The sequence below is a fragment of the Ruditapes philippinarum genome, unplaced genomic scaffold (genome assembly GCF_026571515.1).
Source record: "Ruditapes philippinarum isolate M1 unplaced genomic scaffold, ASM2657151v2 ctg1768_1_1_1_1, whole genome shotgun sequence".
Taxonomy (NCBI): domain Eukaryota; kingdom Metazoa; phylum Mollusca; class Bivalvia; order Venerida; family Veneridae; genus Ruditapes; species Ruditapes philippinarum.
In genome coordinates this window covers 68,729-140,817 of record NW_026852282.1, presented here as the reverse complement: position 1 = coordinate 140,817, position 72,089 = coordinate 68,729, and the positions used below count along the sequence as shown (strand labels likewise).

Genomic DNA, 72,089 nt, shown 5'->3' with positions numbered 1-72,089 from the left:
CCATTTAGTGCTTCAAAATTAACTCATTAGGCCGCTATTCCAATGGTATGTGACCCGCTTCCGTGATCCGTGTCTGGTGCGTGTCTGTGAGTTGTATTACATATGTACGTTATTTTCTATGTACTATTAATTATAGTATAGCAAACAGAGGATAATTAATAGTAGGATATGAATTAATTTCATTCAAATACCAAAACCAGTTGTAACATCAAAGAATTAGATAAAAAGGAAAAGGAAAAACATTGAATTGTTAGGGTTTTGAATGACATCTCTTTAGCAACCGAAGACCAGATGTTGTTGTTTTAATCTGTCATTGGTGAATCATAAACTTATTGGTTCTCCAACACTATTTTGGTGAGCTTTTTAGTATTTTCTTTCGAAATCGATAAAGTATCTAATTTCGTTCGAGGCATTTTGTCGTGAAGCGACCTGTCCGCGTGAAAAATAGCTCTTCCTGCGAAGGGTATGACTAGTGACATGTCCGGGGTCCGTACTCGACAGCGAAACCTGTATTTTTTGGTCTAACGAGCGGATGGAACCTCATTAAGCATAGGCTATAGATAGATAGCGTCATTGATTTGATCTGCATTTTGAACATGAAGTGTAATGTTTTTATCAATGGTTTTAAAGCAATTCAACAAAAAAAAAGTATATTGATGTCCAAATAAATAAATTAACACAAGATTTTTTTATATATATCACCAATGTCAAATAGCTTCTATATTTTTGACTTGCACGAACATGTTGTTAGTGAATTTCCTCATACCAGCCAAAATTTAGGTAACAGTCTTCTATTATATTAATAAATACTGTATCGACATGTAACGCGTGTATAACAAACAAAAAATTCCTGAATTTGGTCTTTTTGAAATTCATCCCATTTTTTCATTCCAGAGTGTGTTCTACTTTCAATATTGAAAGAAACCATTTTTTGTGTCGCCTTGAAAAGGTGACATATAGGGGTTACTTTTGTCGGCGGCGTCTGTGTCGTTGTCGTTGTCGGCGTCCGCTAAAGCTTGTCCGGAGCATAACTCAGTCACTATAAGTCTGGTATGCATGCTTCTTTCAATAACCCGAAGTGCAGTGCACAAGGACCGGTACTCTGCAGTTCTTATTTTTTGAGTTATTGCCCTTTGTTAATTTTCATACTTTAATTTTGTCCGGGCCATTTCTCTTCAACTAAAAAAGCTATGGACTTGAAACTTCATAGGATGATAGATCTCATTATTAAGAAGTGCAGTGCACAAGAACCAGTACTCTGCACTTCCTAATTTTTGAGTTATTGCCCTTTGTTAATTTTCATACTTTATTTTTGTCCGGGCAAGTTCTCCTAATGTATAAAAGCCATGGACTTGAAACTTCATAGGATGATAGGTCTCATTAAGAAGAAGTGCAGTGCACAAGAACTGGTACTCTGCATTTCTATTTTTTTGAGTTATTGCCCTTTGTTTATTTTCATACTTTAATTTTGTCCGGGCCATTTCTCCTTAAGTATAAAAGCTATGGACTTGAAACTTCATAGGATGATAGATCTCATTATTAAGAAGAGAAAAGTCTTGTAAGTCTTGTTTGTATTCAATGGAATTACTTTCCTTACCAGGTAGGCATCAGTGAAAGCATTTTTTATATTATTAAATATCTTTCCCCTCTTTTTAATTATGGACAGTGCATAAGATAAGTATAATTATTAAAAAATGGTTTACAAAACATTCGGAAAAAATCTACAATAGTACTTAATCTGAATATAACATGACCTGTGCGTAGGAATAATTTGGTAAGGTATCTGTAATGAGCGCATTTTTTTGCGTTGAGCTTCTCAATTGCTGCATTGCAGCAACATTTGTACTTGTATTATGATGGTTTGCAATATAAAACAAAAGCGGGATATAGATCTATGCTATCCTCGGTTTTACAACCTATAGGTTAACTTCCCATTGGACAACATTCTTACATTATCAGACTTTTAAAAGGAGTGTTCAATTTGGGACAACCTGTAATTAAACTTTTGCCTGAATGGGATAAACCAAACGTTTAAAAACTTTTAAAAAATATCTTTTTGACCGGTTAATGAAAACATCACTAAATTATGTTACTTATAAGACTGTTTTCTTACCGCAATTACGACGTTTCTAAGGGTTAGCGACTTACAGGCATTAAATCTTGGAGAAGGAATAGTTTCAGTCCATTCTGATTGAATTACTTTTGTTCGTCAAGGGTTGTCTTATAAAGACAGACCAAATCATTGTTATACTACAATATCCTTTCCTAAACTCAAGGAAAATAAATTGTTGGATCCTATACGAGCTTTGGCTATTTATCTAAAGAACACAGAACCTTTTAGACGTAAAGGTAAAAATGATGAAACAAATCTTTTTCTTACTGTTAATGAACCGCAATAAAAAGCTTCAGCTCAAAGAAGTAGTTGCGGACAGTTGTTTTTCTTTATAATATTGTGGGAATATTTAGGATTTCTCACAAGAAGTGGGAATATATATTGAATGGTACATACATGTATAAGTACAGAATCATGAAATGATGTAAGAACATCAATTTATTAATTTCTAAAGAACTTAAGTGGAAAATAATTAATGATACATTAGAGGAATAGAAGTTGAAAATACCAGCCTCTTCCATCAGGTGAGTATAAATCATAAATGCAATTATTTATGAATGGATTTATACTCACCTGATGGAGTTTCCTCCCACCACCCCTTTTGGTAATTTCAAAGTAAACTATTTGTGTTAACGTTTTACTCTTGAATAATATATCTTGAGCATAAACCCATTATAAAATTGTAATTTGATTACACATTTTACAATTTTCTTGTAGTTAATTCATTGAATCAAAGATAAACATATTTATGAATCGGATACGAAACCGATTGAGCTTTTGTTATGTATGTACCAATTTCTTTGTTTGTTTACTAGGTCCAATCCAAACTGAAAGTAGAAGTTGTAGTGACGTAGGATCACGTGACTGTCAAACAGCACTATACTACGGATGTTTTTTGTTTTTGTTTTTTGTTTTTTTTGTATTTATACGGTCCCTGAATGAAATGATTACTAGTATTTGAGTATGTTATGATATCATTACTTTTGTACTTATTTCTTCGTAAAGTAGATTGGTAAGAAAACAGCAGATGAAATCTATAAGTCAAATTCATATTTTATGAGAATCGGATGGTTATTCTAATCAACTACTACGTAAATACTACGTGCATAAAAACAACCTTTATGTACGTTACATTTATTTGCTTACTTCTAGTATTATAAATCATTGAAACACAATATCAATATATCAATTCATTTATTTACATAAACAGAACATAATTATTTGACATATAAAATAAACAGCACATAATAACTATCTGACATGACAAATATCGGTAATTGTTTGCTAAAATGTATAGCACAATCCGTTACTAGATATAGAATTTTTAAGAAAGATAAAGGTGGCATAATTATCAACATCTTAATTAACAAGAAATACAAGCACATTTTACTAGTATTTAACACTGCGACACTCATTTACTGCTGCTATAGTATTTAAAGTCAGGCTTTCCTGAATCATGTCTGTACTAGGTCACCTCTGTTCTTCATCTGTATGTGTGCGCTAACGATCCATTTAGTGTGGATGGGTTTTCAAATCGCAAGGAGTGCGTGTACTTTCATCACCACTATTTAATGTATCGAGTACCACTCGTGAAAACGCGCCATAAGAACATCCTTGTAATCATAATTTACTGCAACATCTAGTGACTGAAGACGGTCGGTGCAACAGGCTGACACAAAAAGCCGGTTAATACCATTGTCCTTTAATTTCTTCAAAACACCTGGACTCTGATGGGCCCGATACACATCAAAGATTGCTACAGCTTGCTGACAAAATTTCACAAGATGTATTCCTTCCCTAACTCATATGGTGCAATGATTGTCTAAACGTAACGCAACATGGACTTTTCATTACTCCAGTGACTTTCAGTGAACCTAACGTAACATCCCACAAATCAGGAAAGTCACACTAAGGCAAGCATCTCTCTGTCTTGCAAGCGTAGATCAACGGTGGTGGAAGAAGTGTACCGTCCTTAGCTAAAGCTATCACTAACGTGATTTGGCGTTAATAGTCTAAGCCAGTTATGGGAACTTGTTACAAACGTGCATCTATAGTCCAGTCACCGCCGGGTACCATATGAACACACAATAAACCAGAAGAACAAAAGACAAGTTTAAGTTTGCATTTTAAAAGAGTTCCGATACACAGTACATTCACAGCGTTGCACGTGGCTGTTAAGTGAACGTGTTTTTGTATATCGATATGTAGATAGTTTTAATTATTTTATACATCATAAGGAAGTTGAACATAATTACTTATAATGAAATTATTTAGTTGAAAGCCCATTTCAAAAACGGTTTCTCAGTAACAAGAATTTTTAGTCGAATCCAATCATTTCCACTTCATTCTTAAATGCGTGGTACACATTCACAAGAATGACATTTCATCAGAAAAAAATACTTATAAACTTAAAATGTGCCTGTTAATTTAAGTGCGATACTAACCTGATTTGTTAAGTTCAATATACTGGTCTCTCATGCTACGTATAGTTGTTTCGCTGACATTACGGCCGAGCTCAGATGTAAATTTGCGTGAAGCTTTCGCAACACCACTGTCAATTGCGAACTGGTCAATCTTTGCTCGAGTTTCATCATCATAATGGCTATATTGACCACGTTTTCTTTTCCTTGATTTTGTAGGTGTTTCTACTGCGTCGTTGGCAACCTATAAAGCAAAAGATAAAACAAATTTATTGAAAGATCAACAATATTATACACACATAAATTCAAATTTCAAAAATGTGCACGTTCGAAGATTACATCGTCTGTGTAGCTGAAAGATACTTGTACTAGTATGCTGAAAAATGTAATCACGTGAACAGTTACTGCTTCTCATGGATTTTGTGAATGTGCAGGATCAGGTAACCCTGGGAGAGATGGAGAACTGGTTTGAACTTTGCCCGTTTTCAACCACTGAGTCAAAGACATAATTAATTTAGTATAACTTGTATACATGTGAACAGTCATAAAACGAATTAGAAATGAACATTGATAGCCTGTCAAATATATCTATAGTCAAATCAAGTCAAAAAACATTTTATTCTCTCATTCCATGTATAAACATGACGTAATGGAGTAATAAACATGAATAAAGTATAATGAGGCTCAAATAGCATACTAGCGAAAAAATATAGAATTGTGCTTCCAGTTTTTAAGTACGTGGAGAGCCAAAACTGCTGTGTATATATATTACTAAAACATATTAAATAATAAAGAAGGCAGTTTACATTCAAAGATAGTGTTTCATTGTTCTCGTAACACGCACACACACGCACACGCACTCACACACACTTCGACTATTGAGCAGTAATCGTCAATTTAATACTACACATTGGTGAAATAGAAAGCATATATATATAGGGATATATAATATACGCTATACGGAAATTAAGTAAGTGTTCAAGAAAAGGGCGAACATTAAATACAAGAGCAAAAATGAAAATTCTAACGACAAAATGTTCTTTAAAAAACTTTTAAACTTATGAAGAAAAGGATAAATATTTCCGAAAATGTTTTAAAGCCATATCTTTTGAAAAAAACAGATTGTTTGTTCAAATTTGCCGATAAAAATAAAAATCGTGAAACATTTTTAACTTTTTATAGGATACGATTAAATAACATTTTCCTCTGTAAAATCAATTTTTTATTTTCCCATTGAATAATGCATAAATTTATAAAAGCTTATAAAACTGGGACCTATCATCAAATATAACCAGTTAATTTTTACCTTGACACCGAAACCTGAAATTCCTAATTTCATTGCAAATGTATAAATTTAGTACTAAAATCTAATAATGTGATGCAGCTAGGATTAGTTTTCATAAATTTTTTGATAAATTAAACAAAACATTATCTTATAATTAGATTTTTGAATGGTGATGTACTATGCCAGATAGTCGGTAGATAACCAAATCATAACCATTTCTGTGCTGCACAGTCTACTGGATGAAAACCATCCTGAAAGAGGTGACTACATAAAAATGTTTTCCTGGTCTTCCCACGTTTCCTGAATTTCATGCAATCACATACAAACTTTGGCGATACAAAAATCAATTCTTGGTTAATAGTCCTAATATGGTTATTTACTGTATTAATTTGATTGTTGATAAAGGAATCCTCGAAACATCCCCAGTACGGATCACCTTTACTTCTGTTCCAAATAGAAGGAAACACTGGGGGTGTTTCGAGGAACCCTATTTCAAAACTTGTTTATGTTAATAAGCTTCCTTAAACTTTGCTCAAGGTAATTTAAAATCGCGTCGCCAGATTCAAAGGCAGGTCAGACATAACGCTGTGGCCGCTGTAAATAAGTAACATCACATGTTGAATGCCAAAAAAGGACAACTGAATTATTACCAAGTAAGGGACAGCCATAAGAAATTTTCTCTTCTAAAAATGAAACCCCCTCTGACGTTTTCCTCCAGATCCCCCCCCCCCCCCCGTGACCAAAATACAACATATGAAGTATCAGCATATTAATTAGATTTTTTAAGTAATTTCCCTTACTATCTGACAAAATAATTATTTCATCATATGTTGGTTGAAGTTTGTCATCATTTTTTATTTTTTGTAAAAAAGATTCAATATGTCTTATTTGAGATGTGTTTTTAGATATATCATTCATTATAGCGGAATTCTTGAATATGTCCTACCAAAAGTTGAAATGAAAGAATAGAAAAACAATGTATCAAAAGAGAGAGAGACCGTAGTATAAATCAGGATAGTAAAAAAGTCTTTAACAGAACACCTACGTGTGTACGAAAACTTATGGAGGAAATTAAGAAATATAAACAAAATAATTTATACAATGTAAAGTATATAAAACAGCGTATTTTCTAATACGCATGTGTTTTCCACTAAGCATTTACCAATTTATAATAAATTCGTGCTTGATTGAAGGTCTGTAATTCAATAAATCATTATGCAGTTAATTTATAACACACACATAACAACAAACCACGGAAGAATTGTGTATAGGTTACTACTTTATATAGTAAATGCTTACTTATGACCACTAACCAAAATAAGGTTTAACATTATTTTTAGAAAACTGTTGATTTTATAAACCGATAAGATTGAGTTTATTTACAAAAGTAAACGTGGTATGATTTACAAAACAACAATTCTTTTGGACAAAAATTAATTCAAAACACTAAAACTGATTGACAATAAAAATATACAAGAATGTAGAGGTATATTAGGGCACGAACTGTGACTTTAATATCGGCAAACATTGTTTCACCGACCTACAGGTCATAGGTAATAATATTTCATACTCAATGATATATTGATACACTGATGTTTAAAGCACATATTTATTGACATTAAATATATTTTTGTACACATTTTTGTATTATATAGAGGATATTTAATGAGTATATTTTCAATACTAAATTCATAGTTGTGGCGAGCATAATAAATATCTTTTCAATGAGATCAATTAATTTAAAATTGAATGTACACAAATATAACCGAAAATAATTTTCTTTTTGTTACATATCCAAAATAGGAACGACTTGAAAATAGCCCGCTTGTAGTGTAACGCTGCCAACATGCTATGCTTGTATATATTATTAGTTACAGGTTCTATGACCGTATATAAACGGCTGTTTGCAATATAACCCGAGTCTAGAGGCTCGGGTCATTTTTACATATAGCCGTCTATATAGGGTCATATAACCTGTCAACAATATTTATAACCAATAATATAAACGTCACGATTCTTCAATGAAAATTGACGTTACAAACGTGCAGTATTATTAAACGCAAATGACATCACGTGAAATTCTTATTACAATAGTGTAATATATTGTTTATATTTAATTGCTTAATTACATTCCTGTGCCGTGGTATATGTGATAAACCAATTTATAATATTATATAACTATTCGAGCGAGAAACTGGACAATGCAGACAATATTTTTTACAGAACAATATAGTTAAGTAGTGTGTATTAATAAATCATTGAATATAGAATCTGATTACCTAAACATTGGTTTACCAATAAATTTATGTATACATGTATGTCTTTAAACGAATAAAAAAATTTTACTAAACGATTGCGTTTGGAATATATTACTGACTTAAAAATCCTTAATACCAGTGTCAAAAAGAAGTGCGGTACGGACAGTCCGCACGCGCAACAACTTACTGACAAATATTTAGGCTATAAACAAAAGGGAGAAAGGAAGTTTACATTGTCTTCATTGTAAAATTCCCATTGATCTGGTGTGCTTTTTCCTACACAGCTTCCATACACTCAGTCATCAAACGAATCGCATTGTATGGTCGTCATATTTTCCAAAACATATAGGACATGTATTTAAATTATACTCAGTAGTTAGTTTTAATTTTCTTTTAATTTCTTTAAGTAGCCACTCGTGCCGGTCTTTTTTGTTTTTGTACTTTGCCTTTTTTAAGTTCATCTGACTTGGATATTGAATCATGGGTGGTGTTATTGATTGGTTTTGGAGAGTTTGGTCATCATTTGTGGGTTCATTTGTAATATCAAAAACGGAAGGAGTTAAAATAGTGTCGCAATTTTGTATTGCAGTGACTAGATGATCATTCATGTATTTTTTAGTATGGTTGCTTAATGTAGGAATTTCATAACCTGCGCATAATAATTGTAATTGTTTCTTGGTATAAAACTTATTATTGAAACACTCGGGGTCCGATAACACGGCAGCTTTAAGTTTTAAATGGGAAACAACTTTTCCTGCAGACTTATCATTTATGATGTCATCTATAGACAAAAGCGTTATTTTTTTACTTTCTTTTTTCTCCATTACCTTTTTTCGGTGGGCTTTTGATTTTTCGATTTTTTGGCTTCTTAAGAAATCTTTTCGAAAATGAGAAGCAGATACATAGATAAATTTTGATATAACTTCATGAAATAATTCCAAAACCAATTTATCATTAGTGAAGTGGAAAAGTTTAAACCACTGTTGTAATATGTTGCTATCTGCTAATATTTCGCTTTTTACCATTTCTATCGTATTTTTCCCATGTTTGTATAAATTTTGATAAGTTTCAAGTAATCTTAGTTTATGGTTTAACTCTGAAAAGAATACAAATACTGAGTCAGTTATATTTGTTAACCCTTGTCTTATGTTTTGTTTTTTGGCTGTAGTTTCTAGACTTTGAGGAAATGATGAGCCATTTAATAAATCATAATATGAAGTAATAATTTGATTTAAAAGATCTACTTTTTCGCTACCAGTTTGAAGTTGTTTCCTCCAAGAAAGGTCTTGAAGTATTCATCACTTTGTAAGTTTCGTTGAAAATTTTGTTTAAGTGCAAAATGAATTCTAAAACCCAACATGAAAAGTCATTTTTTCATTTTTAATCTTATCTTTCAGCGGAGTGTTTGAATAATTTTGTTTTATTTCATCAAGAATTTTATCAACACAGATATTATCAGGTATAGAAGATGCTGATTGCATTATACCTGCTGTATTATAATTGCCTGCTGAAGTATTACATAATTCATTATTGTAATTATTATTTTCGGTTTCAATTTCAGATATGAGTTGAAGGAAATGATCATCATACTCAAAATTTACATCATCATCATCATCATTGATGTTATCATGATCATCATCATATTAATGATCATCATTTTCATTATTGCAATTATCCCAATCGATTGGAATGAATAGTTCAGATCATGTTTCTGAAGTAATATACTCGCTTTTACATCAGGTATTGGAAGCTAAAAAAGGTGGGAGTTTGACTGATAAAAACTATATACATGAGGCGGGTGCTTTTTCATTAAATGAGAACTAAACATTTTTACCTGCAAATTGTTGGCTGTAACTGCACGACCAAGAGCAACACCAAGTTGACCAGGTAGATTGGCATCTTCACAGTCAACAACAACTGAATCAAGTGACATACCCTGTGACTTATGCATAGTTATTTCAAAAGCAAGAACTGTTGGAAAAAAAAGCGTAAAATGAAACAAACAAACAAACAAACAAATATTCAGGGGCGGAGAAGGGCGGGGTCTACTCCAAGTGTCTGTGCAACAACATTGGGTTTTTTGTAAGTATCTTTCTGTTGTCAGCCGTCCTCTTCCAGCTATAGCCCATTTCGCGTAGTGTTCTCCTGAGAAGTTCCCGACTGCTAGGATACTGTATTTCTTTTCTCAGTACATCGTGTAGCTTCTGCATCGTTGGGTACTGGCGACGAACATCGTAATATTCTTGCACCTTGTTTCTTATCACTGATAAGTCAGAATTGTCCATTGGTTTATACCGGCCGCGGAATGAAGGGCGTTTTGATTACATCAGCACCCCTCATCTCTAGATTCCTTTCTTATCTAAATACAGTTCTCCTGCTGATGCCACATAATTCTGCCATCCTGTTGATGAAAGCGTTTCCTTTTCTTTTATCGGGATATTTTCGTAAATACTCGGACGTACGTACAATCGCAAGATTTTCTCTAGCACACCTATGTTTCAACGGTTTTCTTTGTGACATTGTGCAGTCGTCTATGCTTTAGCGCATACACGCTCTATATGCATATATTTTAATACTACACAGATCATAAACACACAAAAAAACGTTTTGCACGAATTTTTGAAATTGAAAAAAGTGTCTTAACCAGGAATTCGAACCTACGAGTTTACAATTATAAGAGAAAGAGCTGTAGCGATTGCGCTATGACGGTTCCTTACTGTGTACTTATATGTATATATATTTAAATCGATTTTCAAGTTGATCGTAACATATAACATATAAAGCGCTATGACGGTTCCTTACTGTGTACTTATATGTATATATATTTAAATCGATTTTCAAGTAGATCGTAACATATAACATATAAAGCGCTATGACGGTTCCTTACTGTGTACTTATATGTATATATATTTAAATCGATTTTTAAGTAGATCGTAACATATAAGAATTTACCGACTATAGAGTCAAATGCAAGAGTGCCAGGTCAATTTTGTTGGACAATACATGAATCAATCAATAAATGTAATGTTGTTTATGAGAGCATCTGACGGAAAATTATTAAATTTGTTTTCATGTTATAATTTTATGAGTGAATTAATACTCACCTGATAAAACATTAAATTAGGATTTATCACCGCATATTACGTTCAATCCGCCTAATAAAAAGCAAGCGTTAAACTACACTGATCACATGATCATTAGACGCTCTGTTGAAGTACAACAGGACCCCAGTTTATTCTATGAGTGAAAAACGTGAACATAGTATAACTTATAAAAATCCACTCATTAAATTACAACTTGAAAAGAAATTTTATAATTTCGTGATTTAAACTCAATTCATAGAACATAACATTAGGATAGATTTCTAAGCAGTTCTCACCTCCGAAGTGGTGATGTATTTCTGCCTTCTTCTTGAAGATCATAAAACAATCTCTGAACAAAAGACTTCTCTCTTTTCTTCTTCATTTTTTATTTAAAAAACATTCTTCTTCTTGAACAAACTTTCATAAAACTTCTTTTTATCCCATATAGACATGCATATATAAACCGTACAATCTTCTCAAAAATCAATTCCACACAAATTCCGTCGGGAATAAACTTTGATTTAAAAATATCTTAGAAAAATTTCAATTTTCTTTGAATGAACTATACAGCGACGTTGAACTATACAGTGAGAACACTCGGAGTAACTGTTTCAAATAAAATTGAACGAAGGTGTTTTCTCTTAACCAATCTGCAGCGTCGAGAATTTATTTCATTGATGCATCTTTAAAAAGTGCCCACGAGGGACCTAAAGCTCTTGTAGAATGTGCCATTACATGTTTATCTTTATAAGCCTCTTGAATAGTTTTAACAATAAATGAAGCCAAATTTGTGAAGAAGCTTTAGAATGAGGTACATTTATTGTCAGAAATACACTTGTTCCATCTTTACTTTTAGAACGTCTGAAGGATTCCGTTCTTTTGAGATAGATAGCAAGTGCTCTTTTAGGATCAAGTAAGTTATTGGTCTTGAAAGCTGGTACAAAAATTTTTGCTGATGAATGACCAGGTCTATCCTGTTTAGCTAAACCTTGTCTGATAAAAGTTACCCCATCTGCCTTTACAGAAATTGCTCCTTCTCCTAATTTTAATGCTTGAAGGTCGCTGGCTCTCCTGAATGTCGTTGATAGCTATAAGAAAAACAACTTTATATGTGAAACATTTAATTGGTGTTTTTCTTAAAGGTTCAAAAGGATATTTTTGTAGCGCACTAAGAACTTTAGGCAAATCCCATTCAGGCAACAACTTTGTTAGGAGGTCTTAAATTGAATACTCCTTTTAATAATCTGATAACATATGGATGTTGACCAATTGGAGTGTTATCTATTGGAGGTAAAACTGTAGATAACATAGAGCGGTAACTTGCTATTGTACGATACTGTAAACCTTTATTGTACAGATCTGATAGAAACTCAATTATTTAAGGATGCTGTGAAGGAGTCAATATTCTTTTCACGACACCATATCATAAATTGTCTAAATTAAGTGGAGTAATATTTCTGGGTACCAGTTCTCCAGCTGGCTGTAAGAAGTTGCCTAACTGATTTTGAAAAACTTTTTTCTCTAAACTGTCTGTCGATAGCAACCATGCAGTCAGTTTCAGAACACCTGATTTGGATGACATATCTGAGACTTTGGTTGTTCTATAACTCTGGAAACCATGGGCGTCGTGGCCAGAATGGAGTTACGAAACAGTTTCATTGCAAACTGATTCTATTATGATAAAGAACTCTGGGAATGAGACAAATTTGGGGGAAAAGTATAAGCATGAATGTTCTGCAATAAAACTGAGAGAGCATCGATTGCATATGCTTCTTGGTGTGGAATCCAGGCACAGAATATCTTACTTTTACGATTGAGGGCTGATGCAAAAAGGTCTATGCTCGGAACACGCCAAATTTGAAATATTGTTTGAACAACTGAATGGTATAGACTCCATTCTGTTGGTTGAATTTTAATTCGACTTAGACTGTCGGGTATTACTTTGTCTGTTTCCATGGTAGAAAAGATTTGCCCTTGAAAATATTGACTGGGACTAACCACCACTTTAGATGACCTTTCAAATGATTTGTAACTGGTATTTTGAAATTTAGATCACGAAACTGGGTCGCCCATAATGATGAAGATGTAATTGCCCTGGACGCATAAATTACCTGGCATTCGGAACAAGTTCTATTTATTTTGCCAGCAAACCCAGAATTTGCAACAGAATTTGGCTGTGACCAACTGTTCTTTCTGAATTGCCAGAATCAACTGCACAATTTTGTGATGTCTTTCTGGTGTCGAAGTTACTGTTCCATTTTCTACATTGAAACAGGCCCCTAAGTAAGTAATTTTCTGAGTTGGACACAGTTGAGATTTTTTGACATTTATTATAAAATATGATAAACAAGATCGACAAGGAACGGCGGCGTTCAATGAACGCAGCTGCATGAAAAGATCCAGTAATCTCGATAGATTTTGAGCAAGCTGTATTTTAACTGCATTAAGCCCCAGCCAATCTTCCAAATAAACTGCTAGACGAAACCCCCACTGTTCTCTTACATAAGCTGCTATTACTGTAATCAGCTTGGTGAAAGTTCGAGGTTTAGACTTGGGGCCAAATGGTAGTGCTCGAAATCGATATGCCTTGCCCTGAACCGAAATACTCAGGTATTTCCTGTGAGGGTAATAGATAGGGATATGCATGTATGCATCGCTCAAATCTATCGAAATTGCATAATCTAATCTCCCTTCTGAACCAAATTTAGAACATATTTTAAAGACTACATTTTGAAATGTTTATGTTTCAGATACCTGTTTAAGTGCTAAAATATTAACTGGCCTTAGATCTCCAGTTTTCTTTGGAACAAGAAAAAGCGGACTGTAAAAACCTTGTTTGACCTGGTCTGGAGGTATTTCTTCTACAGCATGTATTCCTATAAATGTATCTACCTCCTGCAGTATAATATCTAATTGATTTGGGGGACTCTTGTTTCAATACCCCATTGAACTTTGGAATTTCTACTAATTCTAACATGTAACCTTCCTTTATTATATCTAGGACCCATTTGTCTTCTGTTATTATTATCTAACCATTTTGGATAAAACTGTTTGAGCCTACCCTCAACAGGTATCTGTGGATGACTACTTACATAAGATGTTTTAGGCTGTGATTTCACCACCTTAGGTATGGTAAAATTACTACATTTGTACTATTGGACCTCTGTGGCTGTCTGTAGCTCGAAAATTGACCCCTGGCAGGACGACTTTCAAAAGTCTGATTAGGCAACCGTGGTTCATTCCACTGATTTGAAGAGGTAGAATCTGGAAACTTCCTCTTGCGACCTACCTCTGGTAAAAGATCTGACAATTGAGAATGCGTCTCTTTCCTATTTTTTTACTTCCTTTTCCATATCATCCCCAAACACTCCTGTATGGGATAAAGAAAGTGTCCATAAATAATCCTTAATATCTTTAAGATCATGTCAGCCTGTGTCAGCAAATGCTGCTTTTCTTCTTACTAAATGGTGAAAAGCACCACAACGAGAAATTTGATCCAATAACTTTGTAGACATCGCAAAGATCTATCTCTAACACACTAAAAGATTTTGTCTACAGTTAGAGAATTCTCCTGTGTAAACGTCAATAAATTTCCCAACGCCTGCTGTATGTATAAATTAATAATAATGACCATACGTGCTGCACATTGAACTTGAAATGCTATCTTCTCAAGAGCTTATACAGAGATTGAGACTTCGAGGCTGCTTTACTACCATATTTCTTCATCAACAGTGATTCTACTATGGTATCAAGACTTGGAACTTGCAACAACTCTTTTGCAGTCACTTACAGGGAATGTTGACTTATAAATGTCTTTATAAGCTGAAATTCTAGAAGAGACCGGGCGTCCTCGTCTGAGTTGATGCCTAATTCAGAACGATTCTTTTGTCCTGGTTGCAAAGAGAGAACATCATCCTCAGGAATATTGTAATCCCTGTTCAATGAGTAAGTAAGAGGAAACAAGGGTCTACTACCACCTGGAGCAGTGTTATCCCTCAATGGCACAGGTCTACTAGAAGTGAAATTTTCCTGAGTGTCAGAAGTACTCGGTCTCTGAAAGACAGTTTCCGAATTATTCTTGGTCATAAAACCCATGAGCTGATCAAATTTAGCATGTAAAGAAGAAACTTCACTTTTAAAAGCGGTAACATCTTTACGCAAAGAATCAAAATCTTTCTTACTCGCACGTGGAGTGCGTTTCTTCACCGAGGATGACAAACCGGAAGTTCTAGAAACTGAACTTTCCGATAAATTTTTCTTCCACCAAATCAGAAGAAATAGTTTCACTATCCATAATAGAATGAACAAAAATAAACTTACAATAAAAGTCCAAAATAAAAGTCCTATTTTCACACGGAAAACAAGTTTCATCACATGATGTGAACGTTTTGAACGCCGAGAATAAACTGGGGTCCTGTTGTACTTCAACAGAGCGTCTAATGATCATGTGATGATCGGTGTTGTTAGACGCTTGGTTTTTATTAGGCGGATTGAACGTAATATGCGGAGATAAACCTTAATGTAATGTACTATCAGGTGAGTATAAATCACGAAATGAAATTATTAATTGTGATATCATTGACAAAATAACACATACAGTTTCATACTTTTTGGGTCGCTTGCGCATGCGCATAGCGAGCCAAAGTTATAAGCTACATCTCAAGCTTATGGCGAACCGAATTTCGGCTGAAATATACATGCACGTACCAAAATAGTTCCGTATGGTCGGTAACAAGTTAGAAAATCTGTACCTTCATTCATTACAGGAGGGTTATCATACATTTTGAAATGTATCATGATATCGAAAATTACAGTAAATTTGGGCTGTGTACAGAAAAAAATATCAATGCGCGATTGAATCACGTGACAGGTCACTGAGGTCAGCCATGGTTTTTCTATGTAAACATTTCGTCATCCTGATCCAGGATATTTTGAAGAAATTGTTAGTTCTTTAGTAATTTTGAGAGTTACCTCGATTAATAAGAAAGACTTTCTGAAACTGAGCCACCCGTGTGATTAATTTTTGAAGATTTGTCGGTAACAAGGTAACGATTCGCCACAGTGACGATTCGTCCGAATTTAGTGACGATTCGCCCCACCTAAAATTAACATTTTTATAATTCATTTTCGATGAAATAAAAAAGACTTTATGAGACTGAGCCACCCGTGTGAAAACAGTGATAAATGTTTGAAGATTTGTTTATAAAATTTGTCGGTAACAGGGTAACGATTCGCCACAGTGACGATTCGTCCCAATTTATTGACGATTCGCCCCACCTAAAATTAACATTTTTAAAATTCATTTGGACTGAAAGATATTTATGGTTTGCGTATTTTTGACATTTGTTTGGTATATCCTTTATATTTAATAGATAACAGATAAAGGTTTAACAGAACTAACTGTATAATAATAGATTATTAAATTAATAATTAATCTGTATTCTCATTTGTATATATATTTAATATTTAATATAACTTCCAGAGTTATAATAAATAAACTAGATAATAGATTGATGTTATAGATACGTATAATATTATTGTTTTTATATACTCATAGATATTCGTTTCTACAAGCAGATTGTCATACATTTTATTTTCTATTGTTGTATTAATCTGATAAAATAAAGGAAATTTAGACAATGCAAACAGGAAAAGTGAAAGGTGTATATAATCTGGATAAGGGGTGCAGGGGAGTACTATGAAGTTGTAGGGGCAGGACATCTGTGTTGAAGTGGTTATGGTTGTTGATTCTAAACCACTGGCCCCTGCTGTTGTTTCAAAAAACAAATTCAGTTTGAATGGTTTGACCCATTTTACAAACTTTTATTTTTCATACTGTCACCCGTCCAAAATTATCTCAGCGTCTCTTTGACAAATTAAATAAGTTAGACTAATAATTCTATGAATGCTATTGACCATGGTATTTGTCGCATGACATTATATAATGGCAGATTGGTGAACCAAACATTATTGTTTATGTTTACAATGCATATCATAGAGGAAAAATAGAACCCCTTAAGAACACCCAAAATGACACAATTGAAAATATTGCAGGCTCGGTTTGTTTGAGGCTAAACAGTACTGGAAAATGCAAGTTACTGTCCTCGCCCCCAGCACATACTGGCTTAAAGGCCTATTATGCCCCAGAAATGATTTTAATTTATTTCTCAAAAGCCTGTTATTTTTGGTGGCCTGTTATAACTTCCAAAAAGTTACTCAATGGGCAATAATCGGAACCAAGTTGCTTTTTAGCAATCAGTATAGTTTAAGTGATTTAGTATTTTGTATGGAAGTCAAAAAACTACTTTGTTTACAAACAGTAAGGCAAGTTACATGTTGTAAGTCTGTCCTAGAGGAGGTGTCTGATTATTCTTTAAGGCTTAGGTTCTCACACTGACACTAACTGAGTTCAAATATTTTGCCAAATTCAGTTTTTATAGTCTAATTATTGAAACAATCTAAACCAAATTTTTGAAAAAAGCAGAAAAAATACACAGAATCTTGATGAACAGTATCCTTTTTGTTCAGTTCCCCCATTCTTTTTTTCATTAAGGGAACACACATTGTATTCTTTGGGAATCATATGCCACTTTTCATGGAATGGCACTAACATGTCACATCGGAGGTTCCATGATCACTGCCATAAAAAAATACACCTGCTAATGTTTTTAATTTCAAAATTTTACCATTACATGTTTAAATGTTGAATACTGCTTAACCTGGTGCTATTGGGTGTGAACAGTAGCATGCACTTTCCAGTACTTATAATCCATGAACTGGCTCAATCAAACTGATTCTGCACAGCATTTTCAATATTGCTATTTTGGACTTTCTTTTTAGAATTTCTGTTTCTCTTTATGTACATAATTACCTAGTATTAAGCTTTAAATGAGCAAATAAAGAGACCATTAAGGACAAACACATATGCAAACAACTGGATTTTATTCATTTTGCTCAAGCATTGTCACTCAGTCATATTTGCCTGTATTTAAAGAAAGATTCTACAATTAGATTTTTTTTATTTTCCCACAAACAAGTGCATGTTTCCCCATTCTGCTCTATGCTAGTGCATACAAAAACGGACAATAGTACTTAGATTGTGTATCATATAACACTTTATTTACATGATGATTAGGGGATTTTCTAATAATAATAGAAAATATTCTCTAATAAATTGTTAATATAAGAAAAATATATAATTCAATTGATAACATGGGATTTGACTGATTAATTTCACAAATAATCATTGTATATTATAAACATGAATGATACTGTCTTAAGGTCAACATTTTACTTGCTTCTGATTTGTTCCAATAGTTTCACGCATTGACCTGTTTTGAGTTGGTACCGGTATATATACATGTACATGATGTAGCTGATTTGACTATTAAGCCAAATGATTTAGATAACTATAAGTTGGGAATGCTTTATTGTTGATATGAAAATCATATAAATGTTAAATAAGAAATGCATTTATTTCAGGTGTGTGATATAAAAAACTGTTGTGTGAGATTTTTAATGTGACATGGTCAAGACATACTATGATAGTATTGTTCAGTGTAAGTTCTCTTTAAATGTTTGTTTATAAGAAAAACCCACATTTATTTTATTGAGCTTATGGAAAATTTTGAAACACATATTTGACTTAGTAGTCAAATTTAAGAACAACACTACTGTCATGGAAGTATTTCCTGTACAAAAGCAGTATACCAGCTTTTTTTGCAATAAATGCTGTTGTTTTTTCCTTGTATCCAGAATGATATGCACATACTATTAAGAAATATATTCAGAAATACATTGAAAACTGTATATTTGTGCTATTCTTATTCTATTCTTCCCGATACATATATGAATCAAAAGCTCGGCAACACTGTTCATTTTTGTGACATTTTACACTATTCAAGTAATCATTCTGGGAAAACAGAGTGAGTGCATGATCTGAAATTTTTGCATATAGGTTTTTTTTGTCAAGATCTACATCAAATAGAATATTTATCATATCATCAATCTTGAAAAATTATTTCCAATCTGGTCATGTCAAAAGCCTCTCAGTGGAGTCCCTTTAAGTAATTCATATATGACATTGACCTTTAGATGACTGACCATCAAGGTCAAATACTGAATTTAACTTATTTTCATATTGTTAATATTTATTTGTTTTGTGTTCGCATATATTTTTATAAGAAGAATTCCTTGAAAAATATTTACCTCATTTTGACTGGAAAAGTACATATATTACAACAACCTTAGAATTCAGTCACGAGAGGCCATTAATGCTAAAGGTAGTAATAAGAGTATGAGTCTGAAGTTTACAATATTTATGATTTCTCTTTGGTTACAGAGAGAAACAGTTTTCCTTTTTGTATTTTATTATATTGAAAAATGTATAATTTGCTGTCAAGTTGTGTGTAACTAAATGTGTAACTAGTACATTTTACATTATTTTCTGTTCTTAGTAATTAATCTATAGAATAAGAGTATAGGTAAAAGAATCTCTGGTAAAAAATATTGAAAATCTTAAAAGCACATATAATGTGTCAGAGATAAATAATTTTGTAATTCTTTAGAAAGGTCAAACATGTGTTCAATAATGTTTTAATGATGTATTTAGAGCATTTTAAATGTTTAACAACTGAAAAGAGTAACACTGAACAAACAGTCATGTGTTGTAAAGGTAGCAAAATGTGAGCAAAGTATTATTTTGACTTCCATACAAAATACTGAATTAATATTACATGTATTATTATACCAATTGCCAGATAATTTATCTACATGTACATGGTCAATGAGTACATGTAACTATTTGAGAACTGCAACAAGATATGTAAAAGGAAAGTATGAAAAATAAAAATGTTATCTTTTCTAAGGCTTAATGGACCTTTAAAAAGTTATTATTTAATATATATTTAACACAGATATCATATGTGCAGGAAAAAATGTGGATAAATGATATAACTTGCCTGTTTAATACTGATTACTTGTGCATGATCTTTAATATAAGACATTAAATTTTGTTTTGCTTTTTTTTTCAGATGACTTCTATCATGTTACTGTTTTATAACAGTGAAGGTACAGTAGGTTCAGACAAGTTATATATACAGGACAAGACAGCTCAGACCGGCAGTTTGTTATAACAGCAAAAAGTGATGGAGTTTCAGCCATGAAGTCTTCATGATGATGATGATGATGAGAGGTGATCCTATTTATAGATTTTTTGCAATTATCTGTAAGGAAGAGGTTTCTGCTGCAGAGAAGAAAAAAATCATACAGGTTTGTCATTATTTCAATAATAAATTTAGGTCTGTTGTTGATTGCATGTACAGTAAAGGTCTTTCCTTATAATAAGGTTCTAAGGTATGCCATCTTATGGTAATTACTGATCCATCAGAAATTAATTAGAGTCATCAAACTTTTTAAACATGTTTACTGTAATCACTTGTTGCATGGTGCATATGCCTGAAGCCCAGGATTTTGTGACAAATATCATCATGTTTTACTATTAGATTATGTGGAAAAATGATTAATAAATGAATTACAGTTTTAGGGTTTTTCCAAATTTTCAACTTGCACCGATGTTGTTGTACATCAGGATTTTACTTATCATAGTGATATGATCCATTCAAAAGTTAAATTTTCAATTATTTTTCTGAAAAACAATAACAGATTATGCCCTGCTTCTAGTTTCTTGTATTTGAACAAATTATGCTGTTTAATTGTTTTACTAAACCTTGCTCCCACTTTGCAGTAAGAAGTTGCCCACTCTGTTCAAATGAAGCTGTCTGAAGTACCCAGTAGAACAATGTATTATTTCTGGAACAACTTAATTAAAGTGAAGCTTACTATGTGAAGGAGTTATTTCTGTATTCAAAAGGAAACTTCAGCATACAGAATACCAATTGAGGTATAGTAGTCCACTTTAAATTTTTACTTTTATCCATCTAAAGAAAGCATGAGATACAAAAATAAGCGATAATAATTATTTTCCTGACACCAGAATACACTATGGTTCTGCATGCAGTTAGAAGTGATGTTCTATTCTTGTACAGCAGCATTAATCGAAACCAATATTTGTCCTATCATTTAATTGAAAGTAATTGACAATATTCTTGTTTGTTTTTCAGCAGCATTTGTAAAGTTAATTAAAAAGTCTGAATATCACACCATCCATTGCTTTTGATTTTTCTTGCGACTAGTAACTAGCATTTTACATAGTGGTTGTAAGCTTACTATGATAATTCATGCAAAGATATGATAAAAAAAATTATAGAAGAAATATGTCTTCGATTTTACTGGTAAATTGTAAAGTATGGATCACATTGTCTTTATGGTGTTGAATATATTCAGTGCCAGATAAACAATTACTTGCAACATGACAAATATATTTTATTTTCAGATATTTGTAGCTTCAGTTATGGGAGAACACAAGATTAATTGAACTGGATTCCCTCAGATGTTGACATAGCTAAATTCCGCAGTTTCAACTATAAATGGACATTAAATTAATATACATTGGTTTTATTTTATACATGTATTTTTGTAAATATTTTTGTTTTCCATTATTTCCCAATATTGTTAATTTTGGATAATAGAATGCCACAGAAAACTTGTCGGTCTTGGAGTATGGCTGTTTAACAAAAACACTCCAGATTGTTCGTCAGAACAATGAAATTACAGTTTTGCTTGTTAATGAACTAATTTACATAAATATATAATTTTTGTAAGCATGAAGAAATTTGGAACATATCATTGCATGCAAGATCCAAATATATTTCATAGAGTGAACAGCAGATTTAATATTTTCATGAATGGTATTGAAAAACATATACAATGTATAACTTTGCCACAATATTGGTAAATGGAGGCTGCTATTTTACTGTGACTGAAAGTAGTTCAGATATTGACGCCTTATTATGTCCGAGATCTATAGCCCATCATACAAGCCAAAGAGAGCAGATTTTTTGTCTGTGTAGAATCATTTAATTTTAATTTTCAATGTTCATATTTGAAAGTGATTGTCATATTTCCTGAATTTCCTTCATGATTTGCAAATATTAATTATCTACTCTTTATTTATCACATTTTTCTGAGAAATAAATGTTTGTCCCACAAAATTTCTGTTTGTTTATAGGCTTTTCATCCTCATTCAAAGTCTGGCTTCTTTTGAAATTATACTTTATTGTGAAATAATCTAAAAGTAATGTCATTTTTTACTGAAAAGCATGTTATAAGTTATGGTGTTCAATTGATTTATGCAGGACAACTTATGAAGGAAATGAAGTGTGTTGATAATTGCCATGTTAGTATCAAAAGAGTTAAGACAGATTTTGTGCCATTTTGGCCACAATAAATTTTTTTGATGCAGTTATGCCCCTTGTTAGCTCGACTTTTTCTTTTTAAAAAATAGAGGTATTGTTACAGTCATGTTGGCATTGCCGAGGTCATCCACAAACTTGTACTTTAATCATTACTTTTTAGCTCACCTGAGCACAACATGCTTTTTAGCTCACCTGAGCACAACGTGCTCATGGTGAACTATTGTGATCCCCCACCATCAGTTGTCGTGGGTCGTCAAAAATATCTTTAAACAAATCTCCTTAGAAACCAAAGACTGCACAGTAACCAAACTTTGCAGGAATGACCCTACAGTTAGTGCCCTTTGAAACTTTTGTCCAGTGCATACCTTGAAAACTAGTAGTTAGAATTCAATACAACTTAATACAATGGTCAAGCGAAATGAGAGAAAGTGCAGTGTACAATAACCGTTACTCCATCTGCAGTATTTATAGAGTCATTGCCCTTTGATCCTTTTCCTTGTCTTTCTGGACTTATTACACCAGTATTTATAGAGTTATTGCCCTTTGATCCTTTTCCATGTCTTTCTGGACTTATTACAGAGTAATTCAATAAAACTTCATCAATGGTCAACCACATTGAAAGGAAATGCAACATACAAGAACCAAAACTTACTTTAATTGCCCACAAACATAACTCTATTTCAATTCTTTTACAAGGTATTCTGTTACATCCTAATGTCCAAAGCAGTCTTGTGTGGGTATTAATCACATTTAGTGATAGTTCTAGTTTAAACTGATCATACTTGACTTATTGTTTGGTGAGAATTTCTGAAACTCTCTGGATGAAATTGTGACATTGATAAGTCATGTATTCACAATCACTGAAAGTTTATCCCTGATGGAACACTTATTACTAGTATGCATATAAAAAGAAAGATTTTTCAACCATTTTCTTTTCGAGTTGTTTGAACACTATCCAGTCTATATGCACATGGGTTAATGATAACTTGAATATCAGATTGATAATAACTCTAATCCCCTAGAATGAGCATGTTTTTCATATGTCTTATAAGCAGATGAAACCATCAATGCTTAGTCATTGTTTATAGAGGTTTTGGTTACCTACTTCCAGCTTCTGCTTCAGTCAGTAGTGTACTCTTAAAATTTATCCAACTTTCAAAGTATTATTTTGAGGATATAAAGCAATTTGGTTTTTCGATCTCAACTGAACCACTTGAGAAAAAATACTGGTTTTAAGTACTTTTGATAAACCGTGTTGTAATTGTTGGATGTCAATGATAAATCTCCCTGAATTTAATAATATGGCAAAATATTGCACTTTCCTTTGTACTCAGTCATTTCCACTTAAATATTACATGAACTTTTTCAAAAAAGTTGCAAAAGTACAGGAAATCTGGCCTTTCAAGTGATCACCAGCAATATAATGTCATATAAATTTGTCAGCGCAAGCGACCCTCCAGTGCTTTCAGTGCTTTGATTAAAAAAAATACACTAGATAAATTAATTGTTTGAATCTTATTTGAAATGGAAGCGTACGTTTTGACTTGTTTCATGTCATCATTTTATTCTGTCTAATTCCACATGAACTAACATTAAACGTTATTCACTAGAACTGTGTTAGTGTGCCGTAAAACCATTCAACCTGGCTATATATTCTGTTATAAGTAAAGTATTTCATTACATCATGACAGGCAAAAATCAACAATAGGTAATAAAGCAAAACACCTTGCTTATGTTATTTTGGATGCCAAACTAATATAAATGGATACGGATTTTATTTGTTTTGATTTATTGTTTTTCAAAACATATTATTCACAAGTCCAATTGATAAAGGTATGGCAAAAATGAATTATATGTTAATTTGTATGCCATGATTAATAAAGTGCTATACAAATTGTTTACATTATGTTATGATGCTTTCCCTTTCCTCACTGAATAATTCATTGTGATATCATCGACAAAATAACACAATATTCTACTTTTTCTAAACAAATTAACCAGATAAATTAAATTAAATATTAGAAATTAATTTGAAATTGAAGTGTACATTTTTATTGTTTCACGGCATAGACTCAAACTGTGTTATACCTCATGGACATACACTAAGCTTCATTTTGAAAACGTTATTGACTAGAACTGTTGTTGGTGTGCCGTAAAACCAACCAAACAAACATAATCGACTATGAGGCCTGAATATATGTCATTCAGTTGATTTATAGTTGATGTTGGCTTTCAGTTATGCCATGGTTGGACGCATAATAATGATTCCTTGATATCTAAATGTTAAAAACTGCTTAAACCGGTGTATAGGGCGTTGACAGTAACTTGCAATTTCCAACAAGCTCAATCAAACCGAGCCTGCACCATTTTCAATTTTGTCGTTTTGTGTGTTCCTTAGAGATTCTTTATTTCTCTTAATCTAAAAAAAAGTCTCGCACATCCATCTCATTACCGAATATGTGCGTTCCTTAGAGATTCTTTATTTCTCTTAATTTTTTAAAAAAAGTCTCGCACATCGATCTCATTACCGATCGATTTTTTGCTAATACTAATATCATTGACATAATATAGAGACAATAGAGGACCTAATATACTTCCCTGAGGAACACCACATGTAATATTCATAGCCTAAGACATAGTATTATTTACATTTACAATTTGACTACGACCAGTTCAATAAGATTGAAACCATTCTAACTGGCTTTCCCATTCCTCACTGAACCAAACAACAAACAATCTAATATTACAATGAATCAATCAATAAATGTAATGATGAGCATCTGCCGGACAATCATTCATTGTGATATCATTGACATCATTGACAAAAAGAACACATATATTTTAACTTATTCCACATGAACATACATTAAGCTTCATTTTGAAAACGTTATTCACTAGAACTGTGTAAGTGTGCCGTAAAACCATTCCAACTGGTTAAATATTTTATTATAAGTGAAGTATTTCATTACATCATGACAGGCCAAAAACAACTACGTTTGACGGAAAGTAAGTTATTTTATAGTTTTTCAAAACATATCATTCACAAGTCTAATTGATAAAGGTATGGCAAAAATGAATTATATGTGTATATGTGCCGTTTAACCCAAACGAACAAACAAACAACAATCAATCATATATTACAATGAATCAATCAATGAATGTAATGTTGTTGTTTGTGACAGCATCTGCCGGAAAATCATTCATTGTGATATCATTGACAAAATAACACATACATTTCATATTTTTAAAAGAATATACCAGATAAATTAATTGTTGGAATCTAATTTGAAATGGAAGCGTATGTTTTCGCTTGTTTCGTGTCATCATTTTATTCTGTCTAATTCCACATGAACATACATTAACCCATTACTTAATGAGCATTTTGTGAAAAATGGCTGTTTTCATTGAAAAGTCTCCCGTTACAAGTCAGATTGCTATAAAACTATAACAACTGCTTCAATACTAATCACACTTGGCACAAATGTTGAATGGACCATTGCCTTTGTAAAAACATGCTCAGGCTTTAATTTCCTGTTACCATAGCAACGAGGGAACATCTCAAAATTGCCAAAAATCACAATTTTGCGTTGATTTTTTCCATCAAAATTGATTTCAAAGTGCTACAAATTCTCAATGGATTGAAATAGAGTCAAATGCGTTTTAGCGTTGTTTACACGTTACCTTATGATCGATCTGGGGTCATGTTAAGCCTCTCACAAGTCAAAAAAAATTGCGATGAGGAGGACTGCCCACCCCCCTCCCAAACAAAACACATCCCCCCTCCCAAACAAAACATATCCCCCTTCTAACAACCCCCTGATGTATATTTTTGTTAAACACACCCCGGAAATTTAAATTTGTTGTGATTGAAAGCATTGTCATGAGATGACGACTTAATTGAGCTAAGAAATAGTAATTTGAAAAGTATCGATACCAATTTAGTAATCATAAACCAGTACATTTATGAGTTTAGTGTAATGTTAACCAAATTATTAAATCATCAGCAAATGTGTTGTTTTTTACCAACTAGAACTCCGCGAGTCGGATGTGTCGCCTTGTGAACAATATTGTTTAGAAGAAATGGCCAGGACAAAATGATATTTGAAAATCAACAAAGGGCAATAGCTCAAAAAAAAAGAAATGCAGAGCAGCAGTTTCTGTGCATTGCACTTCTTATCAATAAGATCTATAATCCTACTAAGTTTCAAGTCTAAAGCTTTTATAATTTATGAGAAATGGCCTGGACAAAAATAAAGTTTGAAAATTAACAAGGGCAATAACTCAAAAAATAAGAAATGCAGAGTACCAGTTCTTGGACACTGCACTTCTTCTTAATGAGATATATCATCCTATGAAGTTTCATGTCCATAGCTTTTATACTTAAGGAGAAACGGCCTGGACAAAAATAAAGTATGAAAATAAACTAAGGGCAATAACTCAAAAAATAAGAAATGCAGAGTACCAGTTCTTGTGCACTGCACTTCTTCTTAATGAGATCTATCATCCTATGAAGTTTCAAGTCCATAGCTTTTATACTTTAGGAGAAATGGCCTGGACAAAAATAAAGTATGAAAATTAACAAAGGGCAATAACTCAAAAAATAAGAAATGCAGAGTACCAGTTCTTGTGCACTGCACTTCTTCTTAATGAGATCTATCATCCTATGAAGTTTCAAGTCCATAGCTTTTATACTTTAGGAGAAATGGCCCGGACAAAAATAAAGTATGAAAATTAACAAAGGGCAATAACTCAAAAAATAAGAAATGCAGAGTACCAGTTCTTGTGCACTGCACTTCTTCTTAATGAGATCTATCATCCTATGAAGTTTCAAGTCCATAGATTTGATACTTTAGGAGAAATGGCCCGGACAAAAATAAAGTATGAAAATTAACAAAGGGCAATAACTCAAAAAATAAGAATAAGTACCGGTTCTTGTGCACTGCACTTCGGGTCATTGTAAGAAGCATGCATACCAAGTTTGAAGTCAATCCGACTTATAATGACTGACTTATGCTCCGGACAAGCTTAAGGGGACGCCGACGCCGACACCGACAACGACGCCGACACCGCCGACAAAAGTAACACCTATATGTCGCCTTTTTCAAGGCGACACAAAAATGCAAGTGTTTATAAGTATGGTGTTGGAGTGTTACAAAACGTTTACTGGTAGATATTTTTTTATTTAAAATGTTGGCGATTACGTAACCTAAAATGACATTATGTAGCCAGATTTTTAATAACGTGTGTAACCGCCACGTATACGGATGATAGCCTTAACCCTTCTCCTCATACTTACAGTAAGGCGTCTAATGCGATTTTAAGGTAAATTTTGTCATTCTTGGTGCAGAGCTTGTGTTAAGTGTTGCAGTTTGGCTACAGGTGGTGCCCAAATAGAATTTAAAATTTCAGTTGTGGTTCATGTCAAAATTGAGGCAAAATGTCGGATGTGCTTTACCTATTTCCAGGTGTGTATATACTGTCAAAAAAATGGCAAGTTTTACATATTTGCCCACCAGGACAACCATGTGGTAAGATTGCTTGTAATAACCTGCTGTGACAATCTTAAATATAGAATATTAAGAATACTAAATAAGTTGTAACACATCACTACTTCTGTACAAATAAGCACAGCTTCTAATTAGTTTATATGGTTTTATCATTTATGCAAAAGAAGTATTAATTCTAAGTTGCTATTAAGTGAACTGGAAATTATTTTTTTAAGACGTAAGGTTCTGTCACTTGGACATATTAATTGAAAAAGTATAACATTTTAGCTCTATCTCCTTGTTTTAACCCATTATTCTTTTAGGAAACTACCCGCCTATATGACTGAAATACTGTTGGAAAAAGGCGTAAAATAAAACAAACAAACAAACAAATTATTCTTTTACAAGTTTCGTTTAACAATGTATTATTATAGTTTCTGCCATTTTTAGTCCCCTACCGGTTTAACCGGAGGGGACTTTAGGTTTACCCTCCGTCCGTCTGTCTGTCTGTCCGCACTCACAGGAGAGTAATTATGTGGCTAGAGGGACAATAGGTAACTGTTCTTTCTCTTTGATGTCATTCATTCCGTAATGCTTTTATGTGGCTATTTTCTTTTGTGTGGCTAAAAAGAACAATAGAGAGAACAATAGAGTAGCCACATAATTACTGTCCTTTGAGAACGTCCGTCTGTCTGTCCGTCTATCAGTCCGTCCGGCCACAAAACTGGATCCCGCAATAACGCAAAAAGTATTAAAAATATTTTTATGAAACTTGATATATGGATAGATGGCAGTATGGAAATTATGCACGTCTTTTTCTTTTCTTCCTATGTTGAAAATTCTGGTTGCTATGGCACAACAAATAGTCTGAAAAAATGGCAAATTTAACACATAAACTGGATCCAGTGATAACTCAAAAAGTACTGAAAATATTTTTATGAAACTTAAAACATGGGTAGATGGCAGTCTGGAGATTATGCACATCTTTTACTTTTCTTCCTATGTTGAAATTTCTGGTTGCTATGGCAACAAATAGCCTGAATTTCAAGATTTCTGATGTAAATTTTTCAGCTTTTTCACTATAAGTTCTTTATTTCTTAAGGTGTTTACTTCAAACTTTAAATATAAGTTTGTGGTCATCAACCACATCATATGTGACAAGGTTTACAACTTTAGCACAAAAATTATCAGCATTACCTCCCTTAAACTTCCAATTTTTATGTAAAAAAAATGTTGTCTTTTTTAAATAACTTCTTTATTTCCTAATGTATCTACTTCAAACTTCATATATATGTTTCTTATTATCACTCAACATTTTTGAGAAGGTTAAATACTCTAGCAAGACTATTTTCAGAATTATGTCCCCCTTGAACTTAGATTTTTTTCGAGAAGTTGGTATTTTCAGGGCTGCCGATTTTCCGCGGATTCGCGGAAATCCGCGGATTTCGTGAGCTCCTGGGTCATTTTTGAGATCGATGTAAATTCGACAAAGACAATAAATTCATTTGTCATATTTTATACAGTACCCAAAAACCGGCACGCTTCGGTTTTTATCGTTACGCTAGCCGCCTATGATACGTCTGTAAGCGCTTTTCTCATTGGTCAAATCGAGTCTTTTCCGGCATTCTATTTTAGAATAACCAATCAAATTACAGTTTACATTGCTGCTCTTGTCTGTTGTCAAAATGCGTCAAAATGTCGGATATTTGTTGAAAACCTGACGTCCAACTAAAGTGTCTCTGAATGGCTTTAAAGGCAACCAAGGAAGTCAAATTTAGAGTCCAGGAAATTGATTTTAGGGCATACCAAATCATCAGAATCGAGGAGCTTCCGGGGGCTTCGCTGAAAAGATTTAAGTTCATTCATGTCATTCATTCACTGGTAAAATTGAATGGCCAATGGCCCATCAGAATGTTGCTGGGGTTCTAACCGGTAGGGGACTTATGGATTGCTTGCAATACTATGATAATTGCTTGTTTTCACATAATGTACCTGATTTTAGAAAATGACAAAAACAGTGACAAAAGCTTTATACACATTTTTTATATAAATGCCGGTAGATTTATCTGAATCGATATTTAATTGTTGAATTAAGTACTATTGAGCGCATCTTTGTCGATGACAACTGCATACAATTACAAACAATACAAAAAGTTTTACGACTAAAGGTGTAGGAATTGTGTGCATCGGCTCTGTATCGGGTAACTTGACAATGCAATTCATAAATCACCTCAAGCATTCTGCATCGAAATATTTGATAATATTCCTTGTTAAAATCTGTTAATTTTTTGTGATAACATTATCCATGTTCACCTCGCCCTATTTGGTAAACAGATATAAGCTTACAGCCCCGATGGACGGGTTTACGGCGCTGATAATGATGGCACACGGGTTTCCGTATCCTAGCTACGTCTAGTCACGTGACGATGGAAAGCCAATGCTGAATCCGACACAGACCGATTTACCGGAAATATCAATACTGAATTTCACAAACATACAGACCAGTGACTTTGGAAACTATTCTCTAACAATGAACAATTCTTATTGCTCGTATGTTGCTCATTACCAACTGCTACAGTCAGGTAAGACAAATTCTGTCTTAAAACAGTATAATCAATGTTTACGCGGGTGATAAATATAATTTTAAGTAAATTAAAAAAATATTTTAGTTTGCAATGAATATAATCAATGGGGGATCTATAAGACGAGCCAGCTGGTCGATATTGGGTATTCCCGACTGCGGGGGGAGCAGACATCAAAATCAAATGATCACTCACAGTTCATACTTTACATAATCTTACTCGTTTTTTCTTCTTCTTAAATATTAGCAGTATTACTAGGAAATTATATTTTTGGGAAAATAAAAAGTCCTTTTTTTGTATTGAGACTTTAAATACGTCTTGCACATTGTATAAAAATGTCAATTACCGCACAAGCAAGAACAACAACTTATTTAATCTATCGTGCTATCATGATGCGTATGTATCAAATTACAATGTAGATTAAAACAAGTTAAATGTTATGCTGCACATCAAAGACGCCGCCAAATGATGTGAACGGTCAATCGGCATTGAAAATCGTTCTCAATTACAGTTGCATATCCGAAGCACAAATCAATTTTTTTCTCCATGTCCTTGGTATTTGCTTGTTGTTTAATAATTAGGTTGCATATTTTTGTGAAAAAGTAGAACCTAATGCATATAAATTCACAAAGTAATGCCATGTCTGAAATTTTGAAATATTTGTCTGTTGCGACAAAGATTGAAACGTCTGTTCGAAGCAAACTAAATTGGATAACAAGTAAAATTGAAATGATTGGTACACTTATGATAAATTCCAGACAACACGTGCCGAGAATATGTCCATTTAAATATTGGTACGAATTAAATAATGTTGGAATGCTTTTGAGGACGAACTGTTCTGAAGTGATCTCAACTTACTGGCCTAACTGGTGCGCAGAGTTTGGCGTACTTTCTTAATGGTTGAAGGAGAACCGCCTCTCTGGTAGTGGGCGTGGTTTAGGCTTTTTAACTTGTAATTTAATGATTCGACAAGTGATATTGAGCAAAGTTGTCTTGGTTCCCTTCCGCCAAGACTGCTGGCATACGGAGCAACATATTAAATTTGACGACAATTTAAGGCGGAGCCGAACTTCAACAGAGACGTAGCAAATGAAGTAAGTGACACTGCCTCAGTCGTTACCTCTCTCAACGGTTAGGTTTTAGAACGATCGACTGTAGACTGGCTCATTGGCACGTTATTTATTATGCAGATAAAAATAGATAATGATAATAAGAATATGATATTCAAACATGGCAATACACTTCAATTAAACGTTTATTCTAATCCATTAAAGCTCGATGACATGTTGTACATCAGAAAAGCTAAAAAAAAGCGTCTAATAACATTCGATGTGAAAGTTGGCTATACAGAAAAACAAATATTTAACGAGATAATGAATTTGTTTGTTTTCCCCTATCTTTCAGGGCCGTCTAACAACAATGGTAATAATGCATTATCTCAGTACAATAGCAACACTTGTAATGTAATATTTGGAATTGTCACAACAATGGCGGTGTTTTGTACCTAGTGCAGACGACATTGAGTGTTAATGATACTTATATTTGTAGTATTTTTGTAGTAGTTTTGTAAACTGTATACCTTTCTTGTGTAATGTGAACATATATTTGTTTTGGCCATTAAAATATTTGAATTGACTTGACTGATTTATAGCACACCAGTATAATTTGTGCCGGTTGGAGTCCGTAATACGTCGCACGTAGATTAATTCAAGATATTACATTTTCGATCCTTGAAAATCGTTAAGCATGACATAATTGTTATGCTGTATATGTTGTGTACATGTGGTGGGGAATTCTGTTGAAGCACTCTTGGGATATTATGTTGTCTGCTTTTCAAGTTTTTCATGCGACGTCCCATCCTTTATAATCTCTGATCCACTTTCATAATTTAATTTTGTTTAGTTCTGTACCGTGTACCCATGGAATGGCACGGAAGTGTCATGGTGGCTACCGTATAAACACATCTGATGATGTTTCTGAATTACATATTTAAATGTTGAATTCTGCTTAAGCCGGTGCAATGGGCGGTGCCATTCTAATTTAATGTAAATTTTATGTTTGAACGGAAACAAAAACACAATATGCTAAATATTGTGAAACCCACATATAAAGTAAGAAATGTTTTGAAGTTTTCTCAAAGTAAGATACAATATTATCCTTACACGTCCTGCTAATTTAAGGTTACTTAAAGTGATGTAATTCGAGTTTTATTGTTGAATAAGTATTATACTGGAATAGAACTAATGCTTGAACTTACTTAACAGGTTCAAATAGCAATGTCTATGGTAAAAGTAGATTCTCCAAGTTTAATTATAAAGCAAACCAAAAGGACATTTCACTGAAATCTCAAAAGTACCGATTGATGTTTAGAATAATTCATAATTGTTAATCAGAACGTATATGAGGTATTATCATTACCAGCGTAGAATTCAAATTAAATTGTTCTAAAATCATTTAATAACGTTCAGATTTGTAAGATATAGGGCAATGCAAACTACGATTTATAAACATCCGAAATAACGTTCTTTACACCAGTGTTGTATCATTAGTACGGAGGGCACTCGATCTCTTCCTCTATCAGTAAACCTGGAAATGACCTTTACAGTTGGTGCGAGATAACCGCCCCCCCCACACACACACACACATACTTGTATGGACACTCCAATGAGGACATACAACTTTGCGGTCAATTGAGGACACTCCTTTCTGAATGGTTTTCTTTCAAACTAACTGCCCTAAGATCGCAAATATATTTTTACACCATACTTATAACTTTTAATCAACGATACTTTCATTACAAATAGACTGGAAAAAAGAACCCCTATTGAGGACCCACCTCCACTGGTGTGTCTAACCTAATGGGGACTTTCTGACAAATGCATCCAATTAAGGACACGGTTCAAAACACATTCTTCTGTAGACAGTGATAAGTGGACTGGCAAGCTTTTGAGGACATAATAACTTTATAATAGGAAAACGTCTCGGGATGTAGAAAATCTAAGGTTTTGAAAGAGGACATTGATACTTAATGATGAGGTAAATTTTTGTATATGTTTATATATTGCATAACGCACAAACGGAGGGTTATAAGCCCTTTTCAACATTATGTCAGCTTTGTAGACGGGTAGTTTCATAACAATCGTTCTCAATACCGGATACTCGCACCAGGGCTTAACTAATATCCTTTTCTTAACTACCATGTTATTCTTCCAGGGATTAAACCCAGCTCAGAGTGATCACTCGATAAGAAATCAGCGACTCTAACCACGGAGGAAGGTCGGATATCCTTATACACTGTACATTTATAAAATTCTTATGAGCTAAGCATACATGATACAAACAAACTAAATCTAGTACTTTTCTCCACAACTGATTGTTGTAGAATTGAGAAGTAAGGGTCATCTTATCGACATAAAATCATTGCTTACAATACTAAGAACATAATCAAAATTTCAGAAAGCTAGCTGTGTACTACATAACACAGACCAAGTAACTTCGATTTTTACGCATGAAATGGTAAAAGAAAAAACAACAACAAGAAAGTTACAGCTGAACATTATTATGTATTTTGAATGTCTTGATTACATTATATCAACTTTGATGTTTCATATACAAAACATGCCAATAGTTAAAGAAACTTATTGCTGAATCATTTAACAATTTTTATACAACAGTTGCATGTAAACTTGTTGAAAAATTGCCAGAAAGTATGCATAAATTTGGTACGAATTTTGTTAATACTTTTTATGCAAACAAGGGTGTTTTTGCAAACAGTTTTTCTTTTTCCATTGTTTCTGAAAGTAAAGTTCTTAAATACTTAACTTCATTAGGTACCAAAAAAGCTACTGGCTTAGATGGTATACCCTCACGTTTTATCAGAGATGGATCCCCAGTTATTGCTAGTCCATTAGCTCATATCATAAACTTATCCCTTATCCAAGGTCAAGTCCCTGATGATCTTAAATCTGCAAGAGTTGTTCCCCTCTATAAAAAGAACGACAAATTGTCTGTTGGTAATAACCGGCCTGTGTCCATTTTAAATGTTGTATCTAAAATCCTTGAAAAGGTGGTTTATGACCAGGTTGAAACTTATTTTTAGGATAAAGATCTGCTGTATAAATTTCAATCAGGTTTCAGGAGTGGCTTCTCTACTGATACATGTCTGATTCACCTTACAGACTTTATCAGGTATGAAAATGATAAAGGTAATGTTGTTGGTATGGTGCTCCTGGATTTGCAGAAAGCGTTTGACACAGTCGACCATTCCATTCTTTTAATGAAACTGCAAGCATCAGGTCTTAGTATTGACGTCCTAAATTGGTTCAAATCATATGTATCAGATAGACAGCAGCTTGTAGATGTCTCTGGTACATATTCTTTCAATTCCAAAATAACATGTGGTGTTCCTCAGTGCTCAATCCTTGGACCCCTTCTCTTTTTAATTTATGTAAATGATATGTCAGCTGTGGTCAAAAATAAATTGCTTTTGTATGCTGATGATTCTGGTATCCTTGTATCTGGTAAAAGTTTATCTGTTGTTGAAAAGGCATTGACAGATGATATGGAATTGGTCAGCCAATGGTTAGTGGACAATAAGTTGTCATTGCACTTGGGTAAAACCGAGTCAATTTTATTTGGGGCAAGGTAAAAGCTTAGGTCACAATCTAACCTGCATATAACCTGTTCTGGTACATCCATTGAATCAACTTCATCTATAAAGTATCTTGGGATTACTATAGACCAAAATCTGTCATTTCGCGCCATGGCCGAGTCTGTTCTTAAGAAGGCCAACTCTCGGTTAAAATTTCTTTACCGCAAGAAAGAGTTTCTTACTCAGCATACCAAGAAACTTCTGGTTATGTCTCTTATTCAGTGTCACTATGATTACGCATGCTCTGTTTGGTATAATAGCTTGACACAGTCTTTAAAAAATAAGTTACAAACTTAAAATAATGAGATTTGTACTTGACTTGGACTCCAGAGCCCATATTGACCTATCCCACTTTAAGTCCCTTAACTGGTTACCGGTCCACAAAATAGTTGAACAGATAATGTTGTATCATGTTTTTAAGATAAAAAATGGCCTGTCTCCGGATTACATGTCTGAACAATTTATTTCGCAAGATTACATAATTATAGTACAAGACTTAGTCAAAAGGGTGGGTATTGTCTACCTAAGGTAAAAGGTCATGGTTCTAAATCCTTTGCTTTCTCTGGTATTAAATTATGGAATGATTTACCTGTAGAGTTAACGGAGATCAACAGGTTACAAAGTTTTAAGGTTGCCATCAAAAGTCATCTAATGAACAGTATTTATTTTTTTTTTACTATGTTTTTACATATTTCGGCTCAGGATTTTGAATAGTCTGCTATTTATCTTTTTACAATTTTAGTAATGTGTTTTAAATCCTAGCTGTAAACAGGAGTATCATTAACTCAAGATTTGACTGTGATATACATTTTTATGATTTATTAGTATTTTTAAATATGATTATATTTAGCTCTGCCTCTCTATGTCATGCCGCGAATACGAAGGACCACAATGGAAATAAGAGCTTTTTGCCCTTTTTTGTGTTATCCTTGGTTTTGGTGAGCATGTCATAGTTTTCTCGTATGTGATATAGTATTTTATAATGCTCATTATTTTATCCTATGTTATATTGTCAACTATGTATATGCTTCCTTTGCCCAAATAAATATATCTATCTATCTAACTAATTTAGCATTGTTTTCATTTAGCATTTCATTTAAGTTCCCTCAAATTTGGATTGTTCAGCCATGATTTTTACTTCTATACAAGCAAATTCCTTGAATTTATACCCCCGCCGAGTACTTGTTATTACTAACACAACAACTGGAGACATAAGGCTTTATTTATATATTTATCAAGGCATAAACAGTAATATTCTTTGTATATGATAAAAAATCAGAGCAGAAACAGAGGCTATAACTCAGTGTTAGATAGTATTATCTAGACATGCCAATGAGATGAAATTGCCTTTTTGTATTAATGGTTACTATAAAGTTTAATTGAATACCAGCCAGTAGTTGCAGAGAAACGATTATTGCTCTTTACGCATACTGCATACTAACCAAGGGCCATAACTCTGTGTTGGAGGGTCTGACAGGAACAAGGCGATGATATGCGCATCTCTTGGTATTGATGGTTCCCATAAAGTTTCGTTGAATTCTAGCGAGTAATTGCTAGCGCGGAAACGAAATTTGGAAGGATGGTGGACGGACAACGCCAAAACAATATCCTCCCGATTCCATCGGCGGGGGATAAAAAAAGCAAATGCACACTTTAAAACATATACTGCTTCTATTGATATATGTCTGTGGATCAAAATTTCATCAAGATTTCAGACAGAAATTTCGGACTAAATTAGGATGAAATCGCATTACAAATGTTAATGTTAAATCAAAGTACATGCTGCTTCAATATGGCAGGTATCAACTCATTTGATCATTACTATAATTACTTAACACCAAAGTTTGGTCTCAAACATGATCTCATTATCAGCAACCTACAGGCCAAATTAAATCAGAATTTTTACTTAAGTATAGACGATAATTGTCCTATTTTATTTAATACAACAATCAAAAGTATAACTGTCCAGAAGATGTAATTGTAACAATTAAATCTTTGAAAACTGTTATGTCATTTATTTAATGAAATCACTAATAAATATCAAGAAATTGTGGAAAAATAAAATCATAGTTCTGCAAGTCACCGTTAAGTTTAATTCAAATAAGTCATCCTGTGTGAATATGACATTACCTCTACAAAACAAGCAATTAATTTGATAAACTTCATGGTCAAATTTGTTTTACTACAACAAAGAATAACATAGACTGAAAATCTAGGCTGCATACCTTTTTTTAAAATGTGTTTGAATATTGGGATTAATAATTCTGCCGTAGCATTAATTGTAGATATGTTTTCATAGCATTTACATCCTATTCGATGGCTAAGATGGCTACAAATTGCTTGTTGATAACAATAAAAGTACAACAACAAGAAAAATACGTGGAAACAAAATTAATGTACAAAATTGATAATGCTTTCCTCCAGACAATTTTCTAGCCAATTAATGCAAGTTCTGTCAAAAATATCATCTTTTTTCAAATAATCAAGATTTTGAAGTACATGTGTCCTTAATATTGACATTAATCCTCATAATAATTTTATCCTAGTTTTTCCTAGATGACCCACTAGAATAAATCCAGATAAATAACATTCTTGCCAATCATTACTAAAGCAGTGACTTAGTTGTCACCTTTGGTGGTTTATAAATATATATAATGATTAAATAAACCTTCCATTTGTAACATTACATAACAAACAGATAAAAGTATGTAACAGCAAAGAACAAAAAAATTTAAACAAATTCATTACACCTTAATGTATCAACTTCTGCCTCTCATTACAAGTTCATTTTTCAGATTAAAGATTCTATTACAAACAAAACTTGAGTATTAACAAACAAGAGGGCCTAGATGGCCATGAAGTCGCTCACCTGTATACCGGAGCGGGGCCAGTTTAAACCCCAGGGCTTTTATTTGAACAAACTTGGTAGACACCCATTAGAAGATATTTCATGCTTAACATCTAAGGTCTAGCTGGTCAAGTTACACATATAGTTAAAAACAATGACACACTTGGGGCAGGGCCAGTTTGACCCAAGGGCTAGTATTTGAACAATCTTTGTAGACACTTACTAGAAAATGTTTCATGCTTAATATCTAAACTCTAGCTATTCGGGTTTTTTCAAAGATGACTTTTAAGTTTTTGCTATACACATATAAGGAAAACAAATGTCAGCCCGGACGTGGCCAATTTTGACCCAAGGGCTTTTATTTGAACAAACTTGGTAGACATCCATTAGAACATGTTTCATGCCAAATATCTAAGCTCTAGCTCTTTGGGTTTTTTAGAAGAAGATTTTTAAGTTTTTACTATATGCATATACGGAAAATCAATGAACCCCTGGGGCGGGGCCAATTTTGACCCCAGGGCTTTTATTTGAACAAACTTGGTAGACATCCATTAGAAAATGTTTTATGCCAAATATCTAAGCTCTAGCTCTTTGGATTCTTTAAAAGAAGAATTTTTTAAGTTTTTACTATATGCATATAGGGAAAAATCAATGACCCCCTGGAGCGGGGCCAATTTTGACCCCAGGGCTTTGATTTGAACAAACTCGGTAGACACCCATTAGAAGATGTTTTATGCTAAATATCTTAGCTTTAGCTCTTTGGGTTCTATAAAAGAAAATTTTTTTAAGTTTTTACTATATGCATATAGGGAAAATCAATGACCCCCTGGGGCGGGGTCAATTTTGACCCCCTGGGCTTTTATTTGAACAATCTTGGTAGACACTCATTAGAAATGTTTCATGCTTAATATCTTAGCTCTAGCTCTTTGGGTTCTTTTAAAGAAGATTTTTTTTAAGTTTTTACTATATGCATATAGGGAAAATCAATGACCCCCTGGGGCGGGACCAATTTTGACCCCAGGGCTTTTATTTAAACAAACTTGGTAGACACTCATTAGAAGATGTTTCATGCTAAATATCTTAGCTCTAGCAATTTGGGTTCTTTAAAAGAAATTTTTTTTTTAATTTTTACTATATGCATATAGGGAAAATCAATGACCCCCTGGGGCGGGGCCAATTTTGACCCCAGGGCTTTTATTTGAACAATCTTGGTAGACACTCATTAGAAGATGTTTCATGCTTAATATCTTAGCTCTAGCTCTTTGGGTTCTTTAAAAGAAGAATTTTTTAAGTTTTTACTATATGCATATAGGGAAAATCAATGACCCCCTGGGGCGGGGCCAATTTTGACCCCAGGGCTTTTATTTGAACAAACTTGGTAGACACCCATTAGAAGATGTTTCATGCTAAATATCTTAGCTCTAGCTCTTTGGGTTCTTTAAAAGAAATTTTTTTAAGTTTTTACTATATACATATATGGAAAATCAATGACCCCCTGGGGCGGGGCCAATTTTGACCCCCAGGGCTTTTATTTGAACAAACTTGGTAGACACCCATTAGAAGATGTTTCATGCCAAATATCTTAGCTCTAGCTCTTTGGGTTCTTTAAAAGAAATTTTTTTAAGTTTTTACTATATGCATATAGGGAAAATCAATGACCCCCTGGGGCGGGGCCAATTTTGACCCCAGGGCTTTTATTTGAATAAACTCGGTAGACACCCATTAGAAGATGTTTCATGCTAAATATCTTAGCTCTAGCTCTTTGGGTTCTTTAAAAGAATTTTTTTTTAAATTTTTACTATATGCATATAGGGAAAATCAATGACCCCCTGGGGCGGGGCCAATTTTGACCCCCAGGGCTTTTATTTGAACAAACTTGGTAGCCACCCATTAGAAGATGTTTCATGCTAAATATCTTAGCTCTAGCTCTTTGGGTTCTTTTAAAGATTTTTTTTTAAGTTTTTACTTTATGCATATAGGGAAAATCAATGACCCCCTGGGGCGGGGCCAATTTTGACCCCAGGGCTTTTATTTGAACAAACTTGGTAGACATCAATTAGAACATGTTTCATGCCAAATATCTAAGCTCTAGCTCTTTGGGTTTTTTAGAAGAAGATTTTTTAAGTTTTTACTATATGCATATAGGGAAAATCAATGACCCCCTGGGGCGGGGCCAATTTTGACCCCATGGCTTTTATTTGAACAATCTTGGTAGACACTCATTAGAAGATGTTTCATGCTTAATATCTTAGCTCTAGCTCTTTGGGTTCTTTAAAAGAAGAATTTTTTAAGTTTTTACTATATGCATATAGGGAAAAACAATGACCCCCTGGGGCGGGGCCAATTTTGACCCCAGGGCTTTTATTTGAACAAACTCGGTAGACACCCATTAGAAGATGTTTTATGCCAAATATCTTAGCTCTAGCTCTTTGGGTTCTATAAAAGATTTTTTTTTAAGTTTTTACTATATGCATATAGGGAAAATCAATGACCCCCTGGGGCGGGGCCAATTTTGACCCCCAGGGCTTTTATTTGAACAAACTTGGTAGACACCCATTAGAAGATGTTTCATGCTAAATATCTTAGCTCTAGCTCTTTCGGTTCTTTAAAAGAATTTTTTTTTTAAGTTTTTACTATATGCATATAAGGAAAATCAATGACCCCCTGGGGCGGGGCCAATTTTGACCCCAGAGCTTTTATTTGAACAAACTTGGTAGACACCCATTAGAAGATGTTTCATGCTAAACATCTTAGCTCTAGCTCTTTGGGTTCTTTAAAAGAATTTTTTTTAAGTTTTTACTATATGCATATAGGGAAAATCAATGACCCCCATGGGCGGGTCCAATTTGACCCCAGGGCTTTTATTTGAACAAACTTGGTAGACATCCATTAGAACATGTTTCAAGCCAAATATCTAAGCTCTAGCTCTTTGGGTTTTTTAGAAGAAGATTTTTAAGTTTTTACTCTATGCATATAGGGAAAATCAATGACCCCCTGGGGCGGGGCCAATTTTGACCCCATGGCTTTTATTTGAACACTCTTGGTAGACACTCATTAGAAGATGTTTCATGCTTAATATCTTAGCTCTAGCTCTTTGGGTTCTTTAAAAGAAGAATTTTTTAAGTTTTTACTATATGCATATAGGGAAAATCAATGACCCCCTGGGGCGGGGCCAATTTTGACCCCAGGGCTTTTATTTGAACAAACTTGGTAGACACCCATTAGAAGATGTTTCATGCTTAATATCTTAGCTCTAGCTCATTTGGTTCTTTAAAAGAAGATTTTTTTAAGTTTTTACTATATGCATATAGGGAAAATCAATGACCCCCTGGGGCGGGGCCAATTTTGACCCCAGGGCTTTTATTTGAACAAACTTGGTAGACACCCATTAGAAGATGTTTCATGCTAAATATCTTAGCTCTAGCTCTTTGGGTTCTTTAAAAGAAATTTTTTTAAGTTTTTACTATATGCATATAGGGAAAATCAATGACCCCCAGGGGCGGGTTCAATTTCACCCCATGGCTTTTATTTGAACAAACTTGGTAGACATCCATTAGAATGTTTCATGCCAAATATCTAAGCTCTAGCTCTTTGGGTTTTTTAGAAGAAGATTTTTTAAGTTTTTACTTTATGCATATATGGAAAATCAATGACCCCTTGGGGCGGTGCCAATTTTAACCCCGGGCATTTTGTTTGAACAATCTTGGTAGACACTCACTAGAAGATGTTTCATGCCAAATATCTAAGCTCTAGCTCTTTGGGTTTTTTAGAAGAAGATGTTTAAAGTTTTTTTCTTTTGGTTGCCATGGCAACCAGAGTTCTGCATGGAATGGAATTCTTTGAACAACTTTGTTAAGGCTTCACACAAGGAACATCCCTGTGAAGTTTCATTATGATCTGCCTTATGGTTTCAGAGGAGATGTCGTTTGAAAAGTGTGAACGGACAACGGACGACGTACGACGGACGACAGACGACGGACGAAGAGTGATCCTAATAGCTCACCCTGAGCATATGCTCAGGTGAGCTAAAGACATTAAAAACATGATTAAATATATGATACATACAAGAGCTGCCACTGAAAAGTGACTTATACCCCCCAAATAGAAGCTTTGATAAAAAAATTATCTTACATGTGTAAATGACTCTCAGAACCTGAACAAAAAGAAAACTGGAAAGATTCAATCTTTGAGATTTTCACATGTGAATGGTACATGGGACTTCAATATTCATATACAGCTATGATCAAGGGTGCATAACTGTGCAAAAAAAAATTCAAGCACAAAATCATGGCACAATGCACAACTAGGCTTGGAAAAGCATTACACCATGCACACGAACAATTGTATAAAGTTTCAATGAAATAAAGACATTATGCAAAACTTTACTTGGTGCCAAACAATGCTGTGACATTTCACTGAAATATCCCCCTCTGCGGATCTGGAGATGAAATGTAGGCAAGTTTAATATTTGAAAAAGTATTCTTCAACAAGAGTCACCACAATGAGCCACGCTTGAATTATTTTTACTACTAATGAGGCTTTTTTGGTGATGGTCGTTAAAAGGTCAATGCCAAATTTGAATTACTCATTATAACGGTTTATGAACCAAATCTGCTCATAAATAACAAAGTTTTGGTTTTGTCATAACTGTTGTTTTGTCCAAGTATTAATCAAATCCATCCATTACTAACAAAGTTATTCAAATTCTAGCAAAATTCAAAAACATGACTTTGACAGTCAAGGTCATGTCAAGGACATAAATTGATTATGCAACATGTCAGTTTGTCAATAGAAGAATCAATTCAATTAATAAACAAACTAACATAAATTTCAGCTAAATTCAATTACATGACCTTGACGGTCAAGGTCAGTTTAAGGTCAAAGTCATACAAAAATTGATAAATAACATGTCGCATTTGTCATAAATGCTCTTTTGTCAAGTATCAATCAAATCCATCAATTGATAACAAAGTTGAACTATTTTTGACAAAAGTCAGTAACATGACCTCGACAGACAATGTCGGACATAGATAAAGCAACATGTCGATTTTGTCATAAGTGTTATTTTGATCAATTACAGTCAAATCCATCATTTTTAACAAAATTTAATAATTTGACCTTGATGGTCAAGGTTAGTTCAAGGTCAAGGTTACATGGAGTTTAAAGATAATGTCCAAAGGGATAAAATATTCAATAAGGATGACCATCCATTTATAAATTAGAAAGTTACAAGCAATTATAACAACAAGAGCTGTCGGGGGATCGCAACACTAGACAAGGGTGTTTCATATAATATTGCCTGCATATATGAATAAATAAAATTGTTCCTCAGCCTATCAGAGTTATGGGAATTGTGCCAATAATGTTAGATAATTACAGGGAAGAAGCGTGTGAAGTTTAAATCCATTCCCTTTCTTAGTTATGGAGATACAAGCTTACACGCAAAAAATTAACCAAGAATTTCTAACTCAAAAAAGGGGCATAAATATGCAAAATAGCAAATCAGAGTTATGGGACTTGTGCAAATCATCTTATATAATCAGAGAAAAGAAGTGTGTTAAGTTTCGGTCCATTCCCTTCCATAATTAGGGAGATATCAGCTAACACACAAAAACTTAACCACAGGGATACCGAAAAATGGGTGACTGCAATAGCTCGAATATTCTGCCAATAGTTGAGCTAAAAATCAAGCAGAATAACATATTTGTACACTGAATGTCATGACCATTTAAGAGTCAAGGTCACCTTTAGCTTTGTCTTCTAAAATTCTTTTGCTAAAAGGTTATTGTGTCTAAGTATGAAGACAATCCATTCATAAGTAACAAAGTTACAGCTACTTATTGCTAATAACAAAAAAATTCCATATTCAATTGAAAGTCAATGCCAAGTTCAGTCCAGTCTGCTTGATGGTCTTTTCCAAATGATCTTTGTGCCCAAGTATAGAAACAATACACCAAGTAATAAAAAAATAATGATCAATGTTAAAGTTTTTGGATGACAACAGCAACAGGATACGGGAACGCGGACCTGACTGTGGCAATTAACATTACGCCGCCTGTAAATCAGTCTGGTAGTGGTCTTACAGATAAGCCAATCGGCGACCGTTATCAGTTTCACGCTAAGATGTCTGAGAAGTCCGCCATTTTTCTTAGACAAGATATTTGTATAAGAAAATGGTGGACCAGTATTTATATTGAAATTATTTTGATTTTTGTCATTTTAAAGCTATAAAAACGGTTTATCTTAGTTACAAAATATCCTGACATATTGACAGATGGAGTCAGTTCATTTTACAAAAACAAAAATATCAGTAACTTTCTATATATGAAGATAATAAGTATATAGCAGGTACGAAAGTTAAAACTGGCTATACCACATTGCATTAAACAAGGAAAACGTTTAAACAAATACTCTTTTCCTTCCTTCATTACAAATATGTCAATTCATAATCACATAATAGAAGGTCTCAGAATATCCAGATGACATTTTTGTTCGTTCTTAACATAGTGTCTATAAAATGCTGAAGTAGAAAGAAATACTTGCAAATAAAATGAGAGAATATGTAATAAATATTTTAGGTGAAATTATCCTATCTAAATATTTCTATTAAAGCTATATGAATTAAGATTAAATATTAAAATACATCTGCTTCAATAACATCATATCTGATCACGGTTTTAATTTAAAACCGGTTTTAATTTAAAGCCGAGGTCTGGTATATGCGAAACTTATTTTCAAGTGAATATTATTGTGTTTTATCACGAAAATATCTAATGTACAAATATACATATAATCATATATCATACAACAAAGTTACGCAAGGACAATTAATATTCTCATTTAATTTTGACAATTTATGCACAAATGCATTACATATAAGTGATTTTGCATATAAACCAAAAAAACATTTGTAAATGTTACTGTTTCATTGATGTAATTTTACTTTTATATGTTCCGCTACATCAATTTTAACTATCTTTGAATTTGTAAACTAAAATTTTATTTTGTCAGTAACATCTTCCTTGAAGTCAGCGAGAAATATAACAAAATCTTTGCCAAACGTTTTATTCATCATTAATGCATGAATGCAGTTAATTGTTACTTTTTTGAATACCATAATACATTAAACTATTCAAAAAAAGCATTACAGTTTTATATATACGAAATTATATAAGGTAAATTCATTAGTCACTTAATTGGCATGACAGTTTCGCGTAAACGTTGGCACCGTCTATTGTCTAAGGTTCTGAATGACCGGGTCACGTGAATCAGTGGGCGGAGCAATCTCTTCTCTGATGTAATGTCAATTCCTCTATATTTTTTTTCTTTGGAAAAAAAATCGAAATAAAGATAACAAAACAGAAGATAAATATCTATTACAAACTCCTTCAAAACAAACCCTTTTTGCAGGTCTAGAGCTGTTAGTAATAAGCGGTGTTTACGATATTTTATGTTGATGAACTGTTCTATGTAAAACACCAGACTTAGTACTGAGCATTCCTGTAAAGTTTTCATGAAATTGCACCAGTAGTTTCTGAGGAGTAGTAAAGACAAGTTTTGTGACAGACGCCAGAGAAGGGATCCCTACATGTCACCACTACTCCGTATAGGCAACACAATAAACCACAAAAATATCAGGCAAATTTTAAGTTGTGTTCAACTCGATATCGAGATAATTTTGACAAGAGAAATTTGAGTTCCTGCATACTTAAAAACTGTAGATATCCAGACATAAGAATATATGCACTGGTTTATCAATCTAATGTTCTTTTTTCCCCTTTTCATTTTGACGTTTATGCGCTGCTAATGATGTTCTCACAAAACTTTTTATCATTGTCCATGATCTGTATTTTAAACATGGTTCCTTACTGATTAAATCTTCACACTCTTTTTTTTATGGTAACTTGACAAATAAAAATCATCTGTGTAATCCTTTCTTTACAGCCTCTTTTTCAATCTCTGTCCATGGTTTTCTCATGCCTTTTTGGGGGTAAGTTTTACCTATTAAGATATACGTTTGTACATTTAAATTTTTAAACAAACATCCTTTAATAACATACAGGACTGTAAGCTGTTTATCTAATAAAGCTTCAAACAATAGCAGATTGAGTCATCAGCTCCACTGAATAAAAATTATACATAAGGTCACATTTAGAATATTGACATGAGGTTTTTTTTAAATAAAGATTTTTTGAAATGCACAATCACTTGAAATGCACAATCACTCTCAATCAAACGAGGGTATCATTGGGACAATAAACAGCAATTGGGGAGTTTGTGAGAATGTGCAAGCAAATGAGTAAACAGAAGTGTTTAATATATTAAAAGCTTTTCGTGTCAATTAACAGAGGAATTATCAGTTTCAATATTACAATTGGACTGTTATACAGCCTGAAATGTTCTTGAAAGTCAATATGGCGTCTTTGGATCTGCGCTGGAATGGATAGATTCATATTTGAGGCCGCGTAGCTGTCGAGTGAGTGTTAACTCGAATGTGTCATCAGAACGGGAACTTGACTGTAGTGTCCCCCAGGGAAGCTGTTTGGGCCCTTGGCTCTACTTGACGTACGCAGGAACTATCTTTGACATTGTACCTCCCTCCATTTCCGTGCACGGATTTGCCGACGACCACGTTGCAAATAAATGTTTTAAACCATCACCTACCGCAGAAGCAAGCGCAATTCAGGACCTCCAGGACTGTGGAGTGCATATAAATGATTGGATGAACAGCAACAAGTTAAAAATGAACAATTCAAAGACAGAGTATATTCTTTTCGGAAGTCGTCCACAGCTGAAATAGTGTAACACCAAAGAAATCAATATATGTGGTAATGTTATTGAATCACAACATTGTATACGGTATCTTGGTGCTTTTTTGGATGAGTCTCTAAATTTCAAAGATCACATTAAAAGGAAGTGCAGAACTGCTATGTTAAACTATTTCAAGATCAAGGGCATTCGAAAGTATCTGACAAAGGGAGCCGCTGAAACACTTGTTTTATCTTTAGTAATATCCCATTTAGATTATTGCAACATCATTCTATACGGCATATCTCAAAATGAATTAGCCAAACTTCAACGTATTCAAAATATGTGTGCCAAACTGGTGTTAGGTCGTTCCAAGTATGATAGTTCTAAACAGGCATTATTCGATCTGCACTGGCTTCCGATTAAAGCACGAATCAGTTTCAAGATACTGACATACATGTATAACTGTTCGGTAGGAAACGCACCATCATATTCAATAGAGCTTTTGTCTCATCAAGTGTCAAAACGAACCTTAAGATCATCTGAATCCTCGGTTGGTTGTTAATATGTTGTTCCTTTTAATAAGAAGAGGACTTTTTCTGACAGAGCTTTTAGCACGATAGGACCAAAATTGTGGAATGAACTACCTATTAATATGAGAAAATGTGAATCTGTTGAAATTTTCAAAAGACAACTGAAATCATTTTACTTCAAGGACTTTTTTGCACTTTTTTAAGTGACGCTGAAGGCATTGTCTGTTCCTAATTGTTTTGTGCATGTTTGTATATTTCTATCAGTTTTTATTATTTTCATTGTACAATAATATAATAAAGTCTAGCCCATGTGTTATCATGTGCAGGGGTGCAGGGGTGTAGATTGTTACATGTTGGTGGGGATTGACCCAATCACTGTGACCGTCGCACTGCTGGGAGTATTGTGTATGGTAGCACTGGGAGTAGCACATATAAGGTATATAGCTGTACAACGCCATTGAATATGTATTCTATATGTAGAAATAGGCGTTAAATCAAGTTTTCAAGTTTTCAAATTTTGCAAATAAGAATTTAATCTTTATGTTGTTGTTTTTTGTACTGAAATCTAAATTAAGCAAGTTTAAGGCAAATTTTTTCTGATTTTTTTCTTAGTATCTGAAATGCAAATTTAAGACTGCGCAAATTTATAATAGTGATTGTTTCCCAGGCATATACTTTAACAATATTGTTTGTATACATGCCATAACATGTCCCACTTCAATAATCAAAAATAAAAAGTGAAAGAAAGAAGCCCGCCTCCAAAAAGCTTATTCTTATTATTTTCAATTTGTGATCAGGTGATCAATGATCAAGACTACAAACTTACCAATGCCACGTTTCATATGTTGCTGTTCCTTATATTTAAAATCAGAATCGGTTGCGGAGTAATCAGGTGATTCTGTTGCTACTTGGCAAAATTTGTCAGAAGCATTTTCATCATAACTGGTATCATACTCTTCATCATCATTCTCATGACTCGACTCTTCAGCATCTAAATAGAAATTGAATCATTTAGAATGACAGTCAGTACTTGAAAACATGCAAATGATCACGAATATCTCCTTTACTTATTAAATTTTATTGCTAATATAAAATTTAGAAACTATTACAGACATCAAAACAACTTCATACCTACAACATCCATAGATTATAAAATAAACAAATTATCTACTAGTATTTACATTTTATCACTGATAAAGTAATAAGACCAAAGTTTCAATCTAGAGATCCTCCCTCTAAATTATTAAAAGCCGGATTCAACTGTAATCCTCTAAAAATATACTTCATTTACTTATGGTCCATTAGCCATGGTATAATGCTAGTTCCCTAATGAATCACTTCATATCAATGTAACCCATTAATCATTATCCTGCAGCTTAAATAAGTTTGCAAACTTACATACTTAATTTCAACCCCAGAAAAAACAATCTTCTCGTTCGGTCTGGAATTTTCAATATTTGTACCCTGCATCATCTCCACTCCTGAAAATATTTCTTACATGACTCAACTCAATCTACCCTAATAACCAACATGATATCCTTATTGGCGCAACCTAGAAATTGTTTTTATTAAAAAACTGAAAACGAAACTCTTCCTTTATGAAATTTTACGCTGTATGATTTAAGCACAGCAGTAAACAACGCGACTCCGTGTGAAGGCGACACGACGCATGCAAAGCAAATTAAACATGGATGATCTTTTTCAATTAATTTTCGTTTCATTATTAATTGGATCAGCACAAGGTGCTTGTGATAGATCGGATGGACCTTCAGGTTCAACTGCGTGTGTTCTGTTGACGCCGTACTACAACAAGTACCAATGGGCAACATGTCTGACAGATACATACATTAAAGTATTTTCAGAAGGAAATCACATGTGTAGAGATTCATTGACGAAATACTGCTGGTATCAAGTTATGTAAGAGGTTAATGATGTAGATCAAGGTAAATTTAAATTTGTTATATTTTTATATACATTTTGCTGTATTTTTTTTTTTCATTTTTTTTGCTGCACACTCTTTTTAACATTATGTAATTTGACTTATAATGGGCCCAAACTGAAATTCTTATCTTATCTATTAAATTTTATGTGTCCGAGAGACTAGGAATTTTTGCGAATCGTTTAGATGCTTTCAATATTCATTGTTTGCTCATTTTAATATGTATCATGACACTAAATGAAAACTGGTTTGTGCGAGTCGGTTAAAAATATTTCTAGAATGTGATGTTTCGAAACATCTTTTTTACTTAAAACACAGTGTTTGGAAGACCTTATTGTCTGTATCTTTTTACAAATTTCAGAAAATAACAATCACGTTCAAGAAAAGCTAGAACATTTGTCATTATATTCTTAATAATACAGATTTCAAAACCTATCCTTACGGAGATAGAATAACATTAACACGATAGCTCAAAAGCTGAACGTCAGTAAACTGTAATATATAATTATAAAAATACAAATAATTTTACTTGCTTTTGAAATCTTTCGAAAATGATCAAATCACAATATCCGGGAACTCTGAAATTTGGTTGAAAATTTGGTGATGCAAAAAGAAAATATGAAGGGTCACTTTTCTGTTTAAATGAACAAATCATTATAACCTGACCAGGGCAATTGGTTATGTGAAGATATGGATGAAATTCCTTGAGACACGTTGATGGTTTGGTTATATGAGTAGCAATTTTAACAATAAGCAACTTATGGTAAACAATTTCCTGCTCATAAAAAAGACTTACTAACTTGAATGTTTCAGTACCGTCCATCAACAGGCTCAATCAAACCAAAACCGGGCCTGCAGCATTTTCAATTTTGCCGTGTTGGGCTTTCTTTAAGGATTCTGTTTTTCTTTACATTACTGATTATGAATAATAAACTTTAGATACAATATATTTCGACTGAGGGAGCTTTAGATGAATACAAAGAGATCTATTATGTTCTATTTCACTTTCCTTATGCTCTAAATGCGAATTACATAACAGAATGCGTACATTACAATTCGGCAATCACTTTGTTATTTTACAAAACTGGTTGATAAACTCCTAAAAAAAACGTAGTCAGTACTACTTGTTGTATATGGACTGTGGTATTTTAAAATAATAAAATACTCGTATTTATTAAAATTGTTTCAAAACTATACGAGTTACTTGGGAACTCATGTAATCGATGAAATTTTTACACTACATACTTGTGCATGCATGAGTACATTGCAACCGACCATATCGTAAAAACAGCTTTAAATTTTTTTTTGTCTTCCTCAAGTAATATTCAAAATGTTTATCGTTAAATATGTAAAAATGTAATTGCAACCTTAATTAACGAAAAATTGCGTATATTGTTTTCAAGCAGTGATGATATACGTTATTTTTCCGTCGTTTAATGAACGTTGGTCACTAAATCCTTCGAATTTTAGCGATTTATTTTGTTTCATTAAATCGATCCATTCGGAACTGCATCGGCTATTATCTATAATAACCTCGGAAACAATACGGATTGAAAGTAGTTCTACCACGTGGTTTCAGATGTAAACAGAAACAGAGATAATGTAAAACGAATGTTTATTTTTGACATCTAATGTCTGTTCCGGTACTATTATGATTGAAAATATGTCTGACAACAATTTGTAATTAAAATATGCCCACTGATGTTCAATTATAAACATATCCGACCAAATGTCAACATCTTGGTTTTTTGTACTTTCGGTTTCTACAACCATAATAATAAATATATAAATAATGTATTGTTTGCTTTTGTACCTATGAATCCACTTATTTTAGGTGGACTTTAACTACATATATTGGAAGTAAGTAAACTTGTCAACAACTCCCAGCATTCAATTACTATTTATTAACATGTTTAGTTTCTTAGCGTAGGTTAGACCGAAATATCGCATCCGTTCTGTGTATTCATACTATTGTGTTCGAGGTCCTTATCCGAACACTCACGGAAAGGGTCGAGTAGTTGCGATTGTGAATCGATCGTTGCTAAGCGTTTTCAGCGGCGTCTTTACATGATTCAAATCTATAAAAGCTTCACTTGAAGGGACCAATTTGGTCCAAAGTAGAAAATCCTTTACATGATTTCTTGATGTGACGGTCGGATTTATTAACCTAAGTTCATTCCGTCATCTATGGTCCGCTTAAAACAGACATAAAATCATTTTCCAATATTTCTTATGGTATAATTAATGGAGTATCAGTTCATACGGATATACATTATCCTAAATAAAGTTTATACAAATAATCTTTGTCAGTTATTTTGAAAGGCCGCTGAAACTAACTTGTTACTGGACATTTAATAGAGTGTTTAGGTTCTATATTAGAGTTAAGGTGAACGAAAATAAATAACATATCCTCATTTTCTTTACAAAATTAAATAAATTAGTGTGATAAAAGAAAGTTCAGGTGACTCTAGTTTACTGGTTACTTTATTACTCTTAATTTATAAACTTTGTTTTTCATTTCCTTAGGGCCAGTTTACGATAACTGTACCTGCGGGCCAGACGCTCCGAAAAAAGTTACGACACAACGACCGGTCGTGACGTCAGCCATTCCAGACTGGTGTTTTAGTCCGTCTGGTTCCGATTGTAGTTGGTACAAGGAATGTCTAGAGGTAGATATTACCATGAATACTTGTTTGTTTTAGTATAGTATTGTCCTTTTTTGTTTCATAACCGTCAAAAATATAGACAGTTTGAATCGAAGACAACCTGTATTTACACTTTTAATTATTAATGTTCCATTATGAATTTTGTTATTAAAGCTTTTTTTTCAACATATTGTTTCGATGTTTTAGCAGAATATTATCCAGCCAATTATTGTAAACATTCTTTGTACTCTTTGGAATATATGCAAAAGAGATCAAAATATAAGGTAAAAATACCGTAATTAATTTTGGTTTTGTTTGTTGTTGTTGTTGTTGTTTTAAGAAAAAGATTAACAAATTCTTCTTGTGGTTATATTTGTTTGGAACTGTCGAATATCTTTTGAGTGGAGTTTATGGGATTAATATCACTATTGACTTTTGCAGGCACGCTATCCGTGCAAAGAACAAGGCGACTCGTATGCTCTGGATTATGCAGGGAAATTTTGCAATTTATACCAAGATCATTACCAAGAATTTAACACCATTGGACAAGAATGGATCGATGCTGTAAGAAAATGTCTACAAGTTAAGCTTGTACCCATCCTTAGACCGTTTGTTGTGGCAACATGTGAGAGCATCAAACAAACAGCCTTTGATTCTCATTCTGGATGCTATCTTCATCCGGATTCTGGAAAGCCATCCATCTGTGATATTGGTGTGGGTAACTGGGCTCGTATATTTTGGACTGTAAAAGGCGCGCTAATTCAAGACGCGACGGAAACCTTAAAACAGATGTTGGATGTTGTTTCGGCATGTGGTACAGATATACTTTCACTTGGAATGGAGAACATACAAATGATATTTCGACGAGAGAAGGAAATGGTTCTGAGAAACCTTAATAAATTTGCGGAAAATATTGCAGACCAAATGGCAAGCAAGATGAAATGGAATACAAGAGGAATAAGTTTTTTCGGGTACCCAACTCTGATAACACCGAACCGTAACAAACGTGCTGCTGACATCAACACTAACACATTTTATATCAACATACTGATCGCTGCAAAATCCGTATTCGACCTTAACGCCGTCGATAGTCCCAGAGCTAATCTCTCAGCAGAGGCGATAAGCGTGGCTACATCCATTGAAAACGGCGATGTTCGCTTAGATATTGCACAGGGGATAGAGTTTAAAGAATTAAGTCTTTGCATCGACTACAACTGTACCGACACTTCTCTACAGGTAGAACCAGCACCGCCAAAGAAGAATGGAGTAAGCGCCTCAAATGTGAAACCGTTCACCATTGTTCTTACAATTATAGCGGCAATGGCAGCAAGTGTTCTTGCTTTGCATTTAAAAATGCTACGACATTGTCTACTTTCCTAATTATGGAAAACACACATTTTGATTTTATGTATGACACGCAAAAGAAGAATAAAATATCAAGCCCGATTGTATCTATATAGGGCGGTAACTATGCTTGTTTTACAAATCAATTATATTTTAAGCAAAATTAATGTAAAGTTATTGTTTTGTTTAGCACTTATTTCTGATAGCTGCATATGAACTGAATTCAAGAAGAGTAGTAATAAGGAAAACCAATCTCATTTGCAAATCAATGTGGATATGTTGCGCTTGTTGAAAATTGTGTAGCCAACGCATGGTATACACAGAATGACATGTTCAAAATGTTAATATCAACTGTAGACGTTAATGTTAATTTGCATATACATTACAATGAAACAGCAGCAGTTTGAAATCAAATCTATTAAAAAAAGAATGGAAAGGTTAATGTGCTTCATCTATTTTCCTGCTATATATTTTGTAAATATCTATTACCCAACGGAACTTATATATATATACACTACGCCAAGTTTTTTTTATCTTTTTATATATCGTTGACGGAAGTGAAACATTTGTATGTTTTGTACATCTGGATTACACGTGACGAAGACATTCAATACCATAAGTTTGTTAAATCACAGTCATAAGTTAATATTTTAGTGTGTTTTTTCCTACCTTCGTTACATTGCCAACTATTATAAACCCTTGAGAAAAATTCGAGTATGAGTTAACACCGATTTTATCACTACTACCTGCTTATACATTTGTACATTATGATTTAACTTATGATATTGTGCATTTTAATGCTGAAAATTTTTGTGCTTTAAATAAATTTCTAAAGAAAAAATGTACCTTTGGTTCATAAAAAAAGGGTAACGGGTGATTCGTGTCATTTTTTATTGAATTATTTTCAGCCCCAATTTGGGTTAACAGTTTTTTTTAAAGGTATATATATTCAAAACCAAAAGAATTTTGGAGGGCAAGTTATTTTAGAAAAATTTTTTTCAAAGTTTAAATAACCTAAAGCAGGTAAAATTCAGTAAAAATTATGTAAGAAAATTTTTATTTAAGAAATAATAGCCGAACCAAAAAAACGAAAAGGGGCGCAAAAAAAGGAAATCCAATTCAGATTAAAAGGGGGTTCCCTTTTGTAAAACGTGCATGTACAGTTTTTTAAATTTTTTGTTTTTTCCCCCAAATTTAAAAACTGAAACCCCAAATTAATTGGTCCCCGGGAAAATATAATTTTGGCTGACATCGCGTGATACAAACTTGAAGTAACAAAAGGGTTTAAAACCACCTTACTTGCTGGAGCTAAGCGATTTATAGACTCAAGCTTTGTCGGATACCCACGGCCGAACCATTAACATTTATCAGCCGTGGGATTTTTCGCTGATATCCAGTCGATAAGAGGTGTGTCAAAGACACATTGATTACCTCACGATTTCATGAGGTGATAAAAACCAATCAAAACGGTCGTTCTATGAGGGTTGTTCAAAAAGTAATAGGACTTTGTTGAAATGTTAATACTAGACAAACATATTGCTATAATTGTGGTCTCTGCTTGTGGTATAATTTGGTGCTGGGATAATTTTGCTTATGATATTGGCAAGAAACGTGAAACAGGTTTACACCGTGGGCGCTGCTATTTTGTTTATGATAATTGATTACCTTTACTGCCGAAGAATTTAAATTTTGCTAAATACGATTTCATTGGTCGATATTTTACGCACCTGTTGCTTAATATCGACGCAATTTAATTAATTTCACCCGCGGTTGATTTACATGTTATGTTGCATGTTAACTAATCAACCGTGGGTATCCGACGATGTACAACCATATTATGTAGGAAGTTTGTCAACAGAAATAGCTACTTCGTATGAATAAGACGCGACTGTTTTGAAATTTTTTCTGTTCATATAATTATAATTTATGCTTATAAGATGTAGACACATTTATCATCAAAATAAATTCTTTATTATCAAAATAAATGTTACATTAACAATAAGTGCTTTTGTATAAACAACCTGTGTGTATTTATACCTTTGCGTAAAGAGTCACCTTTGAAAATGGACATACATGTACATGGAGAAAAATGAACATGTTCCAAAATATATCTGAATAGAAAAATAAACTTCTATCGAGGGATCACACTTTCTCCAGATTTGAAATACTCATACAAGATATTGCTTTCGAAAGCAAATTTAATCTCCGATGCTCTTGATTCCACTTGTGCAGTGTTTTTTTCACACAGCGGTACAAAATGTTGCCTCGCAATGGTCATTCGAATCATTGGTTACGATACTTTATGAGTTGAAGAATAAAGTATACTAGAAACCTTATCAGGTGCTAAATTAATAGCTTTGTGACTTTGGATTTATACATGGTCTCTAATATACGATTGAAACAAAACGATTCGCTATAGGATAGAATATAAAAATATCATTTAAATATTTCTTTTAGTGAATATATTATTTGATCAGACAATTTGATGGGCTATCAGTGTAACGAAAAAAATATTATAATGTTAAAAATAATTATATAATAGTAAGATAAAAATAAAAAATTTTGAACGGACCTTTCTAAAAACGTTCCAGATAATTTTCTTGCTGGCTATAAAATCATACAAAAAAGAACCTTGATTCATAAACGTAAAAAATATTCAGTTAAGTCACAGGAAGTTATGTTGATTGTTCATTAGATTTCCTTAGTTTTTCTTGACATTTCTTCTAATTTTAGTGACGGAAGCACTGAGAAAAGGAATGATCGCGAAACCTGCAAAATAGGTTATAACCCGTCAGAAGCAGATTGTTCTGTCTGTAGGCAAATATGCAGTAAATACTTATTGTTTCAGCCTATTTTTCTTATTCAAAACTAGAGCAAATTAAAGACATAATGTAATCAATGGAACAATACAAATACATCATTTGTTATCCAAACTATTATATAGGCTTATGGGATAAATATTATAAAACTATGGACTTTTTAGCTGGTGGATATACTGTGATATGTACTGGAAAAAAATGATATTGACCGAGGCGATAGCCGAGGTCAATATCAATATTTCAGTACATATCACATCATATTCACCAGCTAAGATTACATATCTGGTTTATTATATAATTTATACATATTTTTTATATGGCTTATCAAATCTGCCGTCTACCTTTTCCATAATTGACCCTTTCTTTTAAAGAGCGCATTTTTAGCACGCTAATTCGTATTGTTCTTAAAAATGTAAAGACGGTAACTAAAATTGACTAATTTGACTCTTATTTACGAGCCAATCAACGTTTTTTCGAAACTTGGTTTTAATTGTTAGAATCGATCCTCACAAACAAATAGTATTTATATCAATATTTCAGTACATATCACATCATATTCACCAGCTTTACCCTAGAGAAAAGGGATAAATATATTTTAGTTGTTTGTATTATATTTATTTTATCAGAATATCAAAGCTAATGTGGTCATACCTGTTTACAAAAATAGAACTCAACCATGCATGAACAAATACTTAACCTAACTTTTCACATAATTTTGATTAAGGAAGTAAAAATTTATTTTTTGTGATTGTTTGGTATACGTGACGATAAACAACCACCCTGTTTGTTTGTTTGTTTGTTTGTTTCATCACTGATATATACATAACACCTTAGTTATGTCAGTAATATTGCGTGAAACCCTTCACAAGTTTGGTGGCTGATAAGGACAGAAAGTTATGTAACATATTTATCATTACATCTTGATATTTCATTTCCTTTTTCATTGCAACGACAGGCAATAAAGCCTAAGTTATTCAAAATATTTCGGATGAAAAATTGAAATCTGATTCATGCACATCAATTAAGTAGAAATGAAATAGCCGAATGGTCTGATTCTTTTTTGTGTGTGCCTCACTACCATAGTAATGTTTGTCATTAGGCATCAATTTACTTTGATGTTACTTAAAGTGATGAAATTTTATTCCTGTTTAGTAAGGCATTGTACTGGATACTAATGCTTGATTTTAATTCAAAACAAGTTCAAATGCCCTTGAAATAATATATAATGCAAACTAGTATTAAGATTAATTTGTTGATTTATACGAAAGCCCTATAGTATCAAATGAAATAAAATGAAATATGGAAAGGCGTTATAACGCGAACAAGGTCGTTATAACGCGAACCAAAAGGGGTAATTACGGGAATCTAAAGGCGTAATTACGCAAAACAAAAAGGCGTTTTAACTTAAAATAAGGGCTAGTAACGTTGCTAGTAACGTTAGAAAAGGAAAACAAAATTGATCTGAAAATTAATTTTTTAACGGTTTAAGGGCCTATAAATTTGACATATTTTATCCCTTTTTTCGGTTATTACCATTTCTTTCGCGAATAACGTCTTTTGTTGGGATAATTACCCTTACTCGCGTTACCATCCTTTGTTTGCGTATTTTCCCTTTTAAATTGGGGTTTTAAAGTTTTTTTTTTTTTTATATTATAAAATTTTAAGATTTTTTTTCGCGTTAAAAAAGCCTTTTATTCCTTAATTTTTGCCCTTTTGTTTTGTTTTAACCCTTAATTGGGCACACATGACAGACCGGAAACTTTTTAAATTTTTGAAATTTTAAATACGTTTATGTACAAAAAAAAGGGATTTTTAAATTTTAAAGAACTTAACATGGAATGGGAAATCAAATTTTATAAAGCCAACCCAAAACTTTTTTGATGTAAACTCCTGCCTTAACGTGTCGCAATCTCTAGCTCTTGTAAATCCGTCATGATCAGGGGTTCTTCTAAGATGTCGAATAGGACACACTAGAGTTACACATTCACACATAATCATCTTTAGATAGGCGGTGATACTCGTTTTTGCATAGGTTGCAATGAATATTTCAATGTCAAACATTTCTTCTCCTTGAATGATATGATCTTGCGCTGGTTCGTGATATATTAGTCAATTCACTCTCAAAACTTTTTGTCTCAATTCCTTTCAAAACTGTGATCGACTACTTTAAGAAAATATCCTGTATTATCAGATTTACCTTACTCATTTTATAACCTTGTAGTGACGCTTATTTTAGTTTTAATAATTTTATGTTAACAATTATAGTATCCGGTGCGGTATGGCCTATTATGTGTCAATTCGGTGTTAAACCCAAACAAATTAACAAACAAAGATATATTCGTATGAAGTTCTGCAATATTTGGTCTGCAGACCACAGGAGCAAGTCGGAAATGGCGAGATTTTGCCTTAAATGACTTTTTGAATTCAAATAACGAAGAATACACCAGAAATACTAGAGTACTCCGGGGGACACAATTGTACCATCAGACACCTCTCTTAACGTGCTATTTTGAATTGAGCCTGTGGCCCACTGCGGCCATCCGGTAAAAATAACAACGGTGATCTTACTTATTATCTCTGTCTTGCCTTTCAGAGGAACCTGAATTCGGTGTCGTATATGTTCGCGAGTACCATGAGATATGCAAATACGCATGTGCAAAAACGTTATTTTCGTTAAACACTTCCTGTATGAGATTTGTAAGTCGTTTGCAGCGGTAAGTAAAACAGCCGCAGACGACAAAAATGTTCCGGTCACTCCGGCTGTTACAGCTGTGTGGCTTACTTTCAGGAACATGCGTGTTACAATTGAAAGCAATCGACCCAGTTTCAATCATATAAAATTATTTGCAAGAAATAATTTGTTTTGGTTACCGTCAAATCTGACATATTGTGTTTTCAAAATTAATAAATATATATTTGAGGGTTTGTAAGCGAACAGCATGGATCCTGATCAGACTGCGCGGATGCGCAAGCTGGTCTGGATCCATGCTGGTCGCAAACGCACTATATTGGTTTTGTCATTGCGTGGCTCATTTTTGATTATACCTGATTTGTATGCAGGTATAAATATGTTTAAGTCTAGCGAAGATGTAGATGATATGTTTTAATTCATAAAATATATAATTGTATTGCAATTATCTATAATTCAAAAAGTCTATAGTTAATTATTTCTCATGCTTTTAAGATTAATCGATAACGGAAGTAAAAAATATTTCTGTTTTAGTAATTAGTAATTAGTTAATAATGTACTGAATATTTCATTTATTCAAATGTAGCAGGTAAAAAATATACAATTATTTATTGATTAGTGAGCCATTTAATATCATGTGATATTCACCAGCAGATAACATTCTGATCGAGGCGATAAATGAGTACTGTAGGCTTAGATTTTTTTTAAAAATCACAAAAAATACAGCCTATTTAATATACAACATTGGACTGCTTCATTGAAGCGCATGAAACTAGACGCATGTAAACAAACTGACTTCAGGTGTTCAACTACTAGGCGAACGTTGTACAAACAATAGTAATCACTGTTGTACAGCGTCCGCCGGATATAGCCCCTCAAAACTCCGAAAACGAAAGTCGAGTTCACCCAAGGTAATGTTTCAACTTATTTCTCCATCATAACTTCATCGATCTTTCCAAACTAAACAATTTTGTGAAGCTAAATATGTCAGGGTTTAGAGCAGTATTTTCTTTTTTTCTGCAAATTGAATACTTTTTGTTAAATCGGCCATAAATTGTGCCGTTTTTGTTGACATTTGCGAACGATGTTGACATTTACCTGTACATCGGGTCCAAGAGGCATTTTTTGTATCCAAATCCGTATTCAATATACAATATAGACTTCCTTCTACTTGTATTCGAGTGGTCATCCCTCAACTCGGGCTGCTTTTAGCAAAATTTGCGAAAAACAGTATTTCCTTGTGTACAGAGTCTAGCAAGAAATACAAATTTAAGTGAACGGGGTGTAGAAGTTTATTGTACAGGGTTTAGTAAAATGTTACGGTGTATAGCAGTCACATATTCATATTTTTAATTTTTATAGTCTTTATGAGCTGACAGTCATTCGAAGAGACAAGATATTGATTGTTAACATCAATAATTACTGAAATTCATACTATAACACGAGAATGTGTCATTCTAGGTAGCCACTTGCTTTCTTTAAAAAAAACAATATTATTTAGATCAAAACAAATATAAACAAGTAAATTCATATATTATTTTATATTTATAATATGTTTATGTTCTTTTTTATACTGTTTTTGTGAGAGGAGGCTAGCAAATAACTTGGGTCTACCACAATCACATGCTTACACACTTAGCGCATAATGCACATAATGGTCTGATTTGCCTCCCGTGCATTATCAAAATTAAAATATGAAAATAATTGTATAGTCTTTGGTATCATTCAATGAATTACTGAACTCAAATCAAATAAGTCAACATAATATTTAAGGGCATGACTGGTGACATGTCCAAGGTTCGTACTCTCAGAGCCAGAGAGGGCGGATTGGCCATCATTAAGCATAGAAAAGAAGAAGACAGGTCGATAATTGATCAGGCACTTAAAAGATTATGCACGGACGTCATTTTCTACAAAACGGCATTAGAAGGTGTCTTCCATAAAACCAGTTTTGCCACATTGAATTTTGCTCTTTTTTATCTGAACATGTTTTTGGCCCCAGACCCCTTTTTATGGGCCTACAAGTTGAAAAAAGCTGGCTACATCCCTGCCATTAAAAATTTTATCCAACGTTTACGATAAAACATTTGTATACTTCCACGATGTTGCGTGCCCTTACTGCATAGTTATACGTTGTCAACTATTATCTTACAGGAAAAGGCCCATGATAATTTTGCAAAAACAATTGGCCCAACCCTTTTGTAAATTGTGTTATTATGTTGATGTAAAAGAAATGATGAATTATATTATATATGCAATAAAATATTATCAAACATACTTTTCACAATGCATAACGTGGACATGATTTGATACTGCTTAAGACAATTATAGAATTATATTGTAAAGTTCTACCAATCTATAATGATTCAGTCTACTGAGTTTACATTTTTCCTCAAAATCACGCATAAAAAGTTGTGTAGCTCAGGACGGAAACGGTTAACTACCATTGATATTCATGCTACGTATATTGTTTCTTATCTAACTTAACATTTTTATCCTTTTTAAAATGATAAAATGTTTCACTTTACGATCCCTGCCACCGGCCTTCATCAGTGTACGTATATGCTCTGGTACTTTATTTAGTTTATTTTTTGCAAAGCATATAGCAGTCGTTTACCTACTACACCCTGTACACTTGCTAACAGTTTTCCATCTACACCCCGTACAAAACCGTGCTAGACTCTGTACACTAGGCAATGTCTTTTTTCGCAAATTTTGCTAAAAGCAGCTCGATTTGATGGATGACCACTCAAATACAAGTAGAAGGAAGACTATATTGTATATTAAATATGGATTTTGATACAACAAATGCCTTTTGGACCTGATTTACAGGTAAATATCAACTTCGTTCGCAAATGTCAACAAAACGGTACAATTTATCGCCGATTTAACAAAAAGTATTCTATTTGCAGGGAAAAGCAAATACTGCCCTTAACCCTGACATATTTAGCTTTACAAAATTGTTTAGTTTGGAAAAATCGATGGAGTTATGATGGAGAAATAAGTTGAAATATTACCTTGGGTGAACACGATGTAAACCTTCTACTTTCGTTTTCGGGGTTTTGAGGGGCTATATCCGGTGGAAACTGTACAACAGTGGTAATTCAAGTTTATACCCATCATTGCCATGTAACTTTTATATATTTAAGTAAAGCTATTTTGATCGCGAAATATGCAATATAAGAATATGAGTCTCAATCTAATTTTGTATCATAGTTTGGGGACCTTTCTTTTGAAAATGTGTCAGAGTTAAATCGTATACATGTACATGAACAGTGCGTTAATAGGAGTGCATGTATTAATTACTCGCACTCAAGATCATGCCCATTTTACTGGGGTTTAATTATTGTGAAGACAGAGAAAGGGAAAGCGAATTAAATATCATATTCAGATGCTCGTTCATTGGTTCCTTTTTCTGGTGTTTCATATTGTGACAACAGGGAACGTGTTTTTATGTTTGACTATGATACAAAAGAGAAAGAACATCAAAACACTCGGCAATCTGGTTAATACTCGGGGGGCTACGCTCCCTCATACTAATCAGATAGCTTCGTGCTTCGATGCTCTTTCTATTACTTAGATTGGGAAACTCCAATTCAGTCATATCTTTTATTTATTGTCACCCAAGCATTATTCAATACAATATGGGGAACATAACAAATTTTTATATAATAAAGAATGCATAGTTCCGGTAAGAACAAAAAGTGTATAATCATTTAACACAGTATATTGCTAATGAGGAAAAAAAACAAGAAACTTTACTAAATTACAGAAAAGAAAAAGTGTGTCTCATTATGGGTCATTTTCTACGACAAATAAAATTACTGCGTTTAAACTTTATAAAAATAATGAAAAAATCTCTTTCTTGACACTTCTTTGGTAAATTCAAGTAAATAGTCAACTTAAAATTGTGACATGATTCATACATTTACATTTAATAACAAGTAAAAACAAGAGCACCGCTAGGCGGAGCATTCTATGCCCGAAAGTGTTTTTAGTAAGGATTAAGGATTTGTAAGACATGGGAATATTTCATATGAATGTCATATTATGAATAAATTTCATGGATTAACAACAACAATTGTGACTTCTGTAAAACAACCATCTTTCATTGCACCCATTTATGTAGGAAATACAATGTATACATAAATTTAAGAAATTGATACATAACACACATTGAAATAAGTATTACCTCCTTCAAAAAGCAATCCTCCTTAATCGCTGAAGAACCTTCATATATTTCCAAAGCACCACCATCAAGTTGTTATCCTGTAAGTAAAAATGTTATGACGGATGGACGCAAGGGATATAACATAATATAAGAATTTTTAGGGCATATAATTAATGTACTCAATATAAATGATCATCATATGAAGTTTCACAGTTGTAAAATTGTTAACAATATTTAAAAATCTGGAAACAAATCCACTTGATATTGACCTATGACCTTGTGACGCCAATATATATATGGTTCTTCTTTTAAATATTGACAATCATCCTATAAAGTGTGAACACTGTGTGCCAAATGGAACTTGTGTTATGCTCCAGAAACCACAATTTTCACAGTTGTGACCCTGTCTTTTGACCTTATGACATAAATCAATAGGGTTCATGTAATGGCTATGGCAGTTCATCCTATAAAAAATGTACAGCTGTAGGTTGATTAATTCTTAAGTTATTGAGCGGAAACTGTTTTCAGTTTTAAGGTAACAGTGACTTTGACCATTCACCTTGTGACCTAAAAATAAATAGGGCTCTTCTACTCAATATGGACAATTATCCTATGATTTGAATGTTGTGGGCTAAAAAGAACATAAGATATGCTCCGGAAACCAAATTGGTAACGGACGGACAAACGGACGGACGCCAAGGGGTATAACATAATATGTCCGAAATTATTTTCGAGCATATAAAAAGGGACTTAAACGCAGGGTTATCTGCTTTGCAAATAAAGAAGGATAGCTCTAGAGTAGGAATCAGTCGATATTTTTGGTGTTCTTGCTACTTTGTGTCATAGGCAAGACAATACACACCTTTCCCTTTGAGTATCTTCAAAACATGCAGCCTTCAATGCATGCAAGCATGCAAACATCAATGCACAAAACTTGTCTGTCTTTATCCATGCCCTGTTTATCTCTCATACCACGTAGAAAGACAAAAGTAGTTTGACTCTTGATCAATCTAGATGTTAAAAAATAAAGATTGTTAGACCACTCAAATGTTGTCTTAACCTTAATTTCTGTAATATTTTTAGCATTTTCATTTCCATAAGAACATTAAAAGTTAAAAGAATAATAACATCACATTTCTGTCATACACATTTCTGATTCATCCTTCTTGTATATTATTGGGGTTTTCAAATTTGAAAATCAGTTTCTAGCGAGCAACTCTTTTGGACAAACTCTTAAATTTCAACATGTAACCTTACGTAGTACAGCGTTTATTAGATGGCAGACTAAAATATACATTGGGGAGCATAAATAATTGATGCTTTCCGATATGGAGAAACGTTTTGATAAGGTGAGTGGCAATTCTACTTTAGAACATTTATTTCAGATTTGTAATATGTTAAACATTTAAAAGAAAGTCGGACAAAGAACAGTTCAAATATAATTGCAAGATAGATCCTGCATAAGATTCTGAAGAAAAATTGTTACAAAATAATAAAATTATTGAAAGCACGGAAATATTTCCGAAATAAAGATCTGGTAGCAGGCAGACAGAAATTGATTCAACTGGCAGACGGATTGGACTTGGGTTGGCGTCTAGTTAATGAGTACGAGGCCTACCTATTGGTTGGTGGGTCTGATGATGAGAAGACAATCGTGAGAGTAGAAGCACAGGCAAACAAGAAAGTGCGAGAGAAGAAAGGGCAACGAAAGCACGTTCAGCTCGGCCGGCATCCCATCCTACAAGAGGAAACCACCTGTTGCTATCATGAACCAAGCAGTTCTGGTTCTGCAGTCAAATATCCGCCGTCAACCTGGTTTACGTTTTGCTTAGTTAAAACTGGGTCAATAGAAAAGGTGAAAGGGACGCCCTACCAATTTTTTGCTTTCTTTACACTTAGATAAGTATGTTTGTGACACTAGTATGGTAGTTACAAGTAAACATATGGTAACGGTTGTCTTAAGTGAAGGTATAAATATCTCTCAGAAAAATAATTTTCTGATGGTCATATAGGTGACCATGAGGTTTTATCCCATGTACGGTGTTTGAAATGATAAGAATCTACGGACAGTCAGAACATTTCAGATGTAATAAGCAAAGGCTAAAAATTGCCGTTTAAAAATATTCCAGAAAAGGCCGTGCTAAGAAATAACCAATCGGAGAGATATAATTTACTGTCTGTAGAAAAAGAAATTGAAAGTTTGTAGTCTAATCGCGTTATTTCTAGACTTGATGTAATCCCAAATGTAGTAAATCATCTCACCGTTGCATACAACAGAAAAGGAAAAACAAGGTAAGATTGTAGCATAAACCCGGGTTTGCATCTATTTAAGATAAAATATGAAGATATAAAGTTTCAGAGACTTTTGAGCAAAACTCAATCTTGTGTACATTTAATTTAAAAGGAGCATACCATCAAATGAACTACACAATGCTTATAAATGAAATTATTGTAAATTCTGGAAAAAAAAGAAGAAATAAAAATTTATATATGAATAAAAATGACATATATACATATTCTAGATTCATAAAATCCACATGAAGGCTTAACGTACAATCCGTCGATAATGTATGATAAAGAATAAAGGTTCATTTGTGAACTTTAGTGATGTTGACGATAGTGATTAAGGTCAAGGGTTTAATTCAACATCATATGACAAGATAGAATTAAACAAACACTGTGATAACAGATAAAACGTCAGTATACGTAAATTACAAAGAAAGTTTTAACAAGTTTACCGGCAATGTTAGGGGTCGTGGATGGTAACGAGCCTGCAACATTTACAATTTTGACGTTTTGTGCGTTCTTTAGGGAATCTGTTTTCTCTATAAAAGATAGCAAAAATGGATGTTTGACTTAATAGATCTTGAAAACCCTTTTTATTTGCCATAAATACACTACATAATCATTGATAAGAACAACTGTTTTCTCTAATAACAGCCTCGCCAATAAAATAAGCAGGTACACACATTTTAACCAAAATAAAATCTGCGTTTACGTCATAGCCATGAATTGTAATAATTGATTTGTACATGTTTGGCGACAGATGAAGAGCGAGAACTATGAGAACCTCGAAAATCATAAGTTTGACGACATATAGTCTTATTGTATGTGTCTAAATTTCGAAATGAGGAAAATGAAGCAAATTTACATGGTGGGCCTTTTTATGTGTACGACACATGAACAAGACTGTTATTGTTGTCCAGAATCACGGCGAAAATGTTTCCGGAAATGTTACCTTGTTACAAAACGGCTTGCAGAATGCAACATATGTACGGGCGTCTACTCAGACAATAAGTAATAGAATTCATGATGCTGGTATGAATGCCAAGCTTAATTATACATTCGTGTTGCTTTGACAAATAAAATCTACATTAGGCCCATTACCATGTGCCTTTAGAACCCCATAAACGGACCCCTATTTTGGTACTGATTCACAAACAGACGCACCAGAGTGTGGAGTATAACATCTGCACAATATTCGCTAAATAAACTAGCTGGTTTTTAAACGACCTACTTCCTAGTTTTAATCTTAATAGATAAACACAGAGGTTGTATCCAACATTTAACAAAAACAGGTGTTTCCGAATAAAAATATCAAACATGGATTATTTTCTTCACTTTATATCAGTTTTTTTTTTTTGGATCAGCACGCGGTGAGTGTGATGAATCAAATGGACCTTCAGGTTCAACTGAATGTGTCTTGTTAGAGCCCTACTACAACAAGTACCAATGGGCAACGTGTCTGACTGACACATACATAAAGACATTCTCAAAAGGGCGTAACCAATGCAGGGATACATCGGCGACATACTGCTGGTATCAGTGTATGGTAGAGGTGAATAATCTAGTTCAAGGGTAAGCGATTAAATTTGCTTTACTCCTAAACAAATTTTATTTTCTATTTTGGTTTGACATATTGTCAAATCTTAATGGTTTATGCTGATAGGTCTTCCATGTTGCCAAATCTTGTCTTTATATGTCCTTCAATACACCTCACGCTGATTTTTACGACTAAGCTATGAGAGTGCAATAGAATAGAATAGAATGTCAGGGAGTTCACGTAAAGGCAGATTATACGTGTGTTCTTATATAATATTACTTTGTCCAATGTCAGTACGATAATAAGACAGGTCAGTTAGTAGTTTAAAGTGTCTGTTTAAAACAAAGTTAAATAAAACCCATATTCCGGCAAACGATTTTGTTAAGAAAGAAACATGCAAGGAATGAATATTTATACTAAAACAAAAAAAAGCATTTAACAATTTCTGTTTGTTTCGACGTGCAAGTTTGACGATTTCGAGTTAACTTACTGGATTAGAACAATATAAAAATCAAATATAAATTTTGTTTATTTAAACAAAGTTGTTATGTCAAATAAATTTGTTTTCATGATTGAAAAAAAAACAGTTGAGGTTTAACTCAGACATTTTACCTTATTTAGTCAAGCACACGTGTAAAATATGATAAACAAGATCAACAAGGAAAGGCGGCGTTCAATGAACGCAATCCCCATTTGACCCAGCAACAAGAACCAGTGGCAAGGAGCCCAGGCGGACCCCAAACAAAAAAAGGACAGGGCAAAGACAGAGCACGGACAGGTTAATCACTAAATGATAAATAATTTGTAATTGATTAGGAATTCAAAGAAAACAAATAAATGATTGAATAATAGGCCCACAAAGGGGAAGGGGACAGGATACCGAGGGAAGGGGGGCGGGGGTTAATCAAAGAAATAAAAATTTAGAGGTAATGGGGAAGATACTTACCGTAGACGAGAAAACAACAAGGGACACAAGCAAAAGTGTCACCAAAACAGTATGAAACAACATAGACATACATCTGAAAACACAGAGGGGCGCCGCCTTGGAACGGTCAGCAGCATAATAATGACTGCCGGGGAGTTTAAATCGGTTAATGGTGCACCAAACCTCGCTCTTAGCCCCACCATGTTCCTATAAACGAGACAGTGTAAATAAAATGAATCCCCGCCAAGTGAAATTCTAACAGTTGTCATGGTAACAAAAGGTTAAATAAGTAAAACACTAAAATGATCATGTAAAAACATATAAAAGTAAGCCCAATGACCATAACAAAAGTACTCAATGTGCTAAAGGAAGACAGAGCAACAAGAAAATCACCTACAAGGGCCCGACGAAGCAAGGCAGAAGACGAACATTAAGACAATTCAGTCCAAAAGGGCTTTAAGAACTATCCATCATAGAGTCTCCCACTTGGTCCGCCAGATGTAATCAAAAGAGGAAAGCGTAGTGTCCCACTGTAAAAGGGTTGAACACTAAACATGCAGTATGTCTTAAAATAGTAGGGTCATAACCTCTTTTAATAAAACGTTTAATGATTTTAGTAAAAACAGCAGAAAAAAACATGCGAATTTTCTAATATCATAAAATTCTAGAAACATAAGTTATTGAGTAGTAAACAAACCTTTACGCAAACCTTAGTTTCAACAATCCTTTTTTCTCTTCTTTTTTCATTTGTATACGCGCGTATAATGTTATGCACATGGTCGTCCGTCCGTTCGTCTGTTAGCAGTTTATATGTCCGGTCTGAATTTTGTGAACTGGTGGAAGGAAATTGAAACTGCTTTGCTGAAATGTTAAGCATAATGAGATAATGTGCAGAGCGCAGGTTTAACCTTCCTCATGTCATATTTAGTCATTTGGTGTAAATTTCAAAATTTCAAGTCCGCTATGTATCTTTTGAACTGATATAAAGATGTTAAAACTTTTTTGTAGAGATTGAACTTGTAATGAGATGATATGCAGACACAGATTTGGGCTTCCTGGGGTCATAATAGGCCACTCCATGAGCAATTCTTAATTTATACTGACTTATAAAGGCAAATGCATTTAAGTTTCATTGTCTGAAATTACAATGTCTATAGCTGAAATATTAAGCATGTAGCATTACCTTATTGACCATTACAAAACTGATATAAATCATTCTGCTTGGTTCAATATTGGCTTCATCGTAGGGGTCACTTGATTTATACGGACTTGCATTTTTATATAGGACATCTGAAACTAATTGTGTAAAACTTCGATGCCCAGACCTTAGATATTTTGCATGTAAGATCACTTTGTGGACCACAGAATAGCTGATATTAACCATGCCCTTGGGTCAATATTGGCCCTGCCCTAAGGGTCATTTAGTTAATATAGTTTTGCATAGGAAAACACATTTGAATCTTGTTTTGGTGAAACTACAATGTCTAGAGCTTTGATATTTGTCATGTACCAATGTCTTGTTGACCACTGGAATTAATCATGTCCCCTTGAATAGCTATTGCCTCCGCCCCTGGGTTTGCTTAGTTGATATAGTATTTTATAGGAAAACACACTTCAGTCTCATTTTGTAAAACTTCAAGAGCTAAGATATTAATCATTCCCCTGGATTCAATATTGGTCCACCCCGGGGACATTTGATTAATATAAATTATTATAGGAAAACACATTTAAGTCTATTGATTGAAACTACAAAGCCCGGAGCTTAGATATTTAGCATGTGGCATCAATTTGTAAATTTCTACAAAGGTATTATAATCATAACCCTCTTGTCAAAATTGGCCCTGCCCAGGAGTCACTTGCATTATGTGGACAAAGATATTGGAAAACACATCTTTTCTTTTTTGTGGATAAATACTATGCCTCTCTATTTCGCATATAGCATTGCCTAGTAGACCTCTATAAAGGTTTTATGAATCATGTGCCTACTCAACTTTGCAGGTCATATAGAATCATAAGGATAATAAAAATGTCCAGACAAGTTTCTTGATTGGGTCTTTATCCTTATTGAAAGATTGTTTTGATTACTCAAATGTACATTCGGACGTATATTGTGCTCTTAGGTGCTTTTGTGTTTTTTTGTGTTTTTTTTTTGTTTGTTTGTTTTTTGTTGTTGTTGGTGGATAGATCAAACATTTTGGTATTCGAAGAAAGAAATTTCTCAAATGTTTAATTCGTGACCATCCTTTATTATAAATATCAGTACAAAAGAATTAAGGGAATGAGAGTAAACAACCAACCATGGTAATAGCACAAACACTAGGGTTATATTTGTTTAAACAGATTTTTGGTGTAGAGTTTTTTGTCGTTTTGATGCAAAAGTATTAACCACTCAGGCATACGGCCTTCATGGTCAATTCCTACGCATCAAAACTCCAAACCTTTGAAAAATAGCAGATAAACACCGCTAAGACCGATATTATTTCTTAAGTAAAGCAGGTAACGATGTCAGTATTGATAGTGTGGAGGTTGCGTTCATTGAACGCCGCCCTTCCTTCATGATCTTTTTTTTCATATTTGATAGTTATATATACGTTATACGAACCTTTCAATTACTGGTAATAGCCTGATCAATTAGGCTTTAGGTCCGCATGAATAGTTTCCCCTTGTTTCCGACATTTATAATCTATTTCGACACATTGTCCAATTTAAATGAATAACTATAATAATCATTTTATAAATTCATGTCCATGTAAAAGAAAATACTACGGTGGCACAAAGGTGACATGTGTGTGTGTGTTTTAATTTATCTCGTGCGCAATTACTAAGTCGTGGCCCCGAGATAATTAGGTCGTGGGATCGAGATACTATGTGTAGGTCCCGAGATAATATGTCCTGGCCACGAGTTACTAAGTCGTGGCCACGAGATAATTAAGTCGTGGGCACGAGATACTATGTCGTGGCCACGAGTTACTAAGTCGTGGGAACGAGATAACTAAGTCGTGCGCACGAGATAATTAACCAATCATATTACACTATAAATATATATGAATTTTTTAAACTTAGAAAAAATTTATTTAAAGTTTTACATGCAACATTAATCTTTGAAAATACTGAAGATATTCACTTTAAACTTGTCTTTGGTTTAAACAATATCAATTTCTTCATCAATATTTACAGACAATATTACAATATATAAATTTCATTCAGGATTGAGTAGAAAGCTTGGAGCTTATATGAAACTCTCTCCTGTTAAAACATATCTACAATTTATTTTAGTAACAACATGACATAGCAAAAGTTCATTGTACCTGCATTTAATTCCTTCCATATATTTACAAGAAGATAATAAATACCTACTACGTATGACGTAATTTGTAATGGATCATAAAGAGGAGCTGGACATGTCAAGTGTGTAATGCAATGCCTGTATCAAATTAAAATAATTTCTCGACATGGGGAACAGGGAGATAAATAGACAAATAAGAAAAAAAGAGATCAGAATAGAGACAAAAAGTGGAGTAAAGGTGGGGGGGAGTCACTGTAATATAATGGAAAGAGTAGGTCCTATTTAAGAATGTTACAAGAATTATTTTTTTTATTATTTACCAAGTATTGACACTTTAAATGATTTCTTTATAATTAATGTAGTAATAAGTTTCCTACTGACAATATGCTATAATTATTATAGCATATAATAAGGAAACACATAAAACAGAGGCTATGGATGCAAGATAAGGGTAACTCTTACGAAACGAAATGAAGAGCGCCCTTACTTGCGTAATACCTTGTTAGTTTATTACAAAGTAGCTTAAACACATAGATAAACAAGATACTAGTATTCCAGATTCCACATTCAATTAACATTTCAAGTTCATATATATGACTTGTTAAAGCGTCTGCATGCATACTCCAGTGCAGAATTGTTACAATAATGAAAGAAGATTATTTTGCAAAACTATAATTCAGATCGGTTAGAAACAGTTGCCTTTGACTGCTTTCTCGTGGACCTGAACTCAACCAGAGCACGAACTGGGACCTAGAAGCTCCAATAAGGTCTTCCTGCGACGACACGCGTCCCAGTTCGTGCTAGGTGCACTCCTGAACCTCGACCCTCACGTGGTCGTCGGGATCCAGGAGTACCCCCGACATCACGATAAGCTCTATGCACAGGTGTCAGAGGCAACAGTTACCACCATCTTTAGTACTAAGTTAATAATAATAATAATAATAATAATAGAAAGGGGAATAGAAGGATAAAAGACATTATTTAAATAAACCTTTTCGTCTTCTGAATGTACTTTTGAACATGTAAGAAGATAGATGTGTTTGATTCATATGAGAGATTGGCATCACCGAATAGGAGTATAGATAGGTTGTCTGTTGTAATATTTCGTAAATTGTCAAGAAGTTCA

At 33.5% G+C, this 72,089-nt stretch overlaps 1 protein-coding gene across 1 annotated transcript; it reads left to right on the top strand.

Moving 5' to 3' along the window:
- The first annotated feature begins 48,950 nt into the window (after positions 1-48,950).
- LOC132755268 (uncharacterized) lies at positions 48,951-53,303 on the top strand. The gene is made up of 4 exons (XM_060746112.1): positions 48,951-49,239; positions 49,931-49,974; positions 51,788-51,930; positions 52,348-53,303. The coding sequence occupies exons 1-4, from the start codon at positions 48,992-48,994 to the stop codon at positions 53,284-53,286; spliced, it is 1,374 nt and encodes a 457-aa protein (XP_060602095.1). The 5' UTR covers positions 48,951-48,991; the 3' UTR covers positions 53,287-53,303.
- Positions 53,304-72,089: the final 18,786 nt, after the last annotated feature.

Coding starts and splice junctions, on each gene's coding strand:
- LOC132755268 (XM_060746112.1), top strand. CDS start 48,992: ATGCAAAGCAAATTAAACATGGATGATCTTTTTCAATTAATTTTCGTT. Junction 49,240..49,930: donor TACTGCTGGTATCAAGTTAT/GTAAGAGGTTAA, acceptor TAACCTGACCAG/GGCAATTGGTTATGTGAAGA. Junction 49,975..51,787: donor GATGAAATTCCTTGAGACAC/GTTGATGGTTTG, acceptor TCATTTCCTTAG/GGCCAGTTTACGATAACTGT.